At 38.4% G+C, this 72089-nt stretch overlaps 2 protein-coding genes across 5 annotated transcripts; both read right to left on the reverse strand.

Annotated features, from left to right (window-relative positions):
• Positions 1–515: 515 nt before the first annotated feature.
• LOC122414798 (uncharacterized) lies at positions 516–53545 on the reverse strand. Of its 4 annotated transcripts, none has more exons than XR_006261818.1 (9): positions 26585–27035; positions 16089–16352; positions 13509–14388; positions 12392–12549; positions 11149–11398; positions 6527–6748; positions 6155–6350; positions 4578–5206; positions 516–4217 (listed from the first exon to the last, which is right to left on the reverse strand). XR_006261818.1 is itself a non-coding variant. In XM_043426392.1 (9 exons), the coding sequence occupies exons 3-9, from the start codon at positions 16332–16334 to the stop codon at positions 5197–5199; spliced, it is 1962 nt and encodes a 653-aa protein (XP_043282327.1). In that variant the 5' UTR covers positions 16335–16352; positions 50888–50979; positions 53396–53545; the 3' UTR covers positions 516–5196. The 4 variants fall into 4 exon arrangements, 3 of the variants coding, with proteins under 3 accessions (XP_043282327.1, XP_043282328.1, XP_043282326.1); XM_043426392.1 differs by lacking the exon at positions 26585–27035 and adding exons at positions 50888–50979; positions 53396–53545 and having other exon boundaries at positions 516–5206; XM_043426393.1 differs by having other exon boundaries at positions 516–5206; positions 13509–14385.
• A 7325-nt stretch (positions 53546–60870) lies between these two features.
• Positions 60871–68249, reverse strand: Ctr9 (RNA polymerase-associated protein Ctr9). Its single transcript, XM_043425674.1, has 14 exons — positions 68114–68249; positions 67467–67565; positions 66941–67180; positions 66248–66820; positions 65747–65866; positions 65342–65652; positions 64638–65163; positions 64257–64451; positions 63857–63973; positions 63138–63448; positions 62435–62766; positions 62171–62348; positions 61443–61949; positions 60871–61098 (listed from the first exon to the last, which is right to left on the reverse strand). Exons 1-14 carry the CDS (start codon positions 68153–68155, stop codon positions 61005–61007), a joined length of 3645 nt encoding a protein of 1214 aa, XP_043281609.1. The 5' UTR covers positions 68156–68249; the 3' UTR covers positions 60871–61004.
• Between the last annotated feature and the right edge of the window lie 3840 nt (positions 68250–72089).

Below are 72089 nucleotides of genomic sequence, written 5' to 3' on the forward strand. Positions count from 1 at the left end.
GCAGTTTCTGCTGCATTAACACTGAAAAATATGAGGAACCGTTGCGCTGCTTTCAGCTGAATTTCAAACTCGAGAGATACCAAAACAAACTGAATCAGAAGTAAAAAAACGAGAGAGAGAAACTCATTCTACAAATATTATATTCCATTCGAAAAATTCCCCCTTCTGAGTATTTGTGTGTGTGTGTGTGTGTGAGTGTGTGTCGCTGTCTGTGTAAAAGTTTCTTTCACCAAACCTCATAGAACTCGAGAGTACGATTCAGAATAATTTTCTCTTTAATCTCTTAGTGAAATTCTACCTTTAAAGCCCGGACCATAATTCCCGCGTTCGCGGTAGCAAACGAGAGCCATAAAATTTGCCTAATGCTTAAAAGGATAATTTTTCCCTACATTATTCCCTTATTAGCTATTTACTCGTGTCAGAGACGCAACACCTCCAAAGAGATCGCTCGACATTCACTTAACTTTTAACACGAAATATATCTCTCTACTTCGAACAACTCAAATACACCATTCTACAAATATATTCATATATTTATTTCTCAAATAGAATCTTCGATAAAAATAATGAGAAAAAAATGAAAAAACTTTGAACAATCGTTAAATTTTCATAGTATTTTAAATAGATTTTCGTCGTTATAACTCGCACTCATCTTCACTCAATGATACGCAATCTTCTCGTCGATTCTTTCTTCATTTTTCATCGATTATTTTCATTCGTTTCGTTTGATTTTTCTTTATAAAAATAATGAAGCTCTCTATAACGTGGGTTTTAACAATAATCATCATCAATTCGACAACTTAATTAGCGAAGAAACGATTCTTGAAAAAATACTCGAGCGGCATTACATTTATATAGTTGAATATTAACGAGAGACACGGATCGATAAATCTTCCAATATTTTCGTCATGTCGTCTAATCACATTTCTATTTATCATTCGAACAATGTAGCACCTCGTTTCCATGATATTTTTATCAGATATTCGTTTGACCTCAGGTACGTCACCAACGTAAATTTCTAGTGGCAAAAATGTCTTCGCAACTTAGTTTGTTCTTCGAAGAAACAGGAAACGTAATTCTTCTGCGGTCGATCATAAGTCTGACGAATGATTTTGGGGCGTGTGATTTCTAATGAATTTCATACAAAATTCGCACATCGATCGAATGATAATTTGCATGATAATTTCAGTTTGCAGAATCAAAGAAAATCTTCGGTGGAATCTCTATTTTTGTTTCTTCATAGCTTCGAGCAGTTTCTTAAGTACTTAGGCAATTCAGCAGAGAGATATAACTCAGTGCAGTACAACGTGACCAAATTTCGAAGCTCATGAACGAACGTCGGAGAAGAAAAGAAACTTTGGTGGAGTGGAAAAAAATTGTCCAACGCCTCTCCGGTCATTTCCGTGCTATTTTTATCGTGCCAGGTACAACGACAACGTCGCATAGAAGCTCCCAAAGCTTTTTATTCGATCAAGATCTTGGCGTCACTCCAAATCCGCTTATTCGCTTGAACTATTTGTCCGGAAATATTGTTTTTTGTTATTCGACAGCTCGAAGAGAAACTCAGTACATTTTTCTGCTCTCCGGGCATCAACTGAATTGTATTTTTCGCTCCAGCTAATCTTGTTTGAGCGCGATGTAGCGGAAATATAATTGATTCTCTAGCTCCTCCTGGTACAAGAAAAAGTACTGTCGTTGTGGAACTATAGACTCGATAGGAAAACAAAATCGTTCGTGCGTGGGGCACGTTCGACATGATCAATGGTCGCTTTACTCAATTGCGTCCACGGTATGCGATTCTCTGGATCAACCTTTGACAGTACCGCAGTGAATGAAAACCGCTGTAAAAATCATTTCGTCTCTTTCAATTCCATCGCGTCAAGGTCTCCTTGATTATATGCGATGCGTCCACAGAATTTTCATGCTCGGAAAAACTGTCTCGCAACGTCCGCAGATTTTGGTCATCGCAGACCGATGCAATACGTTTTTGCAACATTCTCATGCCTCCGCGAAACGCGGTCGAATTCTTTGAGCCCCAAACTCGGAAACGTTTCTCAATCCCACCCGGAATCTGAGACCTCGAAACGAACTCGATTTAGTGGAAAAAATGCGACGGAAAATTTTTCTGTTCAATGGCAAATCTCTCAGTTCGATCGATTGAGCCTTGGGCATTTTTAGTCCTGGGTTAACGAATTAAAAAAAAAAAAACTAACGATCGTAAGCAAAAACCTTCGATTCCTCTTATTATAAAATTGGTTACTTTTGTAGAAAGAAACGAAATTTGTTTTGGCCAACAATTTGTTTTCTCTGTGAAGTTTCATTTGGAATTATTCGACGGACAATTATTTACAACTATTCCCCAAAAGTTTTCCGAATCAAAAAATTTCTTTTCTCGTAAATTCAAGTTTGACGTTTCAATGAACCGTTAAAAATCGATGAAAGTTTTGAAACCGTAATTTTTTGAATTATTTTTCGATTTTTCGACTCTCGAATTATTTTCATTCACATCCGTTTCTGAGGCAATATTTTGTCCGAGGGAAAATCAAATGTTCAACGACACGTTTCGAGTTCTAACCGCAAATCAATTCGTCATTATTTTCCACGATTTGTCCACGAGTTTTTCGAGGCAACACGATTTTTCTGCAATTCCGATTTCGAGCAGATTTTTTAATCCGAAAATTCCCCTTGGAATTTTGCTCACTTTTGTATCGTCCCACCGGATAAAACGCATTCGAATCAGCAATACTCGAACGATCCTTGACAACATTTTGAGACAAATGAAAAATACATTTTGCTCAATCTTCGAATGCATCGAACGACCGAAGCTCGGGTCCCTACTCGGGACATTTTTTCACGCACAGTCCGACTGAATTATAAAAACTATGAGACATCTTTTCGATGATTTTTCAAACATTCAGACATCCTCAAACCAGAAATTTTTACAAAATTCAAAGAATTCAAATCATTTTGACTGCTCCCTATTCCGTTTGTTCTGAAAATCGAGCCTGAAAACGGTATTTCAAATAAACCAATCGAAATATCGGTTATTCGTTGACGAAGAGCTGACCTAAAATTCGGAATAAATTTTCCGTCTCAGAATGGCCTTGCACTGGCCGTTGGCCGGTCGGTCGTAACGCAATTAATCCAACGAATTCGATGGCTTTTAGTCGAAATCAGTGCTCCGAATAAATTCGTAATATTTTCTCGGTGACTCCTGTCGCAGAGTTTTAGGTCGGGAAACTTCAAACGACGTGGGCATATTGTATAGCGATTTGGACTCATTACTTCGAAAAAGTACTTTAACGACGAGGAAGTATTTTTATTTATTTTCCAACGATCAGCAGTGTTTTTCTCGTCGTTTTTTAAACCTCCTCTCACCTGGTTATTGTTTTTATGCGAAAAGATTATGGACCCGTTTTCGAACCTCCGCACACGCGCGAGCGGAAAACGCTAAAACGTTTTATTAATTAAGGGGCGTTGAAACCTCACTCACGTCACACCGGGCCTGAGAGACCCGTAAGAATGAAAGTTTCGTATTAAAAACAACGAAATTCCTTGATTCAACAAAACTTCCATTGGAGCAACTAAATTTCAATCGAATCGACGAATTTTATTCAGCATGCCCCGATTCGTGGTCAAACGAAAGTTTTGTCGCGTCAACGATCGTCTCACCTCGGTATATTTTTTCAATATTTTGAGTCACAATTAAACTGTAAAAAGAATCGTAAAAACGATTGTAAAAACGATCGTTGATTAACAAATTAAATTCGCGGAGATGTAAGCGGTGAATAGATTCGGGTCCCTCAGACCCGTGCGTGGGGAAATCGTGTAGTTACTATGTCATGGTGTTCAATAATTAAGGTAACCCTATTCAATCGTCACGTCAACGTTAACGAATTTACATTCTAGAAATATGACGATATTTAATTGATCTATACACGCATATTTCGATCCGTAATTATGTAATAAGTTAGACGTCTTGGTCCGGTATTTACAAGCTTTATCATCGCGAATCAAAAGTCCTTATTCTTATCGCGTACTCCGGAAAATGGGCATGGAAATATGACTTTTTTTCACTGAGAAAGTCTCGCCGTTTCTCTGTTTCATTTACGTTTTTGCAAGTGGTCACGAACAGAGACGCGGTGCATTTTAGGATCCAAGTGCGATCGGTGCTCCACGTGGTTGATTAATTGACCCAATCACTTCTCGAACAGGCTCTGGGAAGTTATTTAAGGACGTAATTCATTATCATATTGAGGAGACGTGTACAGTTATTTTCTTGTGAATTCTCTTGCAAACGAGTCGCTCACGGCGTTTCAGCGAATTTTTATCTTTCCACTTTCCGTCCTGTTTTATTAATAGCCGCGCGATTGTGTCTTGATATTAATCGCGGAAATCGGTGACGAATATTTTATTTCGTTTCGCGCAGTCATTAAAATCTTACTCAGCTACGTCGTCCTTTCTTCCTTCCGTCTCGGTTTTGTTTATCGGTTAAAAGCAATATTGTTTTTCGCGAAAGGTTATCGAAGCAAAAATGCGAAAAATGTGAAGTTTATGGGCTCTCAAAACGAACTCACCGTCGGTGCGAGGTGCGCAGTCTGGTCTTGCTGCCCTTCTGAAAAGTTGTAGGAGTAATTAAAAAGTTTGAGCGAAGCCACCGAATCTCGTTCAATCGTAATTCTTCTTCGGACGCGGCGCTTCCTCTCAGCTTTTTTAACATCTTTTTATTCGTTTCACCTCGACGAATGTTTCGCTCTCGAGAACGTTTCCATCCGCGTTGTTTAGCCACGCGACTACGCCGTCCAACCGCCATTTCGAGTGACTCACCGGAGATCCGGGATGATAAAACAAAAGAAAAGCCTCGCGAGAGAAAGAAAACAAATGCCCGATGCTATTTCCGCTGGGACGCGTAAACTACAATTCAATTATGTCCGGAGCACGGAACTGCATCTTGCTGGAATATTTGACTTCCTGAACCACCTGGTCGACCCAGCGTACCTCCCGCACAACTTCGACCACTTCCGCAGCTCGCTTCTCGCCCTCGTTATCATTCGCAGCATCCAGCGAAGCGTCCTCGTCGTCCTCATTCAATTCCTCCAGGACTTTACCGTCGAGCGAGATTCTTTCGCGTCCTCTTGAGGCTGGGCCAGCTTTTCTCTCACCAACACCCTCCCTCAGGCGTGCCGATCGTCGTGGTTATTTGTACCTGGTCAACAGACGACCCGGAAACCAATTTTTGGCCAGTTTTATCGTCGGTTTTTGCAACGATTCGAGTCTTTTCATTAGCGTGTAAAAAAAAAGGTAAAATTCGCATAAAACTCGAACAAATTGAATTTCTGTTTCGTTGAAAAAACAACTTTTTCGGACACGAAGAAATTTTCATTCGCGCGACCGATCCGTGAGGAACGCGAGCTCTCGGGATTGAAACGCTGCAAAAGAATAATTGCTCGTTCCGTGGCATATTTAGCGAGTGAAAAAATCCCAGTTCACAGAAGTTTCGCCATGACAAAACGTCCGAATGATTAACTCGTTCAACTGAAAGCATTCTTTATCGCACCTGCATCCACAGAGATGTTTAAAAATGCAGAACCGCCCGTTTCCCCAAAGAACTTCATATTTTTTTCAGCCCAACATCAAAGTGGAGGATCACAAAAAAAATTCAAATTTTACGGAACAAAAAATACCCTCGCGTACGAGTAAATAGCTCACGTGTTTGTAGATCCCGAGTAACTGTTTATACGGCGCAAACTTGCTGTTTGAAATCTCTGCCTCTCGCTTCTTCCTATCCGGCCTTTCATAGGCGGACGAATTGCGAGGAGAAATTGCGAGCTACTACCTTCCCGTTGCAGTATTTTGAGATCTACCCGTGAGCAATACGCCAAACCGAAATATTCGCAAACTCACAATACACGCCGCTGATGAGATAAGCGTATCAATATATTCTCCAATATCGATTGAATCTTCATTGTTATAAAATCGAATAAAAACTGTGACAATCCGGCGTTTGCAATAAAACGAGATAAATTAATCAAATCAACGACTCTGACTTTTATTGGATCCATGCAAAGTCACGTTTAAGGAATGGGTTATTTGAACCAAAAAAAAAAGAAAAGAAAAAAAAAACAAGAACGAAAGCACGGAATATCGTACTCACCTTTCGAACCATGGGCATGCGAAAAATCTGCAAATCGCTAGCGCTATCGCCGTAATAATGCTAGCAACGATCGTGGCGTAGGCGATCCCGAGATGCACGACGGAAAATGTGTAGAGCGTTTTGTCGCACCAAAGATCAGGCTCCCACATGTCGGCAGCGTACTTGGGCCATCGTATGTTCAAAATCCAATAATTGCCTGTGTAAATCGGCAACAATAAAAAGTCGGCGACGTGGGCCAAGAGCAAAAAGTAGTAGAAAATTTTTCATATTTTTTTTTAAAAAAACTCATTGAAATGTTTTTTTTTTGAATCGTATATGGTTTTTGGAAGGGATAAATTCGTTACTGAAATGAATAATTTGCTGATTGCTCACCTACGACGAACCAAATTGATAGGAAGAGGGAAAGAGCGATCGAGACCAATTTCATTGGTGAAGTGTGGGATTCCGTGGTGGGTACACTGAGCACCTCGAGCCGGCGTGATTGTATTTGCGAATAAAGGGCCCAGAACATCCTTAAGCTGCCCAGCGAACCACCAACGACCATGTAAACTGGTATGTTCGGCTCAATCGGGCAATCTTTGATGAACTGCACACCTTGGAATATGCCAAATGTTTCAAATTCACGATGTTTAACGTCAAACGATCTCAATCAGTTTTATTTGCTTATCGAATTAGCTGATGATTTGCGTGGAAATGGGGGTATGAAATTTTCGTATCAACACTAGAAACGAAGTTGGAACACATGAAAATAACGTGGAGACGAACAAATTTTTCAAGAAAGTTTGTCTCGATTCTTCCTTGCTCAAAAAAAAACCTTAAGGAGTTTCGGTACAGTCGATACAATGTTGTCATTCTAAGCCATGTTAAAAACATAAAAAATTTCATAAAGTTCAAAATTTTATAAAATTTGGTGAACATATTCTTTAGTGCCAAATTTGACAATACAAATTTTTTAAGATTTTTCTTCTACACAGTTATCGAGTAATTGATCACTAAAGTTCACGTGTATAACCATAGCGTTTCCATTTCTATAGGTATACATCCCGGGCATAAGAAATCTGCTTTAATGCGTAATTACTCGATGACTAAGCAGAAGAAAATTTTGAAAAAAATTGAGTCTTCGCACTTGATGTTGAAGAACATTATCACCAAATTTGATCAATTTCTTATCATTTTGACGAGTGTAGCCACCCTCCTTAAGGTAGATCATGCCCGAAGGCTCGTATATTTTATGAGTGTTTAAATTCGATCGATTTTTATTTCCTAATAATTAAAGATATATTATCACTCTAAATTAATGTCAGAGTTATTAATTCGAAATTGTAAATACATTTTTTCAACTTATCTTTTCGCGAATGAAATTACAAGCCATTAATTAAACAGGGATCCATGACTGACTGAACCCGAAATTTCATCTGTCCCTGCCGAAAATACTGTAGTTTTTCACGTCAAAAATCGCATTAGACAGGACAAAGGGAAGACACCAAAGGAAATGGAACGAGAAAGGTATTAATAAAAACTCAGAAGGCTATGACAGGAATGGGCCAAGCCAAGAAGAGACAAAATGCCGAAATAAGCAAATGCGGGGTTACGAGTGTTCATTTTACCAATTTCGTTCAATCTTTAAGGTACCTAATATATCTTGATTACTAGTAAGACAATCGGACCGTTTGAAATTTGATATGCGTGTCAGTCGAGTTCCCATTTAAACTCTGTGTAATATTCGAGACTTTCTTAAAAAAATCGTTTAGTGCGTGAACTACCTTAAGCTTTGCGGGTGCTAAAAAAACAATTGAGGATCGAGCAAATCTCCATTTTTTCCTCTTTCCGTATCAACGATAAATGACTATTTATTGAAACAATCAATTAATGAATTCTCCAAGTATTGACTGCGAGCATTCGATACTCGATTCGGAACGTCACTCCTTGATGAGAAGAATTTCGACGAATTTCAGCCCGTTTGAAAATAATGGGGTTTCGTGATTGATTGATAGTTGCACGAAAGCCGTTGTGCCACGAATTTTACCTTCCGTTTAATTTGCTTGGAATAGCGTGCATCGATTCGTTAGTACACACGAAACGCAAAAAGGCAGAGCTGATAATTAGAGAAACTCGTTAACCACGAAAAAAAAGTAGGATCGACATTGAGCCTCGATCTTATTTATCTCTGACAAATACGAAAGCTCCAAAATCGATAGTCGAACATTTGGCTCGTTCGGTTACGTTCATTTGTTCAACCGCGTGCGTCGTCGAAAATGCCAGATAGTTGGTGTGTGCACAGTGTGCCAAATGTTCGAGCAAACATAAAAATGCTGAAAATTCGGGCATCGTCCGAGCTGCCGACGTTTCGAGGCTCTTCTAACAACATGTCCGCACGGAACTGTCTTCTTTTTCGCCGTTTGCGAAACACAGTGACCTAGAAAGCGTTCGAACAACGGTACAAAGTTTGACATCGACTACTTTTTGCGGTTCACATCCTCGGACAAACTTCACCGATAACTAATTTGCTTTCTATGCAACGACCAAAGCAGTCTCCGATCGTTGATTATTTCCACTCTTTATTTCCCCACACACATTTATCCACGCCCCTCACTCGTATCTGTATTTTTGTCCACGTATAAAATAGAACGGGCATTTTATTCATGGGACGATGCGGACAGAGACAATTAAATGTGGATCAAGAACGGATCTCGTTAAAGTTTCATGCGTCCGGTTGTAGATTGGTATAGCCTGAAAATTCATCAACTTTGATGAATGCATCATTCGAAACTTGGAATCGTGTGCCGGCCGAGTTGGCTCGTGCGAGGGAACTGACCCAGCTAACATAAGTCGTACGTGCAAGTGCAGGGATAACCTCAGTCGCAGACATGCGATCGTCCATAACGAGCGCAAGCGAGAAGAGGAAAGCTCCCCACGTAATAATACTTCTTGTGAAAATAATGAACGACCACACGCCCAGTTTGTACACGGTTATTTTGCTACTGGAATTTCGCCGGTAATTCAGCAGCCAATTTATTTCACGTGGAAGCTCAGCAAACAGAGAAAAAGATGAAATAAAAACGTACCCGATAAAGGCTTATCGCTCTACCGGTTTCTAAATCTTCTCCGCGGAGCAGCGCATGCTACTATAAAGTGTTCGCGCTCGTATCGCGATTCAAGATCGGTCTGCTGCCATATTTGAGCAATTGAACAAATAGTTGTACTTTTCAAATTGTACTTTATACTAATGAGCAAAGCGAGGGCGCGCGCCCCCTTTATCTCGACTCCTAAACACGCTATTCCTGCCTGAGCAAACGGACGACTTGTTATTTGAAAAGTAAGTAGCGTTATTAATCAAGAGAAAAGTGCAATTTGGGATGAGAAAAAACTGGTTGAAACTGCCCATCAACGGAGCAACGATTCGTTACGATTTCTTCATTTCGTGTACACCGGAATCCGGAACGAAGACTTTTCATTGGATATTCGAATCCTCGGAGATTACGATCGATCCTGTAGGCTCGCATGCAAAAATGCTTTTGTCTCTTTCGTCGTTTTAAGGGGGTCACCCCGTGTGGCAGCCGGATTTTTTCGAGGTTTTTCGCTATTTTTTCGTGGCGAGGAAAAAAAATATGGACTTTTGAAATTTGAGCGGTTTATTTATTGAAATTTAAACTCTGTGATAGAATTTTTGAACTCTAATTTCTCGGGTAGGTTCGGTGTACGACTACTCCACAGGAACCCATACGTTCCGGGGGATTGGTTTATTTGAGATCAAAAAGCCAAAGATCGTTTTAATTTGTGAAGCAGTGGCTAACGCCTGAACTAGAATCGCAAGAAAATATAAAAAATTGAAGGATTTTAGTTCAGACAATAGCCACTGCTTCACACATCGAAACGCTCTTTGGCTTTTTGATCTCACATCAACCAATCCCCGGAATCGTGGAGACCATGGAGAAACATATGGGTTCCCGTGGAGTAGTTTCACACCGAATCTAGCCGATTAAAAAATTCTATTTTATTTCGCAAAAAAATTGCGAAAAAGACCAAAAAATCACGCGGGGTGACCCCCTTAACTTATTGATACACATTTGGAAAATGGAAGGATTCACTGAGCATTCTGGGGCAGGGGGAAACATAGAAATGGATAAGTTCATGCACACTAATGAATAATCAATAGTTACTGGAAAACCTGGAGTAACAAGCAAACGACAGGAAAGGAGCCAACGTTAGAAAATCATGTTCGAATGGAAATAGTGCGGGTTTTGTTTATTCCAAGAATTTCTACAAGCCGTACACTTAATACGATTCAAAAGCAAGCAAAATTATTCTGAATATTGATGAAAATATTTCATGATAAAAACAAGATTCCATGGGGTAGTTTAGTATTGAGTGAACGGAGAAAACCCATCCCAAAAATTAGCTTACTCAACACACGAATTTCGATGTTTCGTTGTTGACCAAAATACTAAAAAAGTTTACCAATTTCGTGCAATCTTTGAATCTTTATTTTTAAAATCATCAGTAATTTAACAATAACGATAATCGAAAACGATTGAATGACAAGTTTGAAGATAACTCATGGCCGAACAAAGAATCGTATACAATAAAAGTAACAGCAAATTCGATGAAATAATGAAAAGTTCAAAAAGTTTGAATCCCCTTTTTTTTTGTTATTTCATTGGAAGAAAAATTAGAAAATTTCGTTAAAAAAGTATAAAAATATCGAGTTCACTAGTCTGGTGACATAAAAAAATATTGTTTATTCAACGACCTCGGAGTTCTCCGTCAAGATCGACGTGCTGTTCGATAAAAAACCAACGTTTCGGTTCAACGACATTCCAGCGAACTTTTAACCTCATTGACGTTCCGTAACGAGAGATATGAGAGCGATACACGACAAAATGTTTTCTCTCGCAGTATTGGCGATGAAGCGAGATGCTTTAAGCCTTAATTTACCACGAGAATGAAATAATAGATGCGAAATAGTTGGGAATAAAATTTGTTAATGAACTCACCCATGATTAGCATTAACAATGGGACGGTTGAAAGACAACCGAGACAGACAGTGAAGACCATGGTTCTGCTGACGACTGTCATAGCACGAAAAACGAAGTCGCAAGTGCCGCTGGCCTCGCGATGAGCATCTTTAAGCTGAAAAACCAGTGTGCCATAGGTAGCGACTCCCAACGGTCCGGATCCGGAAGAACCTTTTTCCATGGAATTAACAACGCCCCCGCAAAGCCGTCGAGACTCGTCACCTGAGAACTGAAAGGAGAAATCGAGCTGGTCTCACTGCGAAGCCTTTCCCTATAAGTTCGATCGATAATTCCTCATCAATGGACCCTTCAGCCTCCGAGCACGTTTTCCAACCACCAACGCCTTATCTCAACCCTGGAGATTCATTTTTTCTCACGATCCAATTCACCGTCGCGCCGTCTCCTCTTTCTTCTCCTTTCCCTTCCTTATTCTGTTACTTGCTACTGAATCCTCTATCTTCCCTCGGCATTTTATTCTGTTTATTTACGATAAGGAAAAAAGTAGTGAGCCTGGAAAACCGATAATAATTATATTGCCTGAGTGAATTAACGACGAAGCTTTTTTGAGTAGAAAAAGGCTTTTGTGATACTGGGAACAAAGCTTCATAATTAATGGTGCAACGGTCGGATATTATAATTGTTCAGAGCCTGCGTCAAAAAGTCATCTATTTTCAAACCTTCGTTTTCACAATCACTCTTGTCTCGAGTGAAAGTTGTTGTTTTCGAAAGTTCTTCATTCCATTATTACCCGCATTAATCTCTCCTCAAATCTTTCCTATTCATGTGAGAATTCTGTCCGGAAAGGCAGCTCGTTCGTTTGTTGCAATAATTAAAATTGTTATCTCGGATATTTCTTCTTCCCCAAGAGCCCCGGCGACGCTCGATTTTCACTAGTAACGCTTCCAGGAATTAAGGGATAACAGAATCTACTTCGAACGTAACAGAGAAAGATTTTGCTCACGTTTTGACAAGACTGAAGAGGCAATTACGACGCGGACGATTTTAATTGCGCGCCGGGGCTCACGACGAGTGCAATCTTCTCTCAAGTTGACGAAGCAACTTTTCAAGCTTCGTTCCCTTCTGACATTTGTGGGCTTTTGCTTCTATTGTTGTATCATTTGTATAAGAAAGCTTGCATTTCCCAACCACTTTCATTTCGTTTTTATGCTTTAATATTGCGCCAGACCAGAAATTGATGACGTCAAATGTGAACACTTCTTACCTGAGATACCGAGCTGCTCGCTCTCCGGGAATCCGCCCAAGCGTTCGTTCCGTATCCAAGATTGGATTGAGGACCTGCAGAATTCCCGGCGGCTCTACCGTTTCCTGAAGTATTTTCGCGATGTCTGTACGGCGAAGTGTGCCGGTTTGTCGTTATACCTGCAATTCGAGCATTCTCGCTCTTTATTCTTCTCCCTCACGAAATACTGCACGGCGAGGGAATAGAATTTTTCTCTAAAAATTGTAACACCAAGCTGTGTTTGGGTGCGAACAGTGCTCGATCGATGCTTTCCTAATCACTTCCATTTCATCAGATAAGAAAGAAACGACAGAAAGCACGAAAAAACACAAGCTTCGGTTATTCTCGTCTTAATTAATTTTGCTGGAAATAAACTCGAGCGAATTCCTTTCAAACCAAATGAAACTCGGAATTGCTAACCGCCGGGGTGTGCGAATCCCTCGTTACATGGATTCTCATGCTTCGTCGAATTTGGAATTTCTCAATGAGCTTCCGCCATAATTAATGTGGCTAGGACTAAGACAAGGAAAAATGTACGATCAGAATCGAGAACACACTCCCTTTTTCCAGGTGAACCGCCTTAAGGCACGGCTGATAAGAGACATCGTTTGATAATGATTTCTTATGAAAACTCTCGGTTTTCAAAGAATTTTCAATTCTTTTGTATCTTTCAGTTATTCCCCTGAGTCCAGGAGTCCACGGATACGCGAGTGTTCCAATAAACCATGCAACTTCCCCAATACCGAGATATTGAATACGCTTGTAAGAAATCTGAGAAGACATCACTTTTTCGTTAACGAGCCTCTGACTCGATCTCCTCCTCCCGGGAGTTCCACCTTCAAAGATCCCATCTAACGAGAAGCTCTTCGAAAGGACGATACCGTTACGCAAGGGAGTAAAGTGGAGTTTCATATTCCGGGGATACTACTCGACTTCTTTACTCGATGTTTTTTGATTTGTGATCTAACGTCTTCGAACTCTGTACCGGATTCATCGGCCTGGTCAGGTCACTCCATTTGTATGATTGCAAATAAGTGATTGATGCTTTAAGCCAATGAAAAAGAGGCCTTGAATTTTTTAGAAAGCTCTGCGAACATACCTTGATCAGCGGAGGCTCTTCTCGTATCCTGCGGTGCCAGGACCCTCGGATTTCGCCTCTCATGACCGCCGAGGCTTCCCCTAGGACTTCTATCCATCTCAGGTCCGATGCTACCTCTGGGGCTTCGGTTTTTCGCCGGTAATTCCGAGTCTCCCTGGCCACCGATGGAGCCTCTTGGCGTTCTGTCAAAATCGGCTGGTTGTCCGAGCGATCCTCTAGGAGATCTGTTGATATCGTGCGGTCCGATGGAGCCCCTTGGGCTGCGGTTGCCCTCCGGGCATATCGAGCCGCGCGGAGATCTGTTAGCGTCCGGGACGATGGAACCTCTCGGTGATCTGTTGTGTTCGGGCATTATCGAGCCGCGCGGGCTCTGATTATGATATTCAAGAATGACCGAGCCTCGTGGGGTTCTGTCGATCTCGATCGGCGCGATGCTTCCTCTCGGTGATCTCAACATTTCCGGGCAAATGGAGCCTCGAGGGCTTCTCTCCAGGTCCGTTGGTACGATGCTGCCTCTCGGAGATCTCAACATCTCCGGACATATGGAGCCTCGAGGACTTCTGTCGAACTCGATGTTGGCCATGCTGCCACGAGGGCTCCTGGATCCTTCGGGTAATAAGGAGTGCGTCGAATTCCTATGGCTTCCATTCTCCGCCGGGATGAGTGAGTTCCTCGAGTGTCCAAGGCTCCCGGGAACCAGGCTATTCCGGGGACTACGGTTGTAACCAGTTTCCGGTGGCACCAAAGATCCTCTCGGGCTTCGAAAATAATCATCCGGCACCAGAGAGTTTCGGGGACTTCGGTTCGACGCTGATAAAAGACCTGCTCGTCCTGCGCTGCAGGACTCGGGATCCGGTAACAATCTCCTTCCCACAGGCTGCTTAAATTACATAACCAAATTCCTCGTTGCTCTATTTAACGTCGACTTAAGACCGTTTCAGGAGAAACTTTCAACCTTTGGGTGTATCACTAATATTATGGAGAATTAATATTCATGCGTGGCTGCTTCGGTATCTCAAAACGAGTATGCCAGATGTAAAACTCTAAACTTGACAAAAAAATCGTGGAATATAAAAAGAAAGAAGTAACAAAAGGATTTATAGTCAAGTACATTCAAAGCCAGTAATGTAAAATCTTTCCATGAATTTTCAGTACCGTTGGACCACGGTACAGTTGTTTTACACAACAAATATGATAATTAAAGAAATTCCAATTTGGGAATTATGGGTTTCATAAGGAAAGAAATTTGATTGAAGAAAAAAATGTTGTGACTGTTTAGATTTGAGGTAGATCATGTCCAGAGATTCAATCACTTTAAATTAATATCAGAGTTATTAATTCGAAATTGCAAATAAATTTTTTTAACTCATTTTTCGGCGAACGAAATTACGGGCCAATAATTTAACGAGGATCCATCACTGACTGAGCACAAAATTTCAATCGTCCCTACTGAAAATGCTGTCATTTTTTATGTAAAAAACTCGCATTAGCGCAAAGGGAAACAGTCGAAGGGAAATGGATCAAGAAAAAAGTATTAATAAAAAGACAGAAAGCTGTGACAGGAATGGCCCAAGCCAAGAAGAAACAAAACGCCGAAATAAGCAAATGTGAGGTTATACGAGAGCTCGTTACCAATTTCGTTCAATCTTTAAGGTAATATACCTTCATTACTAGTAAGACAATCGTCTCGAATTTTTTCCTAGACCTTCATTATAATTGTGCACTCTTTTATAAATTTCGTAAGAAGCGTTCATTCGTTATATGGAAAGATAAACGATTTTTTACCCATAGTCCTTAAAACCCTGTGTATTTGTCTTCATATTTGAACACGTTTATCTCAATAACCAATAAGACGAACCCTTTAAAATTTGACATGTGTGTCACCCATTTAAACTCTGTGTAATTTTCAAGACTTTCTTAAGGAAGTTGAGGCTGTACAGTCATTTTTTTAATCCAAAAGTTATGACCTGTACCTTTCAAAAGTTAGGCCAGTTTACAGTTTGGCAATGTTGCATACACTTTAAAGAAAAGTTGGGGAAAAAAGACGAAAAACTGGTGAAAGCTCAGTCGAAAACACGAACGGTGACGATCCTAGCCTCAAAAAACTGCACGGGAAACAGATTATTATTAATATAATCTCAGCAAATCTCCTAATAAATCTGAAAAAAATTGACTTTATTCAGCAAGCCTTGCTCATGTTGCCCAAAAAATTTCATATTTATGCATCATTTTTAACGGAGATACTGAATGTGTCTTGATTTCTATAAGATTACATGTTATTTGGCTCAAATTGTTATTGATTTTTCTCAGCAACGACGCTCTTAAACTGTCTGAAAATTTAACTGATTTTTTTTTACACTTCACTTTATAAGATGCACTCGGTTTAAAAGCGATGACATCATTTTCATTCTAATGCCTCAACTTCCTTAAGAAAATCGTTTCGTGCATGAACTATCATAAAACTGAGTATTTCGAGCCCAATTTTGTATCTCGAAGGTAGATCAAGAATCGTGAAAAGCCTGAATTTGTGAAACGACAATTGCTGTGTCGCAAGTTTAATCGTTTGAATCCGTAACGAACCTCATCCGGTGTAACATCCTCGTTGTCTAGAGCAATGTTGGGTACCATGCTGCCACGGGGTGATCGTTGTCTGTCTATAAAGCAGTCAACCGTAGTGTGGTTCAAGGGTCCACCTTTATCCGTCGCGACGGATGCTCTGCGTCCCCTTGACACCGGTGGCGAATTTCCGACAACGTGACTCTGCGGCGAGCCCCCAGGGTTTTGAGACGCCCTCGTGCGGCGTGTTGACGTGCTCCGAAGCAACATTATGGAATCTATTCAAGCCTGAAACAACAACGCAACAACGTCAATCCAATTTCGGAGCTCTGCAATTTCCACTTTTTTCCGTTACTTTTCTTTCCACTTTTTTCTATCAGTAAAACTATTGAAAACATAAATGAAGCAGTTACGTCGTTGCTCCTCGTCGATAGAAAGAATCCATCATCGAATACAGCTCTGCAAAACTTACAGCCTTTCCATAAATGAAATACTTCAAATTTTCACCATTTTTCTACTCGCTTGGAAAGGAATACTGCAGATAAATGATTACGTGTCTGTCACGAGAAGACACGCGTGAGGAAGCATCGTGAATTTATTTCCCTGAAGATTTAGGCTGGCTGAACATAAAACGAGTCATACTTCGAGTCTCTCTCATGAGAATTTTTTTCCCATCGCACCGAACATCCAGTAATAAACGTTTTCATACATTATTTCTTTATAAAAACATTTCTAACTTGAATTAAACGATAGAATGATAATGAACCTGGATACAACGACGAGGTTCATATCGTCAACGAGTAGTAATACTGACAAAACCCTACTTTTCATACGCTCTCCCTATCACCACGGATCCTAGTATAAATCGTTAGTCTCTTATTACTTCAGCGTGAGGTTTGCATTGAAATAAGCTTTTCGAACGCATCGTTTCATCCATCACTCAATTAACCAACTCGACTGTTATACGACGATAAATTCCCAGGGGCATATCAGCGTCGCTCGTTTCTACTTCACTCCATAGCACGAATAACAGATCCTGCGTGAAATTTCCATGCCATAGTGAATGATGTGTAAACCGACTTAACGGGGAAAGGCTCAGTGCACGAGAGCCACTCGTGGCACTGCATACAATCAGTTCGTGAGGTAGATCGTGTCTCCCGAAGGTGCACTTTTGTTTGGGAAAAAATAAAATAAAAGACAAATAACGAAAAAATGGAGAACAAGGCTACGAGATTGCGTTTGCTGTCGTAAATGAGGCTCGGCTCAGGATTTTCACCACCCTCGAGCAGCGATACACGAGAAACACAGCGTCCTGGGGAGGGGGGTGGAACTACGTTATTATTTTTGCCGTTTAGAGGTCGGTGTGATTCATCGCTACCACACTTTTAATATGCGATGGCAACCATCTTGTTAACCGCTTTATTAAAATTTATGCTGTCAAGCGAATTTATTTGAATATTCATTGAAATGTTTACAGGTAATATGAAAACGCATGCTCGTCTGAAATTCGCTTAGCTCATCTGGTTATTAGATGGGCATTCATTACTTCGAATAAATGTCTATCTCGATCTTCTACTTAAAACTAACAAACAAGAGTGACGTTGAGGCAGTAGAATGAAAATGATGTCATCGCTTTTAAACCGATTGCATCTTGTAAAGTGAAGTGTAAAAAAAATTAGTTCAATTTTCAGACAGTTTAGGAGCGTCGTTGCTGAGAAAAATCAATATCAATTTGGGCCAAATAACATGTAACCTTATGGAAGTCAAGACACATTCAGTGATATCTCCGTTAAAAATTATGCAAAAATATGAAATTTTTTGGGCAACATGAGCAAGGCTTTGCTGAATATTGTGAATTTTTTTCAGATTTATTAGGAGACTTGCTGAGATTATATTAATAATAATCTGTTTCCCGTGCAGTTTTTTGAGGCTAGGATCGTCACCGTTCGTGTTTTCGACTGAGCTTTCACCAGTTTTTCGTTTTATTTCCCCAACTCTTTTTAAGGAAGTTGAGGCTGTACAGTCATTTTTTTTTACCCAAAAGTTAGGCCAGTTTAAAGTTTGGCAATGTTGCATACACTTTAAAGAAGAGTTGGGGAGAAAAAGACGAAAAACTGGTGAAAGTTCAGTCGAGAACACGGACGGTGACGATCCTAGCCTCAAAAAACTGCACGGGAAACAGATTATTATTAATATAATCTCAGCAAATCTCCTAATAAATCTGAAAAAATTGACATTATTCAGCAAGCCTTGCTCATGTTGCCCAAAAAATTTCATATTTTTGCATCATTTTTAACGGAGATACTGAATGTGTCTTGATTTCTATAATGTTACATGTTATTTGGCCCAAATTGTTATTGATTTTTCTCAGCAACGACGCTCCTAAACTGTCTGAAAATTGAACTGATATTTTTTTACACTTCACTTTATAAGATGCAATCGGTTTAAATGCGATGACATCATTTTCATTCTAATGCCTCAACTTCCTTAAAGTGTATGCAACATTGTCAAACTGTAAACTGGCGTAATTTTTGGAAGGTACAGGTCATAACTTTTGGGTAAAAAAATGACTGTACGGCCTCAACTTCCTTAAATTTGTTGTCATAAACATTCGGAAAAATGTGGTCGAAAGAATAATACCGTATGTTGTGAATTCTCGCACGTTATTTGGTTCTGGGACGAGGTTCAGCCCATTCGGTTAAAGTAGTTCGGCCGTTCTATGACTAGTCAAGTCTGCGACTACTTTATGTTGATTTATTTGAAGACTAAATTATTAAAAATTAACGAACACTTGCATTGAGAATATTTTGATCATAAGAATGTAATAAAATGCTTTACAAATTTACAAAGAAAATGTATACTTCAACTTGAAACGATTTCGCGGTAATCACAAAATTCAGTCCAACAGAATTCAGCTCAGATCTAACAAAAACAATAATTTCACTTTTTCGGAATGTTTTTCTTTCTTGTTCGGCAGTTTCTCAGATTTCGATATTCTGATGCTCGCGTGCGTACTTTCTAATTATTTATTAATTTTATTAATTTAAATTAATTATTTAATTAATTTAATTAATAATTAAATAATAATTAAATTAATAATTGAATCAAATTTAAAAAAAGTGTCAAACTGCATGGCCCTGATCGCAGGAACATCGTGCTGATTCTTCGTAAATTTTAGTTTTTGCTTTCGTCATGAACCACCTTTCGACTTCGTCGATTAAAATTCTGCGTATCCACCGTATTTTCGAGTAATTAGCGATCGAAGCCCCGACGAAATAATTTTTATTTCGAGCAGGCTTTCCCCATAAGGGATTACGATTGATGCACAAAAATTCAATTACACTCGAATATCGAAATGCTGCTCAAAGGGACTGCGCAATTTAGCTACCACCCACGAAATTATATTGAGCTTTTTTCTGCCAGCTCCATTTGCTGTGTCACGTTTATTCGCACACGGCGATATCGTTTCATGTCTTTGTTAATAATATCGATGCTGAATTATATACAAAAAGAAATTTGATGGTGCAGCTTAAATTCGAATATAGCGTAACAATTCCTCAGGTGCATTGTTGGACCAAAATTTCAATTCTCCAGTATGAATGAACACTCCAACGGATTGGAATTCGAGATTAAAGTGTCGACGGATCAAAGTTAATTAACAAATTTTCGATCGATGCCTTTTCAAATGAGTTTTTTCTCGTGTGTAGAATGGAATATTAAGGATATATTGCACAGGCGATACAATGTTGCCATGCTAAACCATGCTAAAAACATAAAAAAATTCAAAATGATCAGAATTTTATAAAATTTGGTGAACATATTCTTTAGTGCCAAATTTGACAATACAAATTTTTTAAGATTTTTCTTCTGTACAGTTATCGAGTAATTGATCACTAAAGTTGACGTGTATAAGCATAGCGTTTCCATATATATAGGTATACATTCCAGGCATAAGAAATCTGCTTTAATGCATAATTACTCGATAACTAAACAGAAGAAAATTTTGAAAAAATTTGTGTTTTCGCACTTGACGTTGAAGAATATTATCACCAAATTTCATCGATTTCTAATTATTTCGACTTTTGTATCATTCACCCTTAAGGTAGATTATGCCCGAAGGATCGTATTTTATGGGTGTTTAAATTGAATCGACTTTTATTCCCTAATTAAAGGTATTATCACTGCAAATTAATGTCATAGAGTTTGTTTAAAATGTTATAAAAAAAAGAATAAAAAATTGTTCGTTCGATGATCCGAGTTGTCTTTGAATTGAGAGTCACTGTTCTTCTGTTTTCTTTTGACTAGCAATTCACTTTAAAATGATGGATCAGTAATTGGTAATCACAACCGTGAGTGTGAGAGAGATAGCTGCAAATTTTTAAAAGAAAATTTTTCCACATCGTTCGTCTGATCGAAAAAATAAAAATGTCATCGGATTTTTGCGATCGTGCTGCGTACGATGACATTTTTATTATTTTAATCGGACGAACGATGTCAAAGAGTTTCAATTTCAAAAATTCGAGAAGTGATTACCGACTGATCCATCATCTTAATATAGAAAACTATAGATATAAAAGAACAAACGAGGTGAAGATGTTTTGTTTACTTGGAGACAGTTGTTTTTTCAACGACCGAAGAGACGAGACGAAAATTGACAGAATCGAGGAAGTGCTCTCTTGTGGTTGATTTACATTTGATCAGAATTTCCTCAGCTATTCGAAACATCTTATCTTTATCATTTTTTTACTTGTGTTGGATCGATATTACATCGTTTGTGTGTGTGTGTGTTTATGTGTGACAAACTCTAGACTCTATTCAGTCGATCGCTCGTGTTATTCTCGATTTCAATTAATCTTGTGGTGAATTTTCTCCTCAAATTTCTCAAAGACAGTTCCCTAAACTCTTTCGTGATATCTCATCCAAAAAGTCTTAAATTATTACCTTGGAGCAAGACACAGTGCATCATCTTCTCACACGAGATTCGTGTTGATTCTCTTCTCGTGTGAGCTTACTCTTGCTCCGGATCAATTTCTTATGAATTTTCGACTTAATCACGGTATTCTAATCAATTTTATATTTCATTTCAGACTACACAAAATTGCTCTGCACAAAAAAATGAGGTGAATGAAACTACAAGCCATTACTATAGTTTTTTATGTAAAAAAATCGCATTAGACAGCGCAGAGGGAAAACACAAGGGGAAATGGATCAAGGAAAAAATATTAATAAAAAGACAGAAAGCTATGACAGGAATGAGCCAAGTCAAGAAGAAAGAAAATGCTGATATAAGCTAATAGGAGGTTATACAAGTGTTCATTACCAATTTCGTTCAATCTTTAAGGTAATATATCTTTATTACTAGTAAGACGATCGTCTCGAATTTATTCCCAGACCTTCATTATATATATACTTCATTGTTATTGTGTACGTTATTCATAAACTTCGTAAGAAGCGTTCAGTCGTTATATGAAAAGATGAACGATTTTTTACGCATACAACCCGGTTTATTTTTCTTCAAATTTAAACACGTTTATCGCAATAACCAATGAGACGAACCCTTTAAAATTTGATACGCGTGTCAGTCGACTACCCATTTAAGCTCTGTGTAAATTTCAAGACTTTCTTAACAAATCTGTTGGTGCATGAACTACCTTAAATGTAATTGATCATCGATTCGATAAAAACGGGGAGCGATAGTTTTTAGAGGTTTTCCTTAAAAATGTCAAAATTTCAGTATCCATTTGAGGCTCTGCGCATCCCTCGTGTCGACAAATACAAAAACTAAATACTTTAACACAAAAATTCATCGCTGAATTTGCTGTTTATACGGAAAAAAATGACATGACTATTATTTTTATTGCTCGAAAGAAAATTTCCGAGAATTCTTTTAGCAGTAAAACTTTCACGTAGTTGTGTAACTCACTGTTGAATTAAACAACATTGGGTTGTGAGAAAAAGCCTGACCTCGGCTATTTCCCATCCATCGTGAATGCCCACATTTCCGCAAGCTTCATTTCCGGTTTGGCTCGCCGCACCGAGCTCTTTTACGCCCAGCGATGCTTCAAGCTTTTCCCCTTAGATTGCAAGAGTTTCTCTACATTTTTTTTCGACTTTTATATTATTAATAAAAGAACAGAAAACTCGAGAAGTTTACCAACGTTACGAAATTTTTACTTTTGTCGTTTTTTTTCTCGATTCCAATTATCTGAGTGACGATTATGACGATTTCTGGCACTCTCGTTTTTTCATTTATCTGTTATTCAATAGATGACAAAATAAATTGAAATTAAAAAAAAAAAAAACAGGAAACGAAAGGAATTTTTCATTGCCCACACATCGCGAAGGAAACGTTGGCAATAAATTCAAAGTATCCGAGCAACGAAGACGACTCCTTTTCTCCGTTATGAGCAGCAAGCCTGGCTTATTCCACTTCCTCTTATTCCTTGTACTTCCTCTTTCGCAATTGCATTTTCAGAGACATATCCATTTATTGCCATTGCATCACAAAAATGAGAGAATTTTTCGAGAAATAAGAAAATCTCTGTGGTCTTATCTCAATATGTTGAACGTTATATTATTATTCGTTTGATAGTAATGCTTTTATTGCCTTCTTTACAGAGAGCAAAAGAAATGGCATTTGAAAGAAAAAACGCTCAATACTTTCTCACTCGATCTGCCAGTTAATCTCGCATCACCATCTCCGATTTCGCTGATATTGTTTCACGAAAACATTCGAAATTAGGTGAGTTCGTCGCGTGCAAGTTCATCAAAGTTTTAACGACGCTTTTTATTCCAATGTTTCCATCGGCAGTGTCCTCCCTTGCACGTTGTTCTTCTCGAATGCTCCGAAAGCTGGATTTTGCTCCGAAATTCGTGATCCTCGAAACTCCATTCAGCAAAATAATCGCACTGCACAAATTCAAAGTTTAAAAATCTATGTGAAACGAGTTCGGAGAGTGCTCTTATAGTTAGTATGCAACGACAAAATTGTGTCTGAACATTTGGAGGATTGAAGGCCACTGACGCGCGACAAATTAATACCGGGACAGTCTCACCAAACTTTCCGACGGAAAAAACTCCGTTTTTTCCATCTTTCGGAATGCACCCGAAGCAACACTGAAACACCGAGCTCTCCCGTTCAATTCAAACGCGATTTATCAGCCCGAATAGCCAAGTACTTCCGTTCACGGGAGCCCGAGGAAATTGGCATTAATTAGATCGATCGGTGGTTCACGATACATCTTGGAAATGCAGTTATGCAAGAGATCCGTGCAATACTCCGGGTAAGTACAGGTATTTTGAGCCGCGGAAACATAGTCGAGTGGTCGATTACGCGTTGCGAAGTATCCAGCGTGTTGATATGCACACATAGACACATCCAAGTGGGGAAGCGGAGCGAGCAACGGCCCCGGAATCGATTCTTCATCGGGGCCAACGTAGACTTAGCAAGTTTGCACGACGTTAACCTGGAGGCTCTGTAAACCAGGTCTCTTACCCTCGTCCTCTCTTTTCAGTCTGATACAGCTTGAAGAACGTTGTTTGAGGGTCCGCACGCGAGAAGTAGAAAATGCCGGATATTACCAGCCTGACCGCAGCAGAGCCGTAACGAGCTCACCGTTATACTACTGCGCCCCAGTTACTCTCGACGTTACTCATCCAACTCTTCCACATGCTGGATAAATATATGAAGCTTTGTATTTTTGTTGCTTGTGTAAGAAGTTAAACTTTCGTGGGGCGACGAGGTAGCTGCAGGGCCAAGGGCTCTTCCTTCGAGTGCTGAGAAACTGACTGAGTGCACAAGACCAAATGAGAAAGGATGTTCTGACGAAATACTTTGTTAAAACACACGACGAGATACAACTGCAAAGTCACGTTGACACTAAAGTATATCACGTTCATGAAATCTCGGTCGAGGGAAAGACACAACGGAAATGCTGGATGGGGCGACAAAGAGGGAGGGTAAAACTCTGAAACGTTCATGAGAATTCGATGCAGTATCTCTACTCAGTTATGTTACAGCTCTCGCTTGGACGTAACTCTCGCCTCAAGGGTGTTAGCGGTTGCAAGCTTTTTTGTTTCGCTTCCTCTGCGCATTCGCTCTTTCCTGTCTCCGCGAGTCTTCCTTTTTATTTTTCCTCCTCGTTTCTTCCCTTCTACCGCGATAGACTTTTTTCGTCTTTTCTCCTGCGACTTTAGTGTTTTACCGAAGTACCTTTGTGCCCTTTTTCTTACCGTGACAAGCCAAATGGCCAACTTTCCTTGTGCACAATTGAGTTTATTTTCATTTGCAATTATCGACTGTGCCGGGCTTCAAGAGAGTTTTCATAGTTTTTTCGTGATTTTACCGTGATTTTGATCACATTAGTGCGAACTCGGAGTACTCAATGACGAAGCAGAATTTTTGTTTTCTTCATTTTGGAATCCCATGCGCTTCATATTTTCAGCTTTTTATCAGTCGATCACACTCTCATATAACCAAAGTTTCTGGCTATATAGTCAGCACTTTTAGGAACTCTAAGAAATCTTTAAAAAAATTGTCCTTCCCTGAGCCCGTTATCTCTTCTAAATCACTTTTTAAGGTAGATTCCTAATCAAAGATATTATTACTATAAATTGATGTCAGAGTTATTAATTCAAAATTGTAAATCAATTTTTTCAACTTATTTTTTGGCGAATGAAATTACAAGCTATTAATCAATCGACCATCCATCACTGACTGAGCTCGAAATTTCAATCGTCCCTACCGAAAATACTATAGTTTTTCATGTAAAAAGTCACATTAGACGGCGCAAAGGGAAAACACAAAAGGAAATGGATCGAGAAAAAAGTATTAATAAAAAGACAGAAAGGTATGACAGGAATGGCCCAAACCAAGAAGAGACAAAATTCCGAAATAAGCAAATGTGAGGTTATTGGTGCGCTCATTACCAATTTCATTAAATCTCTGACGTAATATATTTTTATTACTAGTAAGGCAATCGTCTTGAATTTTTTTCCAAACTTTCACTAAACACTTCACTGTTATTGTGTACTTTTTTATAAACTTCGTAAGAAGCGTTCATTCCTTATATGGAAAGGTAAACGATTTTTTACGCATAGTCCTTAAAACCCTGCGTATTTTTCTTCATGTTTAAGTACGTTTATCTCAATAGCCAGTGAGACGAACCGTTTAAAATTTGATACGCGTGTCAGTCAACTACCTGTTTGAACTCCGTGTAAATTTCAAGACTTTCTTAAGAAAATCGTTTCATTTATACTTTAATCGTAAATCATGAAAATATATATTTTTTCTGATCAAGAAAATTCTTGCGACGTTAATTAATCTCACGAAATATACACGCTGCCGCGCTCTTATCGCTCGTGTTATTGCGTAATGCACGTGGGCGAAAGGAGATTCATGCAGAAACAGCGAAAACTGCTAGCGTGCGTAAAATATGAACCTTTCGAAATGAACCTTGAATGGGACATTGTTGATCTTCCTTGAATTCCCGAACCGTCTAATTTACTAAAACTCAACGTCGTTTATACTTCTTAATATTTCGTCGAAATTCATATTTTTCAACGAAACTGAGCTCGTGCAGCGTATTTTTTCCACCTACGCATTTCCAAACCAACTTTTCATTCACCCTCGAAAACGAAATCCTCGAAAAAACGATTCATTCTTGGTTCCATAAACTTTATTGTTGCTATCACTTATGAGTTTTTTTTTGTTTTCACCAAAATATAAAAAATGGGAAAATATCAGAGATTGTATTATAATCTTATGACAAATACGATATTTCGAATGAAAAAGTTCCATGCTCTTTTAAGGTCTATCGTAAAACCTGCGATCGTCACCTCCGAAGCACAGCTACTATTCTTGGTTCGTGTTCTTGGTACAAGCTTTTATGGAATCCTCTTCAATCAGTGTGTATAGGAAAAAAGGCAAGGAAAATGGTTTATACTAAATAAAAAAAATCCTTCTTCCCTTTCCTTTCGATCATCACTGTTATGATGGCGATGGAAAGAAAAAATGAAATAAAAAAAATCGATGAATCCGCTCTGCAAAGATCTGGTGTCTTTCGAAGGCTCGAGTTAGTCGCATTTACATTGAAACTTGGGAGTAACCGCGTGTGTGTATCTCGAGCTTACGAAGATCAACGTAACTCTGAAATTTAGTAACATTGGTCAGCTCCTCCGTTGCTTGTCAAGTAAGCAACGAGCACTCAATGAAAATCTCGTTGCTAGGAATTCTAAGAAAATTAATATGCACAGCACAGTCAATAAAACGACTTAGGCATACGCATCCAGCGCGTAAAATGCCGAGAAAAATGATTGGAGATTCCCGTGTGAAAAGTTGCTGTCTGAGCAGCTTCCCATGAGAAAGATAAAATATAAACAAACTACTGTTTACTCAGAACATATTTATGACGAATGAACGAACGAATTAGAGTCCCATTTCTAACTGGCGGTGCTCACATACTCATTTGCGAAAACGATGCGTGCTTGAAAAAGCGATGAAGAATCCAATATGAACTCACCAAACTGAAAAATATAGCTGACGTACAATAATTGCTATTTTCCATGTCAGTGGACTGACAAATGGCATATCGTACCTTCAACACCCACGCGCACTCTTCGTCTTTCATTAGAATAAAAAAATGGTCTGGCATTAAAAGGAAAACGGAAGAACACGTATCGTGAAGAGCAATTTGTTATCCTTTTCGAAGTGAAAATAAAAAATGTACTCTCAACGTCTTTTTTATTTTGTAGACGAATAAGCGAGGTAAAAATTGCATATGGACTCGGAGGGACGGCACCGAACTTTGTGGAGAAATGCTCGTCGGACTTGCTACTTCATTCACGGCCCCGATGTTACTGAGAGAACACTCGGCAAGCGAGCGCTGCTTGTGGCAAGCAAACGCTGCATATGGGGTAGCTTCGGCGCACAAATTTCTCCACCCTCGCCACCAACACCTTGAGGTTTTTGCCAGTTGGAAGTATCCGCTGGTACAGGAAACTTTGAAAATATTGTAAGTGAAAGTTCAATTGTAGAAAACTCGTGAAAAGGTTCGATCTTCTGGTAGACCCATCTTGGAATATCTTTATCAGATTATTTCAAAAGATTTTTCATTGGAAAGCACATTGTTCGTTTGGGCACCCGAGGAACTTTTTCATTCGGGCGTCCGAACTATCTTTTTTATGATTCTGCACATACCTCAGATTTTTACGAGCTCATTGATAATTAATTTAAACCCACTTCACTAGTTCCAACGATTTTATGAAGTTATCGTAGATCTTTGGAGGCAGTGAAACTGCCTTGAGGGATTGATGAGCGAATCGATGCATAGTTAAACGGTCACTTTTGAGTCAGGTTTCCATTTTTAAATTACTGAAAGAAATCGTAATTTTTTAATTTCGTTTATGAAAAATATTAAATAAATTTTGATAAATTTATAAAAATGATCGCTCAATCTCTTTGATAATAATTGAAATAATTTTGAGTTCTATTTTTGGACTATTATTTGCCATAAAAAAAAAAACGGATTGATTACACCACCGTACGAGTTTGATTCGCGGTTTATCAGCGTATCGTTCCGGACGGATATACCAAAAATATAGCGAGGAAATCACTGAAACAAAAATGACGTGTTGTACGCACTGAGCAGCTCGAAAACACCATCCGATCGATGTTTTGGAAGAAAATCAATCAGCATACACAGACAGCACAAAGGAATTCTAGGATCTACAATTAAGGAGTTTCGGTACAAAAGTCTAAATATTAAGAAATTGATCAAATTTTTGCCATCGTTCTGCGTAGGCTGACAGAGCCTTTTTTTAATCGATCAAACTTTCAACGAATTTCGATTTTGAAAATTCCAAGTGAGGTTAGTCGACTGATCCACACTCATAAACAGATTGCACCTTATAAAGTGAAGTGTCAAAAAAAATCAGTTTAATTTTCAGGAGCGTCGTTGCTAAGAAAAATCAATAACAATTTGGCTCAAATAACAAGTAATCTTATGGAAATCAAGACACATTCAGTGATATCTCCGTTAAAAATGATGCTAAAAATATGAAATTTTTTGGGCAACATGAGCAAGGCTTGCCGAATAATGTCAATTTTTTCAGATTTATTAGGAGATTTTCTGAGATTATATTTATAATAATCTGTTTCCTGTGCAGTTTTTTGAAGCTAGGATCGTCACCGTCCGTGTTTTCGACTGAGCTTTCACCAGTTTTTCGTCTTTTTTTCCCAACTCTTTTTAAAAGTGTGTGCAACATTGCCAAACTGTAAACTAGCCTAACTTTTGAAAGGTACAGGTCATAACTTTTGGGTAAAATAAATGACTGTACGGCCTCAACTTCCTTAAATTTGTTGTCATAAACATTCGGAAAAATGTGGTCGAAAGAATAATACCGTCTGTTGTGAATTCTCGCACGTTAAACTTATCTCGATTTCGTAACTCGTGTAATATATGCAAGATCGTGACCGATCGTCCGTTTATGTAACTTGGAAATCTTCGTCGACGAAACCAATGAGATTTCATGAAATTTCATTTTGTCAAATTGACGAATAAGTATAACCAAAGTAAATGCTGCGCACAATTCTGACAAAAATGAGCAGATATTTTTCGAAAGAGTAACTCACAATCAGTTACTTTGGCTACGATGGATATTGAAAATTAATGAAAAGCAGCTTAACCCTCGAAGACCACACATGTCTCAAATGGTCTCAAGGCTTGTCGTGTCCGGTAAAATCGGTGCTACGCGACGCAGACGTAAACTTCCGTTTTTCATTTCTTAATCTCGAGAAAGTTTCTCTCGCGCTGGATAGAAAAATATTAATAATCAATTCCCAGGCAACTTTTGATATAGAAAAGGTCTTGGAGTGGCTGACATTCGAGGTGGAATTTTCCATATGCAAAATCAATAAAAATCTGAAATGGATTTATCAAGCGATTTGTTACCGACATCCAGTAAGTCTTTGATGTTTAGCCGAACTTACAAATATGCAGTTACTCATGCGCTGTGTTTCGTATCAATTTATTACTCTCCTCTACTTTTTTGATAGCGCGTATGGGTGAGAAAAAAGGACGGTGAATTCGCGAAGTTACTTAGCTCACATGTGTTCGTGCGGTTAAAAAAAGAACCCATCGGTGAGCGGAAAACTATATTGCGACGGTGAAATCGCGCATTTTATCTTTGATTAGTCTTCGCACATTTGCGTGATGCCAAGCTTCTGATCACCGATGAAAAAGCCGAGACGATGCGAGGACGATAGTAATCTTGAAAAAGTCCATTTTCGTTGATAGCGATGTGGCGAATCTTCACTTCAATCGTGTGAGCTTTCTATTTGGCGCTCGTATTCAGCGGTGAGACAATCATTGTAATTACACAAAAGTAACTCCAAAATACAAAAGTAGCTTAAGAATACAAAGATCGTTGATACGCTGAGCCACGATAAAAAAGAACAGAATTCGATGAAACCCAAAAACCCAATGAAGAATCGTCGTTTGTGCATAATTTTTCGGTTGAAATTCATTTCAATGATTTCGACGACAGTGATGTTTGTTTTATTTCAAAATAATGTTAAACGTGAAGTCATCGTGTACAAAGTTTGACTCATTATGGCCTCTTTAAATGAAATCAGTAACCACTGATTTTGTCGAGCGATCTTTTACCCCCGAATCTCGTACTCGGCGCTCTAATTATTTAAGGAGTCTTCCGTAATAAGATTTTTCAAAAAAATCGATTTTTTTTATTGAATTTTTCAAAAGTATACATATTTAAAAGTATCATACTGAAATTTTATAAAGATCTGAACAGTCCAAGTGTACTTTTGAGCGACGTTTACTTGCATATCATACGAATTTTGAGCGGAACTATTTTTTTTTTTTTTTGCAAAAAATGATGAAATAAAACGTGCTTTTTCGTTGTTTTTGAAAGAACGACTGCCATTTTGTCATTTTTGAAAAAATTGAAAATCGTATGTACCTATTGAATCTATAGCCATTTTTATCTTTTTCTCCGATCATCCATTCCAGAGATTTCATCAACAGCGCACACTCATCTTATTTTTTGGACCTGTCATCTCCCCCATTTTTCTGTACGAAAACTGAGTAAAATAAATTTTCTAGTGTATTTTAAGAGTGCATCTTTTAGGCCTAACACTTTTTATATTGATATTTATACCAGTCGAAAAAATTCGTGACAATAGTCTTTTTTTGCCCGTCTAATTAGAGTAGACCCCTCAAAGTTTTTAATGATGAAGCTGCTACGATTTTGGCTGTTTTTTCATCAACAAAAATATCGCAGGCTGTTGGAAAATCCCACGAAACGTATAGAAAAAATTGCTTTTTTCTTAGCCCGATAGCTTAGTATATTTTCATCGAAAATACTGGATCGGAATCGCGGGAGAAGCGATAGAAAAACAAGGGTGCCCAATAGAATTTGATCTCTCATTGTTCCTTTAAGTCATCTCCAACGAAAAAAACAAGAGAAAAAAATCGTATTACAGAGATTTTATCAAGAGCGCACGCCCATCTTATTTTTTGGAGCTGTCTTCTCCCCCATTTTACTGTACGAAAACTGAGTAACATAAATATAAAAAAAAATTTTTTGTGTATTTTAAAAGTGCATTTTCAGGCCTAACACTTTTTATATTCATATTTATCAAGAGACGCGGTGGCCGGTTTTATGACGTTACAGAATTTTCAAACGGCTCTCACAAACAAACCATTTCGTGAAAGGATCTGAAAATTGGTGACGATTTTTTTTTCGGTTCTTCCCTTTCCATTGGTCCTTGTTTAATTTATACCGGTCAAAAAAATTCTTGAAAATAGTATTTTTTTTGCCTGTCTAATTAGGGTAGACCCTTCAAGTTCCTCGATCAAATTGAAATGATCGAGGAAGAACGACATTTTAGGGGCTGACAAATCCACGAGTTTCAGCTCAACAGTGAAGTATTTCAATGCTTTTTCGGTAAAATATCGCTCGTAAATAATACGGGAAGTGAGATACTTGTGGTAAAAACGAAAGCATTTTCCATTTACGTCGTGAGTATATGCTTCAATTCGTCTTCAGCCCACGTTTATTGATCCCTCGTGCTGCTTTTCTCGACTCTCGGAGGCACACACGTCTATCTGTCAAGTGCGCCTTCGCAATACGTATATCGTTCACAGCACGATTTTTACCTGTCACGTAGAAAAAGGAAAAACTACACTGGTCTGGGTTTCGGATTATTTTCAATAATATTTCACAAGATATTCAATTATTTCATTATTTCTCAATTATTTCTTTTTTCAATTTTCAATTATTTAATTTTTTTCATTGTTTTTTCCTTATTTGCCTTTTTTCACGCATTTGTTGTCCTGTGGGGCTGGCAGTAGTGTTACAGAGATCTGGAGACATCCGAGTCTCATATTTTTTTTTTCTCCTACTGATAACGGTATGTGACTTTTTCTTTTTATTCTCAGAACCAGGTGCAAAAGCCCATCACGAAAATGGACGTAATAAAACACGTTATATACATTCGTCTGACACATAAAGTTTATGACAAAAGGGACAAGAAAATGTCTGTCGAATACAGAGAAAGAACGAAGAAAATAACGACTGTCCGATCGTTATCAATTCACTGCTCTCGTAAAACTAACTTTGCATACATATATTTTCACGTTTCATGTATTCTATACATATTCCATACATATAAATTGATACCGGATATCGAACGAAGAAGCATCAAACTTCAACGTATATAGAGACATAAAAACGAAAAATGAGCCTCAGGCTTCTCGTATTCTTTGCCATTGGGCAGCCATTATTTTCGAGCTTTGTCTATGCAGCCGAACTGAACTACCTTCCAGGATGGAGGAAAAATTTTCACGGTATCGTAATTCCAGGGAATTTTGTACTTCTCTCTTCGCATTGGGTTTTTGGAATTTTTTGGAAAGTTAATTACATCGCGATAGATTCTCGTTCGATCTTCTATTATTTGAACAAATGAAAGCCTTGATCATGCCTCAAGTTTGAATTTTGTGAAATATTGGCGTTGTACATCGCGATATGACATTTAAAAAAGAATTTTTTAACTCGAAATCAAACTTTTTTTTCATTGACTTTTTATCATTCTGACTCTACCTTGGCCTGCTGAATTCAAAAATATCTCAAAGGAAGTTTACTCTTCATTCGCCATAAAAGGTTCGTTGAAGACAGCAAAGGTACAAAGAACTTTTGTCTGTAGGACGTGAACGTAACGATTGATTCGTAAGAGCATTCATCGGATGTTTATTTTCCGATTGAATTGACAGAAAAATTGTGTTTTTTTCGAAAAAGTGGAGTGCACTTTTGCAAGGGTTTAAAGAAAAATCAATTACAGCAGTTCGTTTCAATCGATTCATTTATTACTCCATGGATTCAGGATCTTTGTGCTTGCAGAATGTTGGAAAGAAACATTCCGAGTGTACTTGGAGCGTGGCGATATGCTGACCCCAATCGTGGCTTGAGGTCGGCCTCAATTTGGGGTCAAAGTTCAGAAACCCCATTTTTATAACATTTTTATTTTTTTTGAAATTCATTACTCAACAATCTCGATGCTTGTTGTTGAAAAAATACTAAAAAAATATACAAATTTTTTCATGAGGGTTTACCCCTGAAATTCTTGGGATTATAAGATTATTTCGTTCACAAAATCACTGATGAAGAATCCCTTATTTCAAAACCTGACGAACGTTAAAGAATTTCGTGACAATGTTATACAGTTGGGGTCAATTTATCGTGATGTACAGCGTAAATATTTTCGGAGCCTCCTTCAGTCTTTTGGGAAACGTGATTCGATTGTTTTCCAGGAAATAACAACGAACATCGTGGCTCTTGAACGAGGGAAAGTTGAAAAAACTTTCACCACGTTTTTCCTAAGCTTTGTGAAAAGGGAGTCGCAACACATCGAGAAGCAAAGAAAACGAGAACGAGGAAACCCGACGAGTAAGGGAAAAGGTCGCTAAGAGGTTGCCAACGGTTTTGGAAGTTTTTAGCTGATGATTCTCGGCTTTGGATACGACACTGGAACCTCCGAGGTTTTTTTATCATCTTTTTTAGTGTTTCACGACCGGGTCTTTTTATTAAGTTCCTTCCATACGAAAACCTTTCATAAATCTTTTTGCAGCGAGCTTCGTATTATAATTATGATGAGTAAATTGACTTAACTATATGAAAGGAAGGCCACTGATATGATAAGTCACAAAGTCTGGATTTCTTCATATTAAAGTACAGAATTTCAGCAACTATTGAAAATGCACACGAAATTGTTTCACATTGCCAAGTTTTTTGTACTGGCTTTAATGTTGTTCAGAAGCAGGGTGGGGATGGATCAAAGTGGGGGATATTTTCCTATGCTTATACATTGGGCGCCGTGGTTATTTATTTTATGCCCCGTAGGCTATCGACCCATTAGTTTTTTTTTTTAACTCGTAAGTTATGATTTAAATTTGGGTAAGAAAGGGATTTTATCAATGTTATCATGATATCTCATTTTTGTTTAATCTTAAATAGTCAAACATTTCGACAACGAAAGATTTTGAAATCGGAAGAAATCGCGGCAACGTTGGGGCCCCTTTTGGCACCCGTTTCCGCAACGTAGGCCTAAACTTCGTTGCCAGCCGGTGTTGACATATGGTAACATAACCTTGAAAATTTACACAGCGGTGAAATGTTTAAGATGATTGATTTGAGTGATTATGATCGATTACAAAAACATAAACAAAATAAATTTAATTTATTTTTTCGTATATATTTAATGACAATTATTCTAGGTTAAAACATCATGCGTGCTATTGATTTTTCAAATTTCCCGCGCGGATTCGATACCCACACTCGCTCAGTCCTCCCGCCCCTTCTCTCTGTCTTGAGAGTCCGACGTTGTCATGCCTGTCATATTCTCGGCCGCTTCGAGTAAAATTTCACGCGATTTTGACACAAAAGTTACAGTTTTTTAACTAAATTTTAATGGCACGATCAGTTTTATCCCAAGATTACTGGCTCCGTCCATTAGAGACTGCAGTGTTTTTTTTTCTTCAAAAATAAGCTCTAAATTGATTTGAAATTTTATAGAGACATAGTTCCAATGTTGGACTGTAAAAATTTCAAATTTTTTTTCATAAGGCGTGATTTGCTTCTAAACAACCTTAAGCAGATGGAACGATGAACTCGTACGTTATCAAATAGTTTCGAATTCAAAGTAATCTCGTACGTTTACCTTCCGCTTTCGCCTTAAAAATGGCTCATCCGCAGAGGAACTCTTTCTTAGCTTCGATTACCTTCAAATTTACTCCCAGAAGATGAAAAATTTCGGAGCTGATGGTGAAGCGAAACCGTTGGCTGGTTGATCGATGAAAAATTATCTGCGTACGAAAATTCAGCATTTGCTGATGGAATATCATAGCACGCATTATTTCTTAGTGGTGTGCTCGCACCCATAAAATAAAGAGTATATAAATGGAGCCCTCTCAGCGTAAATGCATCGATGGCGAAATATCGACGCTCCCGAACGAGCGCACCGACGTCAACATCGAAACTTCAAGAAGAAATTGAGACTATATATTCGAATGAGAGGGGAAAATCCCGGAATCTATAAAATTATTGATTAAGGAAGTTGGAGCGATATATATTAGGACATCATACGAAAAATTCATTAGATTTTATTATTCCAAAATAATGAATTGAAAATTTACGTGAATCTTCTTGAATAGCGCTTAATTATGTGTGAAAAATTTGAAGAGGTTTCACCGCCTGGTAATCGAGATATTCATTGTCGAAAATGACGAGGTTAAACATGGGCTCTTATGGAAGCTTTCAAAAAATTGCAAACTTCAACAATAAATATCTCAATTTCACGACGGTAAACCATCGGCATATCCCGCCAGAAGTTTAATACTGTCTTAAGCTTTCTGTTTAAAAAATTTTAATGTGCAAAGTTGGAAAATAGTTTTAACATAAGATACGCTTCAACCTCCTTAACGAAAAATTGTGACTCTTTGACGAAGTTCCGAACGATTGGTCTCGAGGCAAATAAACCTCGAATTTGTAACATTTTAATATGAACTTATTGTTAACTTGTTGTAAAAGCATATCGAGTTCGAATTCAGCTTTTTTATTAGCGACGAATTATAAAAAAGTCGCAAATTCACCTTTTGTCGTAAATAAGAACGATAGAGGCCTTCAGGCTAGTCCATTAAACGGACTCGCAGCCTCTGCACAGCTTTTGTTAATTAAGGCTCGCCTACAAAAGTTGTCAATGAAAAACGTAAAAAAATGGGAGCTTTGCTGTTCGCTGGGGGAAACAGCTTCGTGTCGAAGATGGGGCAGCGGTGTTGCCCTTTGAAAGGAGGGCTCGACGCATAATAAGTTTTCAGCACTTCCCCCTTCTGATATATATAATCGCACATGCTCGTACATATACCTATTTTCGTGGCGCATTTCTTCATCAAACTGTAAACAATCTACAAGAAGCATGCTCCAAAAGTGCCTGGCAGAATTTTTTTTCTTGTTTTTCCGTTGGAGATGACTTGAATGAAGGATCAATGAGAAATCAAATTCTATTAGGCACCCTTGTTTTTCTATCTTCTCCCACGATTCCGATTCAATATTTTCGATGAAAATATACTAAGCTATGGGGCTAAGAAAGAAGCAATTTTTTCTATACTCTCTGTGGGATTTTCCAACAGCCTGGGACATTTTTGTTGATGAAAAAACAGCCAAAATCGTAGCAGCTTTTTTATAAAAAACTTTGAGGGGTCTACTCTAATTAGACGGGCAAAAAAAGACTATTGTCACGAATTTTTTCGACCGGTATAAATTATAAATATGAATATAAAAAATGTTAAGCCTGAAAAAGACTCTTTTAAAATACACAACAAATTTTTGTTTTATACTTATTTTACTCGTACAAAAAAATGGAGGAGGAGAGAGGTCCAAAAAAAGATGGGTGTGTGCTTAAATCTCTGGAATGGATGATCGGAGATAAAAAATCAAAATGGTTTTAGATTCAATAGGTAAATGGCTATAGCGCGTATCTTACGATTTTTTATTTTTTCAAAAATAACAAAATGGCAGCCATTTTTCCAAAAACTCCGGAAGAGCACGTTTTTTTCATCGGCTTTTGCAAAATACAAATAGTTCCGATCAAAATTTCAAAATTCGTATGATATGAGCTATAGCTGTAGTCACAAAGAACATGTGGTAAAATTTTGGCAAGGATCGGTTGAGTAGCTTCAGAGATTTTATCAACGAGCCCTCCAAAAACGTGATTCTGAGAAAAACGCGTTTAAACAAAGGCACAAGTGTTTATTAACTTTTACTATGACACTTTTAAATATGTAAATTTTCGAAAAATCCAATAAAAAGATATCTATTTTTTGAAAATTCTCATTAGGATAAAAAATTGAAAATATTGTGAGTCCTGGAAAAACAGATAACAAATGAGTAGAAAAAGTGCAAAAGAAAAAAGTTACGGAAGCTATTTGAATGAGAGGCGAAAGCGGATACTGCGAGGAACTCGCCATGATGTACTGCTCGTAACACCCTGTGCGAGATTCTCTCGCTGTGTTCCATCTCGAGATTTTTGCTTGGCGTGAAATTACAAAATATCTCGAGAAAATTTTTCCGTCTCTCTGTCCCATGACCTCTGATATTTCCGGCATTCAGAGTCCTGTTTTGTAAAGGAGATTTATACAGAAAAGTCGCGCATGATTTAAATGAGGTTTATGATGTTTCACACGCCATGATATATTGATGTTCCCGCGAAGTGTATGGATCCCTGAAGCATTTTCACGTTGAATTCATTACGAACGAGTTTGCTGTTATTTTCGTTTTTTTTTTTTTCATATCATGAGAAATGGAACCGACGGCTTCCAGTGGTAAAACTCGTCAATCTGAAAGTCCTTCGGTTTTTATAGCAATACAAAATGAATTCACAGAGTCCACGTGTTCGTTTTGCTTTTCTTTTTCAATATTTGTTTCGCGACAATGAGGACGATCGAAGTAAAAATCTAACGAGTGCATATATTTTTATGAATTTGTTTATTCACATACGAAAAACTATTACTACGAAAATATGTAACGTTATTTTATAATCCACGGATTAATTCAGTCCGTTTGCTTCATATTTCAACGATTTTTAACTCGAGTAGAGATCGGAGTTGTACAAAATCCGTTGACGAGTTTCATTTAATCCGGATTTGCGTGGATATTGCAAGAGCCACTTACCTCGAGGGGCTCTGATTCGGTGCGGAACTCTCGCGCAAGAGAACTTGCGCTCTGGCACCACGAAAGAAATTTTTCAGCGAAGCAATTGCTCCTTCTTTTCATCCCTTCTTCACACATCTAAGGATGAACCTTATAGTGCTCTCCTCTGCGCATCGAATCTCAGATCCATCACACTTGTATTAATTCTCCATCAAATCCATTCGATTATACTCTGAAAAATAATCTCATCCATTTCTGAGGGAGGATGCAATCGATCTCAGCAACCGTGCGGTGGAAATTCCTTCTCTTCAAATACAACAATAATCTCGGTTTCGTTGCTTAATCCTGGAAAATACGGGTTTGTATGGAAAATGCAAAAAAAAAAAAAAAATAGCAGCTCCAACCCACGTTTCGACACGATACTTGCGTACTTGAAAAGAAAACTTTTCCCGAAATTTCTCACTTTTCATGGAGCGCTGCTCTCTACTTTGGACCAAAATCATTGAAAAAAAGCTAATTAATTTTTCGAATTCTCGAAACACAAAATTCTTTAACTCAAGCTCAAAATATGTTAACACAAACTTTAACTCAAATGAATACTTGTGGTAATTAATTTTTATTTGTGATGTAAATTATTGTGTATTCGGTGCATAATTTAAAAAGAAGAAAAAGCCCTGCAGTCATCGGACGATGGCTTGAACTTTTTTTCACGAAATCTTCACTCGAAATGCTCAACTTTATTCGGAGAATCTATAATCTTTATCTTATAGGCAAAAAAACGTAAAAATAAATATAAAAAAATGTAAAAAATATAAATAATAATATTGAAATAATCGCTAAATTTCTAATTAGCGGGAATAAGTTTTTTTTTCGTTCTTATAATTTTTGCTACCACCGACACGTACTTCTAAAAAGCGAATTAAACTTTTTTAAAGCTCTTATAAATGGGGCGGCACGGTTTTGGACATTTTCACTGAGTATCACTCGGCCGGGATTCAAAGGGGAGTACTTGATGTTTCATTTTGTTTCCTCGGGTATGCGGTTTTTGTCAAAATAATGAGATAAGTTCTCGGGAACGTGCGGAAAACTGTAAAACGTAACCTTTTTGTTGATACGCGAACAATGCGGCAATGAGCTGAACGGTAACGACTTACGACCCTGCCCTGGATTAATCGACGTGCAGTGAAAACCGATGAAAAGAGCAGAATTTAAATAGCGTCCCCTCATCGAAGTAATTCCGAAAAACAAAAACTGCTTAAAAAACGTCGCATGTTGAAAAATTTGAGAGTGCGGCAGGACTCTTGCAAGTTTCTTTCTTAAGGTAGATCGTGCCCGAAGGATCGTACTTTGTGGGCGTCTAAATTGGACCGATTTTTACTTCCTAATTAAAGTTATTATCACTTTAAATTAATGTGAGAATTATTAATTCGAATTAATTTTTTCAACTTATCTTTTGGCGAATGAAATTACAAGACATTAATTAATCGGGGATCCATCCATCACTGATTGAATCCGAAATTTCATTCGTCCTTGGTGAAAATACAAATATGAAAATATCAAATATAAAATTTGATATGCGACTAGCCATTAAAATTCTGTGTAAATTTCAAGACTTTCTTAAAAAAATCGTTTCGTGCATGAACTACCTTAATATTCCAAGTCAATCCGCTATCGTGTCCATCGATTCAGTCAAAAAATCATGAACGAATAAATACGTTTTTTTATTTTTATGGTGTCACGGTGTATGGCAAAATATTGTGGGAAATAAAGATTCGCGATAGCCTCAAAGAAATGTGTACTGTACCGAAAACCCAATTGTCATGATTCCGTTCACATTTTGTTGTCACAATGCAGGCTGAATTTTGACTCAACTTCGTGGGGAAAATAAAATTAATTTCCCTCTGCGCATTTACGTAATTCCCAGAAAACCTTTCCTGAGATTCCATGCTCCTCGGATCATTAGGTACAATCATTTGGAAAATGCATTTCCTTGTGAAATCACCCCCTTGTTTACGGTGTTGATGGAGACATTAACATTTTTTCATTCTCGCGTAACTTTTTCTTCTTTTAATTTACGCCAGAAAATAACTTTGACCCTCAGAGAGATTGACACTATAAAAAATTAATGCGAGCTCCTAAAAATGATTGTAATAAAAAAATGAAAATTCCCAAAGGCCCAATCTTATTCAACTTTTGTAACCTTTTTCAGACACTTTTTTAATCCAGTTTTTCAGCGCTGTCAGCGTCGCACGGTGGCCTTTTTCAAAGGAGTATTTTTTCACCTCATCAATTCCAGCCCAAATCACCAATGGGGAGATTTAATTTTTTCAATCTACTTGTGCTCTCAAAAATTAGTTTCCGTATCGCGAAACCGGAAGTTAACGAATTGCATCGTTTCTCCCGAAAAAAAATACTCGAAAATACCTGTTTTTTTTCAGAGTGTTACATTTTGGAAACTTCCCAACAACAATACAATTTTTTCCCGTGCCGACCGACGAGTATCAAACAAACAAGGATAAAGAGCTCTACAATAAGTTTACATTATCCGCTATGAACTTTCACGTTTTCGTCAGCATTGATTTTAAGATGTAGAAATAATGAGATAAAGTTGAAAAGTATTAATTCCATTCACGTTTTGGAGTCCATTATGTCTCAAGAATATCTCGGATCTTGGAATGGAATATCATACAAGGTAGGATAACTCGTCGATAGAATCTGCTTATGTGTGCACAGAGTATGTCAATACTAGTGCTTTTCATTTGTACAAGTTTGAAGGGACGTACGAGGGTGGTGAGAGGTTTATGTATTCCTGAGTGTACGCTCAGCATGATAAGCAGCTCTTACCACTCGGTCGGTAGCCGTTCGTATTTCAGTTTCTCATATTGCACGTGGATCACGTGTACTCCGACTTCATTCTTATACGAAACGATGACCGAAGTTGAATAGTGAATTATGTTAAGGAGAATTCGAGTTCAATTTTTATGTGAACTCGTGGCATTGTTTAAATTGAAACTTGTCGAGAAAAGTTATTCGTTATAACAAAGTTTTCGAAACTCGTGCCCCCTTCGTTCAACTGCGCACGAGCTATTCAAATGGTTGGAAATGGAGCATGAATTCAGAGGATTAATTTTGGATGGCATGCGATTCTCTGAAAAAAGAGCAGCTCTGCAGCCACTCTGAGTGAATTTTCCTTCTCCTTGTATTTTCTCTGCTGGGGCTGAGGTAATTTTTTAAAAAATCACGGTACCTCGAAGTGAAGATGTGGCTCATTCATTCTCCGAACGAATTTCTTCTCTTGGAGCCAAAGTAATTTTAGCTGAATTGCAACGCTGGGATTATGTGAAAAAAAGACACAGATTAAGGAAATTGCGACGGTCTTTTTTCGCGAGCGTTGCTCGTGTCACGCTTCTCATTTGAGGAGCAAAACTGTAATCAACGCGAACAGAAGAGGATCGCTTTTAGTGGCGTTCGTGTTTTATTTTTACACTCCTACAAAAACGATTCTTTTAATAATTGACAAAGAAGCTTCGACAATCCAATTTTGGAAAGTAAGGGAACGTCGCTTCGTTCACACCGCGAGCTACTGTCAGTTCGAGAAACGAGTGACAGTATCTCGAAGGTCGCATCCGACTCGATTCCCATCAAGAATTCCCTCGAATGCGATTTCTGGAATCCCGAAAATCCCCGAATTTCACATGATCATAACTCAACAGCTAAATTGAGATTCAGAGACGGATACGAGAGGACTTTCAGGAAGGATTTCCGTCGTAGACTGAGCACAGTAGGGTGGCAGATATCAGGAAATCCCCACGCTAATCGGTTACTTCCGCAAAAAACTCTAACCAATCGACAAAAAATAACGACGGAGCTTTCGTATGGAAATTCGCGAAAATCGATTCTCACTTTCCGAGATTTTGGAGTTATGAAAAAACTAGCGTGGAGATTTATGTTACGTCATATCGGAAATAATCCGGTTCCGTATACATTTTATTTGTTGAAGAAGAAAAAAAATTCTAATCCTGCCGAAAGTTGAATTTCGAAAAAAAATCCATTCAACCGCCCGATGCCCAATTTGACGTGAAATCGTTGGAATCTCTATTGAATTGAACGTCAGAACCGTGGTTGTATGAAAAACCTCAAAAGCTTCGTTACTCGTTGATTGTTCAGGCGCTCGAGCTCACTTTGGGCCTCGAAAAAGGGCGATTCTGCACACTGCACACTGTAAAATCCAATTGAATTGCTCGGACCACAACGATATTACAGTTTTTAGAAGTACAAGAGAAGGCGCAGGATCGAGAAAAAATATTTTTCTCCCCGATGACCTCTTTGGCCGCGAGAAAACAGGAAACTTCCGTACCGAAAGGTCAAAGTTCGATCGCAAGCTCCGCGAGGTTCATCACCCCTTCATCAATCGCGTATCCGTACAAATATAGCACGCTATAATAGTGTTGTATGAAAGGTTGAATTCACCCGATGAATTAATTGAACAAACGTGGCGGTTACGAGTGTCGAGTGTATAAATACCACAAAAATAATTCCCTTCGGTTCGGCAGACTTATTATTCGTATTGATACGGTTCGTGCAAAAAGTTATTCTCATTTTTGGACTGCAGCGTTTTACATATCGCGATAATTTTAAGGAAATAGTACAGGTAAAATGCAGATGGAAATATGATCTGGGAACAAGGAGTTTGCATCTGGATTTGCCATCAATTTATTTCCATCCGGTGCATACGATCTGGCTGGCGAGAGAAAAGGGAAAGGGAGCTGGGCAAGGAATTGTACAGAAAGCGGGTGAAATAATCGAGAGAATAGAAAAAAAAGGAGGCGAGAGTTCGGGACATGATGAAACGAGGTGAAAGGGCTGCTAGTTTGAAAGGCTGGAATAAACAGTTGAAATGTGCCATCGCGCGCGTGAATTCTCGTGGCCGTGATTGCGGTTCCTTCATGTTTGCGTCGCGATATACACCACGTGGGATTTCCCGATTTTTCCTTTTTCCAGCTTTTCTTTTCTATAGTCAAAAGCGTACCGTACCGGATTGCGGTTGTCCGGGAGCCAATCATCCGCGAATTTATCCGCTGTGTGAATGCCGAATGGCGAATACGCCGATCGAGCCGCTCTTCAGAATAAGAACTATACGAAAGCTCTCGGCAAAAGTCGACAAAGTTTTTTCCGATACGGGCATGAGCGTGGTCGAAGGAACACCGTTTCGACACTCTCGTTTCTTCGTATAATAAATTATAGCTCAACCGTTTTTTCTTTTCCAAGTATTTCAAAGTTTGAAAACTTAAGTCGCCGTATATGAGGTAAGAGCGAACTTTCTTCGCAGCGTTATCAAAGGCACTTGCGAGCTCTTATGAACGAGATAAAAGTTCAAACGTGTGAGAGCACATTTACTGTTCTCCGTGTGCTTTCCTAAGGCACTTTGACTCTCACATACGTATATGCGAGCAAGGTGAAGGGAAAGTGACATGATACGTCATTCGCCCTAATGACGTACTTCCGCCCGTAACATATTTCACAACGAAAATTTTTCCCATTTTTCCACCCTCTCGTCAGCCCGACGAGATAAGGGCGAAACGAGTTTTTTTCCGACTATCATTCGCAGGACGTCCGAAATTGGACGGTTAAAAAAAAGGGAAGTAAAAAAAAAAATCATTGTACACGCACGCCGAATCAGGCTGTTGCGGTCAACCCGAGGAAAGAGCGAGATGAGGGTTCCGAGGGTTAAACTGATCTCCAGGTATTGCACGATTCCCGAGGATTCGAGGGGCAGGGAAAGGATCAAGAACGATTCAGAGGATCCTCCCTTAAAACCGAAGGAACAAAAAAAAGCGATAAATCACAAACATGACATAGGAATGGAGAAAATAAATTTAATTTTTTCTTTACTTCGATATCCCTTCGCTTCGTTGAACGCGACAAATGTTCGCGGTCAAATTCGTTCTCGAAAACACAGCGATGAACGAAATTTACGCGTCATTTCCATATCAACCATCAGTTTTTTCACGAGGTTTTTACACTTTCGTCCATGAAGTTATACTCTCGATGTATCTGAACACGAAGCTTATACACTTCGTCACGGAGAAGGAAGAAAAGAAGAAGCTGTACTAGAGGAAGCTATGATTAAATTGGAATCCCTTTGCAGATGGGAAACTGTAACATGACCGATCGATATCTGCCGACTTTCTCAACGTCGTTTTCTTAAGCTTTATAAAACCAAATCCCAAAATATTCATGGACCAATACGTTTTTACAGTTTCTCCACACTTTTTAGTGCTTTAAGCCAGTTCTATCGGTTCTGCAAATCCACTAAGTCATGACGATTTCGACTTTCTTGAGACCACAGAGTATATCAGAATTTTCGGGGGTCACCTCGCTCATGTCAAAGTTTAAAAGGCGCTTATTTCACAAATCCATTTCGCTATTTTTGTGTCCTTAATGTGGTGTGAATGTATGTATGGGTGTGTGCGTAACTGATTGTGAGTGGTATGCGTGAAGGTTCGAATATCGCGACCGTGAGTGCGAGAGAGATAGCTGCAAATTTCGAAATCGAAATTCTTTGACACAGTTTAACCGATTAAAAAAAGGCTCTGCCAGTCGATTTTTGCCATCGTTCTGCGTAGGCTGACAGAGCCTTTTTTTAATCGATCGAACTGTGTAAAAGAATTTCGATTTCGAAAATTCCAAGTGAGCTTAGTCGACTGATTCATGCTCTCAACGACGGCTGACGAGGAACGCTCTCGTCAGTTCGACCCGAGGATGGAAGGTGTATAGATGCGAAATCTAACAATACTCACGTATCTCGAAACAAACTTTGTTGAAATGTTTGCCCGTCCAATGAAATCTTTTTATTATTTCCTACCTTAATCCCACTGTACTGGCTTGAAACTGTGAATGCAAGTTTTGTATTCTCTCACGATGCACGGGATTTTTCCCACTTAGGATTCAAGGATAAGATAATATTTTTTTATCTCCCATACCACCCCATCGCAGTGCCCAATCGATGTGAAGTGCGAAGCTCGAGCAAGCAGTCGGGCTGGCTTAATTAACACAATATTAGGCCATTACCACAATGTGTTTTATCACGAGCTTACGCATTAAATGGACTACATTTTCGGCATGCTATTGACGATAACGCTTCAAGCATCAAGCACTTAATTACGAGGGCTGATTACCTACGTCGTCGTGGTTATAACGTTTCTTCAATCTCTACCATAATCGCGGGTACTCGTACGTAATTTCCAATATTACTCAATTTATAAGTATCAAAGTACAAATGATCAGATCAACACACTTTCGTTGCGAGCTTTTTCAATATTGTTCTCACGACTGGCTACATTCGTGCTCATATTCAACCGCTGGCTCCAGTTTCACTCGTTGTTCTTCTACATTCTCATGGAAACGACGATAATTCGAGAAATCATAAAGGCGTAAGCCTCCGAGCTTCTGAATAATAATTCTACCATTGACAAAGCGGTCGAAAAAAATTCATTCGTTTTCAGACTTTTGATTATTGTTGTTTTCATGGTTTTTAGTGACGAAAGTGCTCGGTGATCACAGCCACTCTGATTGAAACATTTTCAAAATCCCTATCAAATTGAATACTCGAAACTATCGATGCCAAAAATTCTCTCATCGCACCATCAACGTGAAGCATCCGAATTGCCCAAGCGCTGGCGTTTCGAGATTTTTCGTTCCATCAATCCCGACAGTGGGATGCCCTGAATGTCAATCAAGTTCATGACCGCATTGATGCCCAACAAAAGCTCGTGCTGCGGCCACAGCGTGATCAAGTTTTAAAGATTCGTCCCTGACAAGGCACGTTTTTTTCGTATCTTTTATTCCTGACACACGATCTTTAGCCATGGGCCAGGCTTCCAACCAATATCAGAACTCATCAGCTACGTTCATTGTCCAGAATTTCAACTTCGCCATACGAATAAACCGCGGTTTATAGCGAAGTACAAGCGAGTCATAGTCGAGACGACCATCCGCCCGTTTTGTCGATAATGCAAGACTCACGTACAGGAATGGAACAGGAATCGATCGACAAAACTGATAAAATATTGATGAAGAATGTTGTTACTGTAAAAGCGTTACAGTGTTCGGACGGTATGTGTCAATATCCGTGAGGCGCCGTTGGTCGAAGGAACACTTTGTATTATGAATCCAATTGAAAACACTCTCGAAAATCTCGGGAAATCTCGCTACGAGGGCTCGGGAGCTCTCGAGCTTGTTGTTTTCGAATTTTTCGTTTCGTCCAATTTTTTTTTTTGTTTTTCTCAACATTGGACATTGGAGAATTTGATTTGAGCTTATGGACTTGAGGAACGACGTAACCGTCAATATTAAAACCGTCAATAATTATTCGTGGCGTCTCAAGTTCGACCTAACAAATAGAGACTTGTGTTCAACAAAAATTCGTACGATAAAGTACTTCTTTGAACGGAAGATGCGATCGCGAAAAGAAGCAGAGAAAATTTCCAATGATTATGCGTGCATGGAATTTGATATGAAAAATCAGAAAAATGAAGTCAATTTGAATGTATGAATTTATGGATCAAATTTTTCTATAAGCAATGACTGGCTTCCTCTCCGCGTTCGTTCTCCAAATGAAAGTGGAAAAACTGCTTAGAACTTTGATTAGGGGTCGGAGATTGTTTTTTTAACTCGTTCAACGGTATATGATTCATGGCTTAAGGAGCTGAAATCCTCGGAAGACCTTGAAAGGGCATGCCCGATACTGAAGGTCGTTTCTATAGGAACTTGATGGACCGGAGAGCAAGTTCCCCAACAACGCGTACTCCTGCCTTTTCCTTTCTACTTTGGTTTCTCTCGAAAGCGCTCGAAGCCTTCACTTCCTGTTTGTCCCCTCGAAAAATCGTTGATGAAATAGGGTAGAACGTGGGGAAAAAATCCCATCACAAGGCTCGTCCCGTATATCCGTGCTGGGAGACCCGGAGGTCAGCTAAATCTAATTCCTCAATTCCGTCACATTCGTCGATGATCTATCGCTCTGAGAATTTTGATTTAGTGAACCTTCTTAATGAGGATAAACGAAGGGGAGAAAAGAGGAAAGTAGAAGGAATTGAAAAGTAGGCTATCGAAACAAGCTTTATGGGAGGACGTTGAAGGTCAAAGTGACACCTTTCCCTTGCTAAAACGTATTTTAACTAAACGAAATACAGCCTCATTCGAAAGGCTATTAGTTTCGATCGAATTGTTTTCTTTCTCACCGATAAATTGAAGATCTACGCCGAGTGAATATACAAAAGTAGTGTTGCCTGTTGGCTGATTCATTTCTAATGAACTTTTTGTTTTACCGCGCCACAGAGGGGAGTTGAATTGGCAAATGTATTTAGGAAAATGTCGCCCTTTTTCTTCACTTTTCGTCGAGGAACTTTCGCCTATTTCGTAACGATGGTTTTAGCAAAGGATTTGAGTAGACGTCCAACATTGAGTCATTAAGGTAGCAAGCTCTGAATGTAAAGCCGTGGCGCAGGCCCTCGCTGTAAAGATTGCCGAGGAAAAATAAAGGAAGCTTTCTTGAGAAAATTGGCATAGTTTACGTAGTGGGGACTGAAAGCAATTGCCGGGCATGCCATGGACCCCTTTTTTATGGGTATGGTACAGCGAAAGCTGCGAAAAATACTGCTTCCAAGATTATGTATAGATACACGAAATGTGAACGAGGGAGATTATGTTGGCCGTTTAGTTTGGGGGAGAGAGAAAAAAACACGTTTGTGCGGAGTTGTTCCCTCGGGGACAAGGTAGACAAAGCTTGCATTATCTTTACGAGTTTCATCGTCCACCTTATTTATACGTTTTGGTCCATAAAGGGATAAGTACGTTGTGATTCATAACCCTGTGAGACGCTTCGTTTCGGAGATGATTTTGATCAGCGATAAAATTCCTTCGGAAAATGATTTTCCAAGCGTTTCACTGACCCCGAAGTTTCAGCTCAATATCAGACACTCAAAACCTATTATAAAAAATGCCCACTTCACTTTTCAAGCACCACGGATCAGTAGAATATTTAAAAGCAACTTCTCAAGTGCTTATGGAAACGTTGCGTTGCACGATTCTGTCAAGTTGCTGGACAACTTCAAAGTTCTTTCTCGCTGTGGAAAATTCACGTTGGCTTGAGAGCTTTCTAACTTTGTACACGTCATATTCGGAAAAAGTTGGTACCTACGTAATGCGTGTCGAAGAAATAAAGAAGAATATGTTGCGAAGCTTTTTAATATTGTTTTAAATACGCACAAGCAAATGTCTGCACTAGATTTTCTGTACGAATTTTCTTACTTTACAAATTGGACATGAAACTTGCCCAGAATTCGAAAGCTCTTTTGATACGAAGGAGACTCGAATGTGGGGGCAATTCATTTCTGTAATCGTGCTCAACTATCACGTAGATTTCGTAGAGACTCCTCAATCACAAGACCGTAGAGTGGTTTGAGCACGATAGGACTTAATCAGATGTAGTCAGGATTCGAGGGAATCTACAGAGACAAGGGAGCCCAAACATGTCTGACAACTATACGCGCCCACATCGCCGAACTGAAGCCTCAGCCCTTGACAGAAGTAGACGTAGGTCGGAGCCAAAAATAATACGTAATATGAGCTTATGCATCTAGATGAAATTTGCATCAACGAATTATTCGGACTAGAAGCGAAGTTCGTTGTTCGCTGAATACGATGGAAGCAGTTTTTTCCGGCACGAAAATGTGCTGATTTAAATTCCGAACGCAGCTAACGAAGAATTATAAATTTGGATAACTCGTTGCTTGTTATTAACTCGTAGAGACGACACTGGTGCAAATTTCAGCATTCCTTTCTTCAATTCGGCCATTTTTCTAAAATAGAACTTGACTTTTCGATTTTTATAACTATTGTAATCGATTTCTAAGGAATTGTTACCCCTAAAAAGTCTCGTTGTACAATTAATTCCACACATTCATGGATGACACAAAAAGTTTTGAAAAATCGAACTGCAAATTTGGACCAGTGTGGCGAGTGTGTGACCCCAAAGGGCGAGTGTGGTGTCTATGGGTTAATAATTAAATTCACTTTTTTGCCTGACAACAAATCATGCATCGACCTGCCTTTAAATTGTTACATTATTACATTACATTTATATACGAAAATTGATCCTCGCATAAATGTAACCTATTTTTAAGGTATTATTTGAATTGCAGTATTGATAGAGTGCCCCAGGATCATGCGAGCTATCGTATGATCGTCACTGGAATAACGGGTTTCACGAGCACTCGAACTACAGCCCCGTAAATGCGTCGCTTGATTGAGGATCCTATGACAGTACGAGATCTCCTTCACCGTAATAACTGTTATTCCAGGATTATTCCATGATCGAACCTATCAGGCTATGTTGAAGCTACCATCGATTTCCCATTCTCAAAAAACAATAAAACGTTCACTGAAGTCTCTTGAATGTGTTTTCAGGGTTTTTATGTCCCTGGAAATGATCAGGAGCCATGACGATTTTTCAATGCCGAGCATCAATTATTCGACGGAATCGGATAATTAGTTAAAGCAATAATAAAACACTTGAGCGGAAATGGGATGAATAATTTTTTTCGTTCCTCATCTCCAATCATTTCTTTTCTGATTTCAATCTCAATGCAAATTTTTATTTCATCAACAAAATACTCTAAATTGCAGAATCTTATTTTAAAAATCTTGTGGACTGACGTAAATTATAATTATTGCAATTACCATAGAGTCTGTAACTTGTAGACTAAAATTTATGATATTTATTGAATAGAAAAAGCACTCTAAAATTATAAACAAAATTTGTACTATGAATCAATTTTTTTCGTGCTTAAGGTAGATCGTGCCAGTAGTGGCGTATTTTATGGGGGTCTAAATTGGGTCGATTTTTACGTCCAAATTAACCCTTAGTGTGCATCTGGGGTCAGGTTGACCCCAAAATTTTTTTCTCACATGAATAGCATTTACGAATGAACATCTCATGAGTAAAACCCCCAATATTAAGAAATCGTTATCCCATCTCTAAAAGTAGGGAGCACAGCCACTTCATACTCCAAAATAAATACACTTTTTGGAAGGGTTGCAAAGTGGACTATTTTTCCCTTAAAGCATGGAACCTTGTCTGTAAAACTCTGTAAGGATTTTTTTCAAAACTCAAAATATAATTTTTTACGAGAGATTTAACCGAAAAAGTGCTTTTTACGCGCACTATCAACTTTGAGCACGTTTTTGAACGATGAAAAAAGATTTTTTTGGAAATCCAACTTTGCAGCCTTAAAGTTGGAACAATTAACTGCAAAAAGTGACTAAACCTTTTATTCCGAAAAGCGCATAGTTACCGAGATATTCGATGTCAAAAATGACCTGGGGTCAAAGTGACCCCATGTGCACGAAATGTCTCGCTGTCAAGGTGTGCACACTAAGGGTTAAAGATATTATCACAAATTGTAAATAAATTTTTTCAAATTATTTTTTGGCGAATGAAATTACAAGCCACTAATTGAACAGGAATCCATCGCTGACTGAAACCAAAATTTCATTCGTCTCTGGCTAAAATACTATAGTTTTTTATGTAAAAAATCGCATTAGAGAACGCAAAGGGAAATGAAACGAGAAAAAAGTGTTAATAAAAAGACAGAATACTATAACAGGAATGGACCAAGCTAAGAAAAAACAAAATGCCAAAATAAGCAAATGTGAGATTATACGAGTGCTCGTTACCAATTTCGTTCAATCTTCAAGGTAATATATCTTCATTACTAGTAAAACAATCGTCTCCAACTTTTCCCTAGATCTTCATTATATACTCCATTGTTATTGACGAATCGTTTAAAATTTGATATGCGTGTCAGTTGACTACCCATTGAAACTCTGTGTAAATTTCAAGACTTTCTTATCGTTTCGTGCACGAACTACCTTAATTTTATTTAATTAAATATTTATTTAAATTAAAAAAAAAAAAAACAACAAAATTGTATCATCTTGACACAGAGTATCAGATGAAATTGTAATTGCCCTTCTGTTAACTTGCCTCGAAGCTTTTAAATTCTCTTCTATGTCGTGTTAATAATTTGCCAATGTTATTTTATACGAAGGTATTTCTCCGCAATTTATTTCATGTAAATTGTTATGTGTAACATGAGATTTTATTTCATAGCGTGCTTCATCATAATAAATCTAATCCATCTATTTATTTACGTCTCTCGTAATTCAGACTGTCTGGGTGAGTGCGAGAAAAAAATGGCTCTCCTGTCCATGCGTGGTTGGTCAATGTTAAGAGAGTCCAGGAAAGGTGAATAATTGGAACATGCAAAACCCAATGTTCAAAAGCATGTTCTCGAAATTGTGTTCGCACGCGGTGTACGAAATTCCTACGCCTCAGGCCAGGTTTCATAATGTATACAAATTTGAGATACACTGTGCAGTGTTGTGAGTGTTCTACGAAGAGAATTAATCCCAACCACCTGAATATAATCCACATGTAATTTATTATTAAACCGCTGCGTCGTTCCAGCAATCTGGACTTAAGAGCTGTACGTTTCTCCAAGGACTGACCCAAATTTTGCATAATCCATAATCCCACATCTCACCCTTGTCAGAATATTCATTCTGAGATACAGAGAAGACTCAAGATCCCATCGGTGCCGGTTGGAAAGGACCACAAAGCTGACATTTAACAAGACTGTAACACAAAAGGAATCAGTTGGAAATATGGATTTTCGTGTGTGACGAGTTTTATAACATTTTTCCAACGAATAAATGATTGAACGATCAATTAAAATGGTCACTATTTAAAAGAGAACAACGACCGACTCATCGCGTCTTGGCAAGTTTGCGAGCAGGCATCTCTAACATCCCAACGAACTTTGACAGACGATTTCCGTTAACTAAATCGTAACAGCTCTGTAAGCAAATTGAATGACAGCACTTCATTGCTTCGTCGTTCAATAAACCTCAAGCATTGTTCAAGTTTCACTCGCGATCGTCGTTTCCCTCACTTATACTAAACTTCACCAAACAAACATCGCTATTTCCGGGGCATGATGCACCTCAATCGTCATCCCTCTAGGCGGATTTTACGCAACAATCAGTAACTCCACCGGAACCGTTTATAGCCAGCTCCGAAATGTTCGAATACTTTACTTTTCGAAGATAATGAGGAAAATGCTGTTTGAAACGATACTCCAAACTATCCACTCGAAATTCACAACGCAACAAACAGCAGATTTTTATTTTTTTTCCATTCGATCGATCCTGACGTAACGAACTTTTCGAATCTATCAAATTTCCTGTACTCCATTCCAACATGATTGATTTATAGGATGAAGGCTTTTTGGGGAGAGCGATTAGTGAATTGGAGCTCGGACCGTGTTACCAGGAGTCACTACTCAATCGATTTCGCTGTCAACAAGGTTTTCTGCAGTTTCTACTCGCCTGCGGCGAATCCCATGCGGTTGGAGGTAAGTTGACCGCAGCCGCGTGTAGGAAAAGGGCAAATGTAGTTGAAGTAAAAAGAGAGATTTCTGCAGTCTTTTCAGTCCCGTATTTTTCGAGCCCGAAATTTCGAGTTCTATTTCGAATTTGACGTATCGCTTGAGAAATTTCGTTGAAGCATACGAGTAACGATGAGTCGATTCAACCCATTCCCCTTTCTTGCAATCGATCGAAGGTACTAAATGAACGAGAAGATAAATAAATTTGCAAGTTTCGTGTTCGAGCGAGTTTTCATGAAACTTTGGACCTCGTAAAACTTGTTTACTCGTTTCCATAATCTCTTATTATTTCTCCACTTCAGAGAAAAGTTGCAACAAAGAAATTTGGCTGTGAAATATGGCCTCTTGGCCCACTGAAATTGCCAGCAGTCTCAAATAATTCATCCTCTTATGCAAACTCTCGGGAACCTAGTGAATTTCTCTTGATGCCAGAATTCAACTTCATGTCGCGTGTTCAAACTTTCATGCGCACACACACACACACACACACACACACACACACACGTACTCGGACAGGCTACCGTGCAAATGCAATATTTTCCTTGTGCTCCGGCATAAGTGAAAGTGATGAGAATGAACGAATTTATTTCCACGCAGTGAACATTTGCAGAATCAAAAAGAAAAATCAAAAAGAAAATTTCAAATTCCATTTAAAACATTCCATTGGATTCGAGAGTCCTTAAATCCCTATTTTTTGTTTCTTCGTTGGCACGAAACATTTATTGAAACGGTTGAAAGCTTGTCGGTCAAAAACGATGCGTACTTTCTTTTCCCTTTGAAATACGAAACTTCCATCGAAGTTTCGTGCTTCGAGTCTCTTCAAAGAGATATCACAATGGAGAAATGTATTCTGGGAAATTATGAAACATGCTGGCGTATGTTTCAAAAAATTTTCCGACCTTTTTAACTAATGCAACTTCAAATAAACCTGTTTTAAAATAAACCTAGAAAACGCTGAGGAAACAGAATCGCACGTTTTCATGGTTGGAAGTAGGTCAACTTGGTGTGAAAAATCTGACAACGTATGGGAACTCGCGACTGACATGATCGAGGGTGTAGCTTTTTCAGAACTACGATCTCTTAATCAACTGACACGGTTTGTTCGAAGACAAAGTAAATAACGAACGAAATCCACTGAAAGATTTGTATGGTTTGCCTTCGTTAATTATTTGGTCTTAAATTATTTGGGATTTCGTGTTTGTTAGCGTGCCTTAGTTCTCAGCTAATTCTAGAAAAACTCATCAGTGAGTTTGTTGCCAATTTAGTATTTAAACTAAAAGGCTTTGTTTGAAAAAAGTGAGAAAAAGGAAGAATTCAATAATCAGAGGGGCAGAATGAACCTCGAAAACCTGACACTCGAGTGCTCTCTCTCTCTTCACAAATCGACGAGTCCTGAATTTCGTGGAAACCTATGATTCAATTATCTCTTCCAGGACTACGACAAAATGTCTTGACATTGTGTCTTTAACATTCTTTCGAAAGTTAATAAAATATGTTGTCCCTTGATTGACAGTTTTGAATTTTGCTTAATTGAATGGAGGCCACAGAAACTCGTGTTCATTATAACGGTCACTACGATAATAAATTGAAAAAAATTAAACTTACCTTGAGCGTGTTTTTTTCATTATTATTCCCTTTGTAACGAGAAATAAAAGAAAGAAAATTGGAAAAAAGATAGTGATAAATATTGAAACGCGTACGGATATAACGTTACGAAAACTCTCGTGTTGGGATTGTGTAAAGTCCGTGAAGAACCGTCTCGCCACGCGGCCGATAGCAGACTGAACAACCCTCGTTTGTCCAGGGGTTGTGCGTCCGCGCATCAGGTCACGCTGAACGGCCAAGAAATCCTCACGAAGAACGTCGTCGGGTAGAGCAAAATTTTAGAAACGATACGAAGCAATGAAAATTCGTGAAATGATAAATTAAACGCTACGTCGATTAACCTTGATAATCCGATAATGCAAAGTGAAATTCGCAGAAAATTTTCTCTACCGAAAATGTATTCGGCAATTATTTCAATGTGGTGGGAACGTGAAATTCCTAAGACGTATGTGACAGAATATTTTATGAACAAAATCGTACAGAAGAAGTCTTTGTTTGTGTTTGCAAACCCCCCCAAAAAAAGAAAAAAAGCGGCTTTGTAAACGTAATGTATATTTGAAATTAAGAAAAATTCGTCGATTTTACATGTATCGGCCATTGAGGAAGTTCATCTCGTAATCAAATTAAGGATGCGTAAGCACTAGGCTCCATTTCAGATGACACTCTCATTTTTTTGTATATTATAGTCCAAGCTTAAAACTTAATCTCTGTGAAATTTCAAGGTCTTTCAAAAAATTCTGTCAAAATAACAGCTGTATTGACAGTACAGGTTACGAGGTCGCGGTGTTGCCAAACTAACTGGATCGACTGCGCTAGTCGCAATTATTTTTTTTCTTTTGACCGATACCCGATGAACTTCCTTAAGAGGATGGATCAGTCGGTATATCGCAACCGTGAGTGCGAGAGAGATAGTTGCAAATTTCCAAATCGAAATTCTTTGACACAGTTTGACCGATTAAAAAAAGGCTCTGTCAGTCGATTTTTGCCATCGTTCTGCGTAGGATGACAGAGCCTTTTTTTAATCGATCAAACTTTCAACGAATTTCGATTTTGAAAATTCCAAGTGAGGTTAGTCGACTGATCCACACTCATAAAATAGATGGAAGTATTCCGATATGACTTATCAATGAAAAAAAAAAAAAAAACAACATTCACTTTACGTCTAGTGTTCCCCGTGGATCCAGGACTTGGGATTGGAATTGTCATTTGTTTAATATTTAGTGATATCTGACAATATCAAAATAGTCATGTTTATATATAGAATTAATGATATATTACTCTATACGCAGTCGTTAATGACTCTATATATGCTCCAATCGTTTAAATTCGATTTCCTTTCGGCGTCATGCTTCGAAAGTTAGGAAGGTTATCGGGATTATCGGTGTGCCTCGCAGCTGGCAATCTACTATTCTTCATAACCTCAGATAACTGAAATTTGAATAAATTTTTCTCGCTGTTTAATCATTTTTATGAATTGTTATATTGACATAGAAATGTTTCAATTATAATGACCAATATACGCTTTATACGATGTTTTTAACATTTGACTCGACTTCAAAATTTACTGAAATGTGCAGTTTTTAGGAAATCTACATCGACCTTCTTTTCGAGTTCCTCGTGAAGTTTGTGAGCTTCGAGATAGGCTTTCTCGACATTAAAGGGTGCGTCGGAGGGACAGCCTTTACTGTTCTGCCATCGACCCTCCACTGAGATGATCTACAATAAAATACGCAAACATATTTTAATCGGTTGTTCATCGTGCTCGGTGAATCGTAAGTGAACGGAATATTTATATGAAAGTCATTACATTATTATATGAAAGTCGTTACATTCCCCTACGAACCCAATGACGAGGAGCCAGAAGAACAAAAATTTTGGCATTTCTGTATTTTGCAATTTGCAGATCGAATATTCGCAAGATAGAAAAACTTCTCGGTAGAGAACGTCGATATAGTTGCTACTGCGAGTGACCGATGAAACTGAAGAACATTGACTCTTTTTATACCGATGATCAAGTGCGTAGCAGATATTAAGGGAGCTTTCCAGTGTGACAGCCCGAAAAATCGCTGTTTTTCGCGATTTTTTTTGTAAAGAAAAAATAATCTAATCGGTCTGGTTTTTTTTTGTATATTAATTGGGTATTGAAGAATACAAAACAATTTTTTAATGATCGATTTATTTATTAATTAATATCTATAAAAATGATGAAACAATTGTTGCAGAAAATTCACTTGGATGTGGTGTCCACGTTGGGGGTCACAATTTTGATCTGAAACAAAAAACACAAAAAGATTATTGATCGGTATATAATTGGCTTTCGTGCTATGGAGGCTTTTTTTTCCAAAAATGGCGCCGGTTTGAACAAAAAGTATCGATTTTAGCATTTTTTTTGGCAGTTTTTTTTACAAAAAAAATAGGAAGATGTCAAAAAAAAAAAGCTTCCATAGCACGATAAACAATAACGTTAAGAATATTGTGTAAAAAATTCAACTCGATAGCTTTAAAACTTTGCCCTCCAAGTTGGACACCGTTTTGAAAAATGCTGTTTCGAGAAAAACGCGTTCAAAGTTTCAAGTGAGGAAATTTTAGGTAAATCGTTTACTTACGGTCAATCAGCGATGCTGTACAGTAACCGAAATAATCTGAATTTCGGCATGAAAATTTCAGGGAATATTCGGAAGAGTGTATACGATTCGATAAAGCAAAAAAAAATCGATTTTTTGAAAATTTCACACTGTAAAGCTCCCTTAAATCAATACGTAGCACACCTGTGTTTCCTTCTAATTTATTTACTACGTTTTATTGTGTCACGTCTTGATGTGTATAAGGAGAAAAATCTGTGATGGGAATTTCACACTAAAGACCATAAAATCAAACTTATCATAATAGAAGCAATGGGTACAGAGACATTACGGGCACCAGCAACAGCATTTTGCCTGATCGACGAAAACGACGACGATTATTACCGGATAGGTCAGGGTGTTAACCGACGAACTATAAATTCATCTTTTGGGCGTAAAACGCGTGAAGCGCGTTTGGGCAAAATCACGCAATTTCAATGCAATCGGAAGGCAGGAACTAGACGGGGGAAAAATACTATTTAAACTGGATAGGAGTGCCATTTTATTATCATTATTCCGTCATTTTTGATTATCGTCATTTTTCGCTGTTACTCCGAAGTCGTCACTACGCTAAATTGTTTCACGAACAATTAAAAAAAAAGAGTTTGTCCAAGTTTTCATCGAACTCCCGTCTCAATCCGGACTTGGAAAATTTCGAGAAGTAATCGCGAACTAACTCGAATTTAACTCTCGTCCTAAACTTCAAATCCCTACGGAAATTAATTTCTTAAGTTTATTAAAATTAATTATTATCATTTGTGCTGTAACCACCATTGTAATCTTAAACTTGTAAAGGAAAGAAAGAGGGAACAAAGAGATCCGCTCAATAAATAATCTACAATAATTAACCAAGCAATATCTCGTGAGTACTCACTTATTCAAAATATATATCATCACACCTCAGAAAGTTTACTTGCATACCATCTGGATCTACATCAATCAAACTCGCAAAAATCATTCCTGCGCTCGCATGGTTTGGTAAGTATTCCAAATAGGGTATTACACCTTTTTTTGAAAACTGTTTTTAAATAATCCTGTGATCGTAATAAACCAGTAGAATTTTTATTTCAATTTTATAAGACCGAAAACTGGCTTGAAAACTATTTTTTATTCATGATTTTCAATTTTCGCGCGGAAACGCTAGCCGCCATAAAAAGAGTCAATGTTCTTCAGTTTCATCACTCGCAGTAGCAACTATCTTGACGTTCTACCGAGTAGTTTTTTGATCTTGAGAATCTTCGACCCACCCCACCTCGACTACTGGAAAGTCACAACGGTAAACAACGTAAGTTTTCCAAAAACTGCGCATTTCCGTAAATCTTAAAGATCATTGAAATGTTAAAATTACAGTATAAATATGTATACGTCGGTTGTTCTACATAACTATAAACAACAATTGATTCAAATTTCAGAAGCTAGCATGCCATTACAATGGGACAGTTAAAGAATTGCAAACGGCCTCGACCAATCGTAGATTGCTCGACGAAATGCGCAAGTATAATCCCTCTTGCATTCCAGAATTCGGTCAGTCAAAGAAAAATACGAAAGGAGACCGAGCTTAAACGGCCAGGGCACATATAGTCATGTACGATTGCGTATAGATTAATATATCGTTATTTCTATACATACAAACATGACTACTTCGACATTGTGAGATATCACGAAAAATGAAACAAACGACAATTGCCCTGGATGATCGAGAACCAGTACAAAATGACCAAAATCCTTACTCTTTATTGATAAGTTTCTAAATATTTTTATTCATTATATATTGGCCATTATAATATGCAAATTTTAAATATATTTATATATTACGTTTACGAAACAGCGAATAACTTTTATTTGTATAGTTTTGTTCATGAAATGTTCCAGCATACATTTCCTATTACGCTGATGCACTAGATTCGTATTAAGTCAATTGCTCTGAGAAATATGCTCAGAGTTTTCATACATCGTAACGAAACAGCTTTATCCCCTGGCACGATTTCTCGTTTCACGAGAATCTGTCAGAGGGCGAGAAATGGAGCGGTATCGTGTCTTTCCTTTTTTTTCAACAATTTTTTTTTCGGTTTTAAGATAAGCGAGGGCAAGGAATCGCCGCTCTTTCTCGTTTCAAGCTTTCGGGAGAACCTCGCCCTCATCCAACTCTTATTAATAATAAGTTATTAATTGCAATTACTATGTTTTCATGGCAGGACTGAAGAACGACTAGGGAACGTTCTAAGCTAACACGACGATCATATCAATTCATGAGAACTTGATCTCAAACTGCTGCGAGGTCTTTCAACTGCATTTGAAACACCAACTTACTTTTCCAGTCAAAATTGATCTGTCTGATGATGCCGAAATCTTAATTTTACTATTAAACTTGCAAGCGAAGATTTCCGTCGGGAGGCCCGGAAGTTCAATTGGATCAGATGTTGTCACGAGCCTCGTATAAATATAGATGATAATACGAGCTTGCCAATTTCGTGCTTTAATTTCCCATGAGTACTCACGGAAGCTCCGACCTTACGCTCGAGTACAGAGCGTTAAGTTACTAAAGTTTTCATGAAACTTAGTGGCGAGCTTGAAATTCATGGATCAATTGCGAATCAAATTTTCGTAATAATCTCTTTCATTTCTCTTCTTTCTGGTTAACAGACGAATTCGTTAAAACGCTCGGCGAACCCATTTATTTCCGCTTTCAACGTGGTCAAGCGAGATTCTTCGACCATTCATAATTTCTCTCTTCAATAGTTTTCCTCTATTTGATCAAGCCTCGGTAATTGTTCAATTCTTCCTTTCAATTTCTTCCTTTCTATTTTTGTGTTTAACATTATAAAACGAGATTTCTCAAGATCCTTTCACAACGTTTCTAATTAGTTTGTCATTTGCTGAACAGTCGTCGTTTCGTCTTGATTTTTCTTGCCATTTTCCTTTTGCTTCACGATTTGCAACAAAGCTTTGCCGATTCCTTTGTTAATTCTGCTAGGATTGAGAAACGAGGTTTTAAAAACCATTCCGATCGTGCTAGATATTAATTTATAATTTGTTGGGTATCCTTTCATAGTTTCCTCTTTTCTGGTGATGAATTATCAAATTTTATATTTCACGTTTCAGCCACACTTGATGACTTTATTTTCAGGCTTTCCCAGAGCAATTTCAGAAAAAGGGCTAAATTGCAATAATTTTTGCTCTTATTTCTGCTCGTATGACGAATTAGTCGAAAAGAAATAAGTAAACAAAAAATGATTTTTATTCCTAAATGAAGTGTTACTTGACCATTATTTTTATATCACGAAAGGAGAAATCTTTGAGTCCCTTTCAACACTTTTGCTCTAATTTACAAAAGTGAGTATTCGAAGTTCTTTGTTTAGGAAGTCGTCTCTTACCGAGAAAAAAGTGGATTCGATCACCGGAATTTCGTCTTTGAAAATTTATAAGTTAAGTTATATCCTTGCTAAACATAGTACAGCGCATTTCCAGGGAAACATGGATTAGAGCTGAGGCAACTTCCGGCTATAAAGTTTGTCTCGAGGGCGCTACGGAAATACCCATCTTCCCACACAACAAGCACGAAAAAGCGGGGTACCGTATTTCTTACTTATCCTTTCGTACGTGGAATGCAAAGAATTGCTAAATAGGCAAGAAATTTTATAAAGATGAGTCGAATAATTCCTTCTGGAGTCCGAGAAAATAATTTTATTTTTTTCAATTTAAAAATTGTTTTTTCAATATTATTATACTGATTTTCCAGTGAAAAGCTCGGTAGAGTCTCGGGACAAGTACATTGACAGCCCTGTCGTCTGCTGGCCCAAAGCTCGCCGAAACTATACTTTCTCTGAATGGAAATATTTTCTGCAATACGAACTTTTCCGATAGGCCAATTTTTTGTTGAAAAATACTCGAAAATGATACACGATTTCCTGGGCTTAAGATTTTCAGTGAACATATGCTTTTTCCATGCAAAGATTGTTCCATTTCATCGAGTGTCCACGATCAAAGTTCACTCAGCGCGACTTCATTATCGCATGCGATCCTATAAAATGCGATTAAAGTTTTACGCGAACCGGTTGCAGATTTCACGTGCAGGAACATGGTTAGGCGCATCCGAAGTTGCAATTACAGGAGAATCAGACTGAAAAAAAATTAAATCAAAACGAATGTGAGAATGTGCCGCAAGGCAACCAATGTATTTATTGTATCAATCACGTCAAAACCATATTAAACATCATTCCGAAGCCTTCTCAATACAATATTTACAGGTCAGCTAATAGTTTTCGAAGCTAAAGTTTCCTGTTTGAAGATAACGAATTTCCATGTTATTTTTTTTAAATCGGCCAGAATTTGTGACACTTAAGTATCAAAAATTGATTGAAATTAATTTTCGCTTTCTTTTATAAGCTCAGATAAAAATGACGAAAAAGAAAAAGTTAAGGATTTAAAGAGATAATTGATTGCAAAATGATGAAATATTATCGTTGGATTGCCAAAATGGAAACCTCATTGCTAAAAATGTTTACAGTTGTTAAAGGACGTGAGTTATTTGTTGATCTGTGAACCAACGATTCGGACCGATCTTAAAAAATAAAAGAAAATGCGAAAATCGAGTAATTGGAAAATGATAAACGTTTACGGGATAATAGCAAATGGTACGAGCCTTTTTCTCATCGTCGATGAAAAGCCGGAGTCGTAAAATAGCAGGGAATATTGAGTAGGGACAAAAGATTGTTTCCATTTTGGAAAATATTGAAAATGAGATTATTGATTTTTATGTTAAATTGCAACTGTATTCAGAAACGTGAAAGCCCGTTGACGAGCATGAATCGTAGCTGGTACGTCCACCAACGTATCTTATCGTTTTTTTTTACATTTTTATTCCATGGCTGAGGGCAATCGTTTCATGTATAAAAAGTATGAGTTTCTTTTCACTGATTTTTCTTCTCTCATAGAAACTCACGATAACGACAATTTGAATAAACTTCGATCTAAAGATTGCTTCCTGTTCAGTCGCTGGTGTTGCCTCCTCTATCGGAACTTGAATGACGAGAACCAACGTCACTTCCGGAAACTGATTTCCGCGATACCGGAGATGCCGATCTGTCGGGAGGAAGCAGAGGCATTGAATTGCACTGAATAAACATTGATTTTTTTTCAGATGTTTCATTATTTTTTAAAATCACTCCTGAATGGAATATATTTGAATTCATATTTATCATTCATGAGAAGGCAAAAAAGATAGTGGCATTGGAATTTATTGAGACTTAGTTAAGTTGAAAATATATTAGCATCGATTTTTAGGAATTACATTGTCAAGCAATAACATCAGCCATCGATTTTTCTCAGACGTTCTACTATTTTTTTCTTATTTTCCGAAGTTAAATGATGATTTGCTGGGAGGAAAGTTTGAGAGGAAAAATGAACACAAAAGTTTTGGGACTCACCGTGCCGAACCACTCGGGCTTCTGCTTCGAGATCCACTTTTTGACCGGGAGCGTGATCGGGATCTGCTTTTGCTTCTCGATCTCGACTTCGATCTTGAAGGTGAGCGGGATTTAGAGCCGTCTTTGCTTCTGGATCTTCTTCCCTCGGAGCCAGATCGTGATTTACTTCTCGATCGAGATCGAGAGCCGCTCTTTCGCGATCCGCTGTGAGATCGAGAGCGCGATCTGGAACCGCTCTTTCTTGAGCCACTTCCGGACCTTGAACGACTCTTTCGCGAGCCACTTCCAGATCGGGAACGACTCCTTCGCGATCCACTCCCTGATCTGGAACCGGACCTCGACCCTGATCGACTGCGGCTTTTTGAACCACCCCTCGAACCCGACCTCGACCTTGACGAACTCCTCGAACGACTTCGCGATTTTGATCGCGAACGAGACCGGGATCGGTCCGATCCCGACATAATTCTTTTCTTTGCGCGCGAACCTTTACTATTTCCACCCTCGTTCCTACAAGAATAAACACAATATTTAAATAATGTTTCATTAATTCGTGGAATTTTTTGACTTGTCATTTTTTTTATTTATGATTTTTAGTGGGATTTCTGCACTGTTCCAATTATTATTATTCACGCAAGAAAGTTTGGAATACTGAAAAAAATACGGTTTTCGAACATTCACCGGAGAGACAACTTTGAACGTGATTTGTTCCATCGTTGTAAGTAACTTACCCGCTACCCGCTTTCTTGCCACTGTCACTTTCGGATTCACTCGTCGAAATAGTTTCCTTAGAGAGGAATCTAGAGTTGCTTTTCGATGGCTCAGCGATACTCTTGCGGGAGGGTTTCTCCTTTTTACCACTTCCGGTTTTCCTTCCTCGCTTAATTCTCGGTCTATCGCTCTCCGATCCTATGAACGAATGAAATAATCATAAGAATTAGAAGAAAATATTTATCTTGTACAGCAGAAAATAAAGTCGTTGAACAGCTTCTTACCACCGCTCTCGTCGTTCTTTCTTCTGACACGTCCTCGACTCTTTCTCTCTTTTCCCTCACCGCTGGCTTTCCGCTTGCGTTTTTTCTCTCTCGGCGCTTCGTCCCGACGACCCTCGTCGTTGCCAGAACCACCGCTGTCACTAACGTACTGTTCGGTTCTACCCTTTTTACCTTTTTTCCCGGCTTTTTCATTTGGCATTTCACCAAACACCAATACATTCTTGGTCTTCTCAACGTACTCCTGACGTTTTTGTAACTGCGCCTCCTCTTTCTGACGACGCATCTCCTCGACTTTTCGTTGCTCTTCGGTTTGTCGCATTTTAAAGGCTTGCCTGGAATTCAAATGTACGAAATATTTGTTAAAACAGTATTCAGTCTAGAAGGTTTAGCAGAATCTTAATAAATGTCACCCTTAAGACCAAGTACACACTGTAAATTTTTCATTCACCCTTATCGATTGTACCCAGCATAGACATTAGGACGTTACAAACTCTTTTAAAACTGTGTTGCAATTATTGTTGTAGTTTGCGGAGCAATTTTAATTTTGAACTAAATGTCTAGTGCAACCTAAAGCTTTGAAATAAAAAGAATAAACTTGTTATGAAAAAAGATATTCTCGCAATGACTGGAATAGCTCTGTCGATCGAGAAAGTCTAATGAGTTTTATGCTGCAGGCACAAAAGATTGTCAATTCATTTCCTACCTCTCTTCTTCCTGTTTTCGTCTGAGCATTTTCTCCTCTTCGTCCAATCTTCTGGCTCTAGCAACGTGATATTGCGCTTGTGACAAAAGATCCTGACACCTCCGTGCCTCCGCCTCAGCCAGTTGTTCCATTCTATCACCATGAGTCGCCAAATACTGGAAGTATTTGTGGGAAAGTCCCAATTCGTGGACAGCTTGCAATACCGTTGTTAACGTCGATTTCTCGTCTTTGAGGATCTGTGTTGCTAGTCTTTGTAGAACTAGCGCTATGTTATACAAAAGTACCGTGTCCTGAGGCGCTACTCTACGTGCCTGCAAATTAAAATCCAAACAGTTTATAATAGTACAAGGAATTCGGTTCAAACCGACAGAATGAAAATTTTAACTGAAATATTATTTATATATGTCACCAATGGATATCAGCTTATGCAACAGCCGTGTGCTAATGCAAAGATGCAAAGAGTTATGAAGAAAACTTTGACATAAATAGCGAAATCATCGAGCAGCTATTATATTTTATAGAAATAAACAAACACATAAACTTTTGTAAAAAAAATTATTCATTTTAGGTTTAGAGTCCGAAATAACGAGAAAGTTATTGTTTGCAATGCATAACTTTTTACCGCTCCATATGAAATCCATGTGAAGCCGTGCAATAATGTGAAAGTGTCCAGGAATTGTTTGCACATGAAAAATTCATCGGATCATTGCATGATTTACCTTTAAAAGGGTCATTTTTGCTTCTTTCAATTTGCCAGCTTTGAAGTACGCCCTCGCAAGATATTGGAGAACTTCAACGTGATGATATTTGTAAAATTTTCGGAGACAGTTCTCGTACTGAAAACATGATTGTTTCAATTAAAATGTTTTTTTTTGCTCTGTGAAATTACAGGAGATGTTGTAGGCTTCGAAACAAAATCTTGCAATAAGAGAAAATTTGCATGATTTTTTCACAGAAAAAATTAATCTTGAATATTTTCAAATTCCTCTTTTGTACTTCTGTTTTTTTTTTTTTTTTTTAATGATGGAGAATGAATAAAAATTACGTCTTTTGTAATTCTGATGAGTCTCACAGATTGAAAATAATTGTAAAATGTAAAAAAAATGACAAGTTCAGTACCATTTGAATTGCGCTGACGAATTGTTTTTGTTCAACGTAAATGTGCGCGATGTTGAGCCAAACATCGCAAAATTCAGCTGTTGCTTCGCGAACCTGAGCAAATATGTCTCTGGCTTCGTTGACACAACCTTTGTGAGCCAGAACTGCGCCAATACCGTTTGCTGCCCAAATATTTTTCGGATCGTTTCTCAACACCTGCGATAGAAACATTTTTTCAAAATAACATCATTTGTACTGATCCTTTGTGTTCTTAAACGATGCAAGAATGAAAACTAAACGCCAAAATATCAAGAGCCTGAATATTGATACTCAAGAGTATTCAATTTAAAAATTACATACATTCGTTTCAATAATAAAAAATAAAATTCTCAGTTTATGTACCTGCTTGTACATCGCCAAAGCTCTGTCCTGATGACGTTTTTCCCTGTCTTTATCCTTGCCGCTCTGATGCAGAGTTTGGAGCCAGATATTCCCGAGGGCAATGAGCGAATAAGCGTCCGTACTGCTTGTGGGGTTCTTGAGAATTCTCTCGAATTTCTTTTGTCCAGGTCCCCATTCCATTTTCGCCAAATGTAAATTACCGAGTAAAGACCACGCGTCCGGATGCTCGTTGTTTATCCTTAACGCGTCTTTGAACCAATCGGAAGCTTCGTAAATCTGCCCTTTGTCTCTCGCCATACAGCCGAGCCTCAAATAACAATCCATGTAATTGGGATGTTCCTTAAGTATGTCTTTATACAATTTTTCCGCTCGATCGAACACGCAGAGCGCTTCGTTCAAACGGGCTAAATTGTAGGTCGTTGTCACTGCTATGGAATTGTAATATACCGGATCTTGAAGCGCATCTGTTTTTGATCGTGCCAAGGACTCTTCCAAATTACTTCGTGCTTCTTCCAGATTTCCCAAACTATATAAAAAAAGAATAATACATTCTCTGGTCCAATCCTCTAAGTCCAAGTTAAGAACTTTCAGAAGTAAAATTGGCCGGTACACCGATAGCAAGTTTTTCGTGGGAATAATAAAAATTGTTTTTTCCTATCTTGTAACGAAGGTTCCAATGGTAAGCAAAAAATGTAGGAACAAACCGGTAGTGCAGGGCTCCGACATTATTCAATATCTCCGGGGGTATGTCGACATGAACTTTCTCTTTCAACATTCTCGTTGCAGTCCCGTATGCGCTGAGTGCAGCAACCAAATCGCTTTGTTCCAAAATTTGTGCCAATTCGATCCAGGCCTCGACATCATCGGGTAATTGCTCCGTCACTTTTCTCAAATGATTTTTCGCAATGTCCCTTTTGGATTGTGAGCTCGAATTGGCGTAAAGCGAGCCGAGAATCTTCATTGTCTCATAATTTCCAGGTTGGGCTTTCAACACTTTTTCAAAACACTGAGCGGCCTAAAAATTGAAAAAAAAAATGAAAATGACAATGAAAATGTCAGTTTTTTGTTTCTTTTATCCCGCAAACAAAATTGGCGGAATTTACACTCACATTTTCTGAGTCACCACGATAAACGTACATTTGACCGAGCCCAAAATGGGGGAGTACGAATACCGGAGGCGCGAATTGCGTTGCTTGATAATAATACTGGAAAGCTTGATCGTAATCACCCTGAAAATTAAGCAATACAATTAAATAAGAAATGTTCATTAAGAATTTTAGAAATTCACGTGGAAACATCATTAAAATTCATCCGAAAGGTTAATGGACTCATCAAAGACACGGGAAGATCATTTAAACGAAAACAAATTCACCTTTTTCTCAAAAGAAGTTTCGAGTTCACTTTTCGCAAATTCAACAAGTTTGAAATCATATTTTAAATTCTTCAGCATATCTATGATTAAATAATATCACATTGTGTGAGCAAGCACGAACACTCAGATCGTTTCTCATCGAATTTTAGTTGTACTAGGATTGCGGAAGTTTCTTTAAATTTTCATTATGCTGCCTCACAGATCTTATGGAATAAATAATTAAAATAAAAATATTTACTTGAACATGAAAGGCCCGAGCAAGTTGATAACAGCTTTCGGCTCGCATTGCTTCGTTCTCGGTGTTGTGGAAGGCATGCAAGGCAAGGTGTTGAACTTTGTTATAGTCTTTTTTGAAGAAAAAATGATTAGCCAAATGATTGAGAACCATGGGATTAGTGGAATCGATGGTATAAGCTTTAGAGAGCATTTGAACTCCTGTTCTGATGCTTTCCGGTTGTTGTTGATTCAGTTTTAAAACGGAAAGTCCAACCAGAGCTCCAACACATTGGCCATCGAGCTGCAGAGCCCGTTCAAAAGCAAGTCGAGCTTTCTCTTGATTATTTAATTTCATGAAACAATGTCCCATTCCGAGTCTGACAGCAGCTGGACAATTTGGATTCGTTCTGAGGGCTTTCTTGTAAAACGCGAGGGCCCCTCGGTAATCCTTTTTGTTAAAAGCAATACAAGCTTTTCCAAGTAACGATGGTATATTATTAGGCGATTGATTTAATACGAAATTGAATTGGGCATCGGCTTGATCCATTTTGTCACCTTCCAATAGACAGAAATATGCTCGACCGAGCAAGTGGTTCTGAAACAAAAAACCATTGAAACTGTTAGATTAGTTTTTTATTTCTCATCATTTTCAAGGATTTTTTCCAGTGGGAATAAGAAAAAATGCTATTGAAAAAATTTTGGTGTTTTTTCATACCTGATCGTACATGATGATTTTGTCAGCTGTCGTATATAACAATGTGGCTTTTGTAAACAAATCACGTTTTTTATCTTTATTTTTCTCTCTATTTGCTTCCTGTACATAATAAGCTGCAAGCATGTCCAAAGCTCGCATCTGATCTTTTTCAAAGTCCCGATATTCAATGTTTGCATCTTGCCGGGACGATTCGAGAATTTTGATAAAATCCTCAATTTTGTGTTGTTTGTAATATTCAAGCTGTTGAAGAAACACAAAAGATTTATAATTAGGAAACAGTTATCAACGCGACGATAAAAGATCAATTTTAAATGAATTCAAGTTGCCTAATTACACAGTTAAGAATTATGTTACAATTGTTTTACAGAATAAAATCAATTTCATTCAAGAGAATGAACATTGTCGATTTATAAAAATTAAAAAATGGAAAAATTTTGCACTCCAATTTTAATGCTATGTCAGTTGAGTCGAAGAATATAGAATAATAAATTTAAAGGCCAGAAATTTTCAGAGTCAAAATACTTACGGCCAAATTGACCCAAATGTTGAGATGAGCATGTTCTTGCCGCAAGATACCAAGAACTTCATCGCCTTCCGGTAATTGGTCTAAACACAATTCTATGACCTGCCGTAAGTAGAAAAAAATACAAGCCCATTACACAGCGCCGGTAAAACTATTAGATTAACACCTTTATATTAATAATTTCAAAAATTCAATTAAATCATGAACAGGGAACTAGATCATTAGTTGAATTGATGTTTCTACACTCATTGTAATATTTTCGAAATACAAATACAAAGAAAATAGTTGTTTTTTTTTTCAGTTTCAATGTAAATAACGTTGATGGAGTGATCGAATTGACGATAAACTGCAGTGATTTTTTGTAACACTTTCATTTGCACAAAACCCATTGGTCAAGTTTAAAGGAATTTCATTCTGATTCGCGTTTTAACGGAACAAGATATTCGAAATTGTTGGAAAAATAAAACAGCACGCAAAATCAAACCAACCGCAAGATTGCACAGGTCGATACATTTTGAGGTTATGTTATTCCGAACGGTTTTCGATTTGATACAGCTTAAGCTACGATTACAGAATAATTTAATGATGAATACTCGGAAAAATCGTAGCGTAAATTCAAGCTTTATTTGTTGTAATGAATAAAAACTGACCTCGTCTGTGTCGCGAAGCGGTATCTCAATGGACCCCGCCATTGCGGATTGCGGTGTACGGTGTACTCTGCAGTTTTCTTTTATTTCTGACAACGACAACTTTGCTCCAAACGTTTCGTGCGGATGCCGCAGATGTTAGCAGCACCGTTCGACGCTTGTGACGAATGCGTAATTCGTCACCAGAGTGCGCTGATTTCCGCGCTAAGAACCGCGAATTTGCGAATTTCGTACTTTAGCATTTCATACGGATTTGATAATTTGATCATTGAAATATTAACAAATGAGAGGAACGTGACGGACTTGGGTGACTAATATATAAGTATAGCATAAACAATAACCGCTAGTCGATAAGAAATGTGAACGTATTGACTAACTCATTCTTATAGTTTACATTATAATAATCTCCATACGTTGAAATGTATCGAAATAAGGCTTTCTTTGATTTCTTATATAAATAGTTCTAGTATTCCAATACGATACTTTTACTCACTTCCATCTTATAAACATTGGGCTGCGACGTCTCCATCGTCACTCTTATGCTAAGGGCTTGGAATAATAAGGGCATTGTGTCATTGTGAAGCGAGCGTGTGAAACCGAGGCGTGGGTCGTGAGACCCTAGAATTCGAATGAGTGGGAGAATGAAGAACAACGTGATTGGTCCGAGTATGAGCGGAGCGTACGGAGTCTGCGCGTGAGAATCAAAAGATTTGTAAGACTGGAAGTCGAACGGAATAGAATTAAGAGAGAACATTGTTGTCAGCCGAAGAGTCAAGATCCATATTTTCGTCAATATATTCATTATACATTTAAATCTTTGTCTTGAGTTATTGAAGAGAAATTCGCAAGGCGAGTTTCAACTCCTTATCAATCGAACCCACCCAAAACTAAATCATTCGAAATAATAGTTACTATAATTCCCGCTCGGAGCGTTACATTTTATTGGTGGCAGCGCGGTGGGATACGAAATTGAACTTGTGAATTTCTCGCGAAACGTAGTGATTGAACTGAATTAAAGTGAAGCAAGTGAAAGATATACGTAATAGACACGCAAATATTGTGATTAATTCGATAATTGTAAGAACTGTGACATTTTAATCGTTATTGTTATTCATACGGACATTGGAGTGAGATATCGAATCAGAAATACGAACAATTTTAACGCTGATTATCGAAGTTGAATTGCCGCGACCTTCCTCCAGGGTTTTGGCGTGGTTTTTCACCCGGAGGCAGAGGGTATATGAGTATATATATACCGAGGTTGTTCACGGTGCAGATAAGGACCGCGTAAAAATACCCTTACGCGACCGTAGGCACACGCGAAGAAAAGAGACGGAGAATACGCTTACCGTCTACTATTGGAATTGGGAAGAGAACGAGAATACGAGCATCAGTACGAGAGGAAGGAAGACACGTAGCTGGATCGACAACGTATCAAAGTGAGACAGAGGCTTGAATCATCAGTACGAGAGGAAGGAAGACACCTAGCTGGACCAACGACGTAGCAAGTGAGGCAGAGGCTTGAAACTTCAGTACGAGAGGAAGGAAGACAGGAATAGCTGGGCTGAAAACGTACCGAATCGACGCAGAGGCCTGAATTACCAACACGAGAGGAAGAGCAGCGAATTTGACTCTAAATCACAGTATCATCTGAAGTAGTAAGTCACCAAGTCGATTGATGTAACGCGTTCCTCTCGAATTTGCAATTGATGAAATTTTGATAGCCATAACTACAAAGAGTAAAGTAAATTCATTCCGTTTATTGCATTAAATTGGCAGTTAAGAAAACAATCATTAAAATGACCGATCATATCAATGAAAGTACGAATAACGGAGAACCATTAGGTAGAGATAACACTAATGCATCGGAGAACTCGCAAAGTGGTGTAGATGGTGATATTATTTTGAATAATAACAACGGTAGCGCAAATCAAACAGAAAATATTCCATTAGATCTAACGTCAGCTTTGGTACCAACGAACGGTGAACAGGGTAGATTGAACACAATTCCTAACACACGAACCAGCATAATGTCGAATGATAGAACTATGTTACCAGTCGTTTCGACGAATGATCGGAATGTCCAACCCCTTTACCGAAATTCTCAACCTTCAACGAGTTCGTCGCTAACTCACTCTTTTCCTGGAATTGAATCAAACGGAAGTCATATGAGTTTCAAATCCGCTTTAGACTTTTTACCGCAATTTTATGATGGTCAGAATATTCCGATTTCAAAATTTGCTCGTGATTGTTTATTCGCGCAAGAATCTATCGTAGAAAGAGAAAGGCCCCTACTGCTTCGTATGATAAGATCTCGATTGCGTGGCGATGCGGATCTATATTTACAAGACCAAGAGATCAATTCATTAGAAGACCTTTTGAATGACTTAAAAGCCGCATTTTCACCTCACGAAAACGTTCAGGACCTCACAGCGATGCTGTCTACCGTAACACAGAAAACTGAAGAGACTGCTGAAATGTACGGGGTTCGCGTACGGAAAATTTTGAATAGACTGGTCACCGCGATTGAGCATGATAACGCCCCAGAAATTTCATTTGGAATGATTCACGCAGCTCGAGCGTCCGCAATTGCCAATTTCTTACGTGGTTTGAAAGGAGACCTTGAGTTAAGAGTTCGCGTTAAAAATCCAAAAACCCTTCAAGAAGCCACGAGTTTTGCGAAAGCAGCAGAGTGGGAGGTTGCTTACCAAAAGGGACTTCGTTTTGACAATACCTTGACAGATAATGAGGAAACGAAGAAAAATACTAAAACTCCATCTCACGTTCAAGACAGATTTAATCCTTGAGAAAACAGACATACCCTCTTCCAAATATAACTGAGATTCTAGATCAATTAGGAAAGGCAAAATATTTTTCGGTATTAGATCTTGCTTCTGGACTTCACCAGATCGAAGTAGAGCCAGCCGATCGACTTTAAACAGCTTTTGGGGTTAGCCGGTTATTACAGACGATTTATTCCAAATTTTGCCACAATTACAAAACCTTTAACAATGTTGCTGAAAAGACGACTGAATTTCAGTGGGGGGAGGCACAAGAAAATTCGTTTAACGAAATAAAGAAGATTCTATGCTCTCAACCATTATTGCAGTACCCTGACTTTACTCGACCATTTGTTATCACAACAGACGCATCCGGATATGCCTTGGGCGCTGTATTGAGCCAAGGACCTGTAGGTAAAGATCTCCCGATTGCATATGCATCCCGTACCTTAAATGCCGCAGAGATGAACTATTCCACCACTGAAAAGGAATTATTGGCTGTAGTATTCGCTGTAAAACGGTTTCGTCCTTATGTCTTTGGTCGTACATTTACCTTGATTACTGATCATCGTTCATTAACCTGGCTTCATAATCTCAAAGACCCTGCTTCAAGGCTTGCTCGTTGGAAAATATGGCTCAGTGAGTACGATTATGAGTTTGATTACAAGCCCGGTTCTTTAAATGCAAATGCTGACGCACTTTCAAGAAATCCTGTAGATTCCACTGAATTTCCTGAGGAAACTGATCATCGGGTGCTGATCGTGCATGATCCGTTACCCGCTGCAGAATCCGAACTCCCTGAAGACGACCTTTTGGTTGAACGTGTGTTCCTGTGTAAAGAGAAAGTAAGAAATGTTTTGTTGATAAAGGACAGTAACAGTGACTTGACGGACAAAGAAAGCTCCCGTAATGGAGGCTCGTTTGAGGGACGCGTGATACCCTCAATTGCGAGTGGTTCGGTCGCCTCAGCGAGTAGTTATATATCTCAATGTATGAGAGCTCCCCCTGGGGAAAGCTGTGTTGCGGCGGTGAAGCCCGCTCACAGGGAGGTGTGTACCTCAAGTTGCACATCCTTCGGGAAAGGTGCGCGCAGAGGAAGCGTATCAACTCTAGGAGCGAACCCTAATGGGAACAGTTCCGTTGAGGGGAACGCAGGCCTCTTGCGAAGTATAAACGTCTTGGATCAGGCGCAACGCAGA

The sequence above is a fragment of the Venturia canescens genome, chromosome 8 (genome assembly GCF_019457755.1).
Source record: "Venturia canescens isolate UGA chromosome 8, ASM1945775v1, whole genome shotgun sequence".
Taxonomy (NCBI): Eukaryota; Metazoa; Arthropoda; class Insecta; order Hymenoptera; family Ichneumonidae; genus Venturia; species Venturia canescens.

Bases quoted from the DNA above. Each gene is read 5' to 3' on its own strand.
- LOC122414798 (XM_043426392.1), bottom strand. From the start codon at position 16,334: ATGTTGCTTCGGAGCACGTCAACACGCCGCACGAGGGCGTCTCAAAAC. The intron at 6,749-11,148 runs GTGAGTTCATTA...GCATATTCCAAG, and splicing joins ATTGTTAATGCTAATCATGG to GTGTGCAGTTCATCAAAGAT. The intron at 6,351-6,526 runs GTGAGCAATCAG...CGATTTACACAG, and splicing joins ATCAATTTGGTTCGTCGTAG to GCAATTATTGGATTTTGAAC.
- Ctr9 (XM_043425674.1), bottom strand. From the start codon at position 68,155: ATGGCGGGGTCCATTGAGATACCGCTTCGCGACACAGACGAG. The intron at 65,164-65,341 runs GTTTGTTCCTAC...TTTTTTATATAG, and splicing joins GTCGGAGCCCTGCACTACCG to TTTGGGAAATCTGGAAGAAG. The intron at 61,099-61,442 runs GTGAGTCCCAAA...TCCTCCCGACAG, and splicing joins AGCCCGAGTGGTTCGGCACG to ATCGGCATCTCCGGTATCGC.